Here is a 72,089-nt window from a genome sequence, read left to right on the forward strand (position 1 = left end):
TTTTCAATTTTTTATTGATTTTTCAGAATTTTCAAATTTTTATCTGTATTTTCTGGATTTTCGAAATTTTTTTGAATTTTCATGAAATTTTTGAATTTTTCTGAATTTTCTGGAATTTTTTCTAATTTTTATGAATTTTCTGCAAAATTTTCTAATTTTTTTATGAATTGTTTATTTTTTAGAATTTTTCTAATTATTTATTTTTTTATTGATTTTCTTTTATTATTATTATTTTTTGTATTTTCCCGCCGAGGGGACAAACCGGACCGGACCGGTTCGGCTGAGACCGAACCGGCCGTCGCCGTCGCGGGCGCCGGCGCCGGTTACCCTCTCTGGCGGGCACGGCATGCCAAAAACGGTGCGGTTTTGCCCATTTTCATTGGGGCATTTTTACAAACATTTGGTGTGCATGGATTTGTGTTTTTTGTTCTCAAGGCCGCGACTTTAGGCTCACCGTCAACGACCTTCCGGCGACTGTTCCGCCGTTCCACTTGCACCATCAACAAGCCCACATGTCCTATTATCATTCTAGTCTAATTTGGTCACTGTCGGACCTTCGCCGGCTGGCGAAAAACCGGTCTAAAAAACCTAACTTGCACTGTTTAAATTTTCATTATTTAGAACTAGAATCCTAAAACTAGCCGCCCTAGCCGTCTAAATCGGTTTAAACAACCATCAAAACATCAAATAAGGTCAAGGAGACTAACCTGAATGGCCTTACGGCCACGGCAATGCTCCGGCGAGGTAACCGGAGCTCCGGCGAGGGTGTTTACATGGGGGCCGACTCGGTTCATGCGTTTTTTAGGTCCAAAATGCAATCAAATCATATCAAAATGTTTAGAAACTAATAATGATCATCAAAATGTCAAGATTCGGCAATGAAATCACTCAAATATGCATATTGAGACCAAAACCAAATTCTGGAAATTTTTTATAAAGTTGACTATGAACGATTTTTACCTGATTTGTCCGTCAACCAAATGAATTTTTCGAAGTGATCCGCACCCCAGAGATCGTTCCTTGACACTTCCTCTTCCTCCCGGTGCTCTTGGATTCGCCGGAACAGGTTTGGATACGTCGGCCAAGGCTGATTTTCAGACCTTCGCGGTCAGCTTTTTCGGCTTGGCACGAGGAGGGGAGGTCATGGCCAACTCGTTATTCGCCGGCGCCCCGCCGTCTAGGGCGGCGCCGAACACTCACGGGGGGACCTCTGACCCTCTCTCTCTAGTTTTTTCTCTTTGATTTCGCTCCTTTCTCTCCCTTCTCTCTCTCGGGAATTTTGTCGAATAGTTTCCCTTCACGTTCTTCAGTTTTTCTTGTTTTTTTGTTCTTCGATTTTGTGCCCAAAAATCGTTGAAATGTTTGACAAAATGGCTGGAAATTTTTTAGCTGGACATTTTTCAGCTGAAAAATGGCTAAAATGGCTGGACAAAATGGCTGAAAAATGACCCCTACTAATTAATTCCCAATTAGTAGGGGTCGTTAACCGGTGCCAGCCAGACATTTTTCAGTTGGCCAAGCCGATCAACACGTGCTAAAATGGCTGGAAATGTTTGACAAAATCGCGGGTTTGAATTAGTTTTTATTTCTGGGTTTCTCGCGGGTTGTGGCCGTGTGAAGAAGACGATACTGTTCGGGTCGGGTCGGGTCGACCCGCCCAACCCGGCAGTTCCGATTTTGCTTAAATTCCCGAATTAAACTCAATTTCCACCAAATTTTCGAAATTCAACCTCAAAATTGAATTTCCCAGCATGTTCCGAACCCAAACATATAATTTTCCCCAATTTTTATTATAATTGTACCCAAGATTTTCTCATTTTTATATTCGAGTTAATAGGGTTTTGTTCAATTTGAGGTCTTAATGACCTGATTAGGAAAAATTGATGCCAAAATTGCATTACCCACCCCTGATTAACCCTAGAAATGATAGTCTCACATTTCGGCAATTTCATTTTGGGCACGATTCCCAATTTAGGTTCAAAATTCTTAATTTTCAATCAAATTTTGGGGATTTTTTTATTTTTATGTCAAATTGTGCAATTGGACTGACCATTATGCAATTAAAGGTCCCAGAATCAATTGTTGTGAAGACACTATGACCTAAAAATGTCTAGAAAAAATTTAATTTCATTTTTGGTTCAATTCGGGTTTAATTTTGCCCAATTTTGGGAAAAACATATACCTGATTGATATTTTCTAAAATTGACAATGTATTTATGAAATTGGATTAAAAATAAGATTAATGACTCTTTTTATGGAATTTTCTGATTCCATTTACTAATTTTCTTGATTTTCTTGCTTATTTTGACTAAAAGAAATAAAGAAAAAATGCGGAAAAATGATAAAAAAATTATTTCTTGGTTTAGAAATAGGTTTCTAGGCTTGGGCAAGATCCCTAGACCTAATTTTGAAATTTTTGAAAATATGACAAAAATGAGCTGAAAATTAGGTGTCAACACCTAGGATCACGATATGAGGTAATCGTTACTGGTACCCCATGCAAACGAACTATTTATTGTACATACAACTCAGCATACCTATCCAATACGAAGTCCTTTCGCACAGCCAAGAAGTGTGCTGACTTTGTCAGTCTATCGACAATCACCCAAATGGAATCATGTTCCCATTTCTACTCTAGGATTTCCAAAGGTCGCAACAATCCTCCGGACTTACAATGTTGCGCCTTCACTTACTGGTACGTCAGACACTTGGCCATGTGCTTAGCTATGTCTACCTTCATGCCATTCCACCAATAGTACTGTCTCAAATTCTAATACATTTTGGTACTACCTGGATGGATACTATAACTACTACGATGCGCTTCTGACAAAATTTCTTCCTTAAGTTCCGCATTCGTCAGTCACGTACAATCGTTCACGGAACTTCAATATCCCGTCTTCAGATATCTGGAAGTCCGGCTTTCTTTTGGTATCATCCATTTCCAGAATCCTTTGGATTTCTTGATCCGTAGACTGTAAAGTCCTAATTTTAGCCTGGATCTCTAGTTCAATCCTTAGAGTGGCTAGCAAACTCGAGACTTGACTTCAAATCTAAATTCCGAGTCTCGCACTTTTTCTAACAAAGCCCATTCCTTGACCATCAAGTGTGCGATGCTTGACTTCCGACTCAATGCATCGGCTACCCAGTTGGGCTTCCCAGGGTGATATAAAATATCACAATCGTAATCCTTCAGCAATTCCATCCGCCGACGCTATCTCATATTTAACTCCTTTTGAGAAAACAGATATTTAAGGCTTTGATGATCTGTAAATATCTGAAATTTCTCTCCGCATAGATAATGTCGCCAAATCTTAAGGGCGAATACTATAACGGCTAATTCCAATTCATGTGTCGGGTAGTTCAACTCATGCGGTCTTAACTGTCTTGACGCGTAGGCCACTACTTGTCCATTTTGCATGAGTACACACCCCAGTCATTTCAACGACGCATCACTATAAATTTTGTATCCTCCGGGTCCTGATGGAATAGTCAACACCGGTGCCGTTGTCAATCTATGTTTTAATTCCTGAAAACTCCTTTCACATTTGTTGGTCCATTCAAACCTTGTTTCCTTTTTCAACAAATGTGTCAACGGTGTTGCTATTGTCGAAAACCCCTCCACAAAGCGTCGGTAATATCCTGCCAAACCCAGAAAGCTTCGCACTTCTGTTACCATCGTCGGTCTCGGCCATTTCATTACTGCCTCAATCTTTGTTGGATCTATTGAGATTCCTTCCCCAGAGATCACGTGTCCAAGAAATGCTACTCGATTAAGCCAGAACTCACACTTACTAAACTTAGCATACAGTACGTTCTCTCTTAAAGTCTGCAAAACTTTGCTCAAATGAAACTCATGCTCCACTGGGCTCTTCGAGTATACCAATATGTCGTCTATGAAAACGATCACAAATTGATCTAAGAACTCCTTAAACACTCGATTCATTAAGTCCATAAAGGCAGCAGGGGCGTTCGTCAATCCGAACGGCATTACCGTAAATTCATAATGTCCATATCTCATCCTAAATGCCGTCTTCGGTATATCCTCTCTCCTAATCCTCAATTGATGATATCCCGTTCTCAAATCAATTTTAGAAAATATCGAAGTCCCTTGTAATTGATCAAACAAATCATTTATCCTTGGCAGGGGATATTTATTTTTTATCATCATTGATTTAGCTGCCTATAATCGATGCATAACCTCAACGATCCATCTTTCTTCCTCACAAATAAAACTGGCGCTCCCCATGGAGACGCACTCGGACGAATAAATCCTTTGTCCAATAACTCTTGCATTTGCACCTTTAACTCTTTTAATTCTGACAACGACATTCTATAAGGTGCCTTCGAGATTGGCTCAGTTCCAGGGGCCAACTCGATTACAAACTCTACTTCTCTTTCTAGTGGCAATCCCGGCAATTCATGAGGAAAGACATCGGGATAATCGCACACCACGGCTATATCCTCTAGCCTCGGCTCCTCAGCCGTCGAATCAACTACAGCCGCTAGAAATCCTTGACATCCTTCGCTCAACAACTTAGTCATTTCTAGCGACGAAATCCATGGGATCGAGGTTCCTCTCGATTTCCCACAAATTTGAATTCTGGATGTCCAACAGGATTAAATTGGAATACCCTACTACTACAATCCATTACGGTCCTCTGTTTAGTCAGCCAATCCATACCCACTATCACATCAAAATTATACATGGCTAGAACCGATAAATCAATCATTTCCTGTCACGCCCCGAACCCCATCGAGCACGCGACACACCTCTTTGGTCGAATATCGCGATGTCCCAGAAAATCGCCGACCCAATTCATCTTATCAGAGATTTAAATCAATCAGCGAAAGCCACAAACACCCAGACAATAATTGACTAGGGGTACAAGGGAGAATAGACATTCATTACTTATCCAACTTTATACAATATCCACCAGTAAACAACCCATATCATATACATGCACACCGTACTATCAAGACTAGACACCACCGATGTCAAAAAGATCGATAGCCCGGGTACCCTATCTGCCAAAAATGGGACACCTCAAAAAACCTGCACTCAACCCCTACACTAGCCCCTACGCGCCCTAGATGGCGTCCACTCAGAGTTCGACTCCTCAGGACCCGAGTCGAAATCCCCCTGAACTGCCTGATCATCTGAGGACTCTGAGTCAGCCTCGATCTCAATCGGGTTGTCTATATTGCCCGACTCCACCGGAACTTCGACTCGCTCCTCCTCATCAGGCTCCTCCTCCGGCTCGTCCTCTGGCTCATACTCTGGCTCTCCCTCGGGTGCGTCCTCTGGTCCCATCTCTAGGTCTTCTTTGGGTTCTTCTTCCGGTGCCTCTTCAAGTTCGTCCTTAGGGTCTTCGTCTTCTGGTTCCTCCTCTGGTATTACCTCAACATCCACATCCATAGGGTCGTACCCTGCCTGTGACTCCTCCGGCTCCGGATCAAGTTCGGCCACGGGAGGTTCAGCTGCTGCAAGTGCGGCCTGATGTCTAAACTGCGCTAGACTAGTTTCCAAACTAGTCATCTCACCATCAGGAGGGGGTATGGCTGATGGATCCCAATCCCCAACTCCGTTAAAGGGGACATCAAAGCCACAGACGGGGCCAAACTCATCTAACCCGTCCCTGAACATCCAAGCTGTGTAGGAATGGGCTTGCTAAAGAGGTAGTCCTACGTCTATCCATACTACAGTAGTATGCTTCACCCAGGTCATGTTTTCATCTATCGGGTATTTTACAACATCATGGTCGGTGTGCATCGGGATTCCAAAACGCTGCGGCGGCGGTGGTGGAAGGTTCATGGCTCAGGCGGGGGTTCTGAAATTGTTGGTTGAAATAACCATGAGATCACGTCTCAATATGCACACACCCTAAACCCCACTTAGGCTATCACTTACCTCCAGACAAGTTCAAACACAAACACACTCAATGACCACATAACAGGCACACAATTTATACTTACCTGGGCTTTTCCTGCGTGCAACCTACACGTTAGCCACAATAGCACAATTTCCAATCACATGCACGTTTCAAATACATTTCACGCACTCGGACCTGCCTCATCACACTATTTTCACTCAACTCGCCAGTGACCCGTGTAATGGTACCGCCTCAGGTTCACTGCGACCATCTCATATTTTTCACTCAACTCGCCAGTGACCCGCGTAATGATACCGCCTCAGGTTCACTGCGATCATCTCATATTTTTCACTCAACTCGCCAGTGACCCGCGTAATGATACCGCCTCAGGTTCACTGCGACCATCTCTTATTTTTCACTCAACTCGCCAGTGACCCGCGTAATGATACCGCCTCAGGTTCACTGCGACCATCTCATATTTTTCACTCAACTCGCCAGTGACCCGCGTAATGATACCGCCTCAGGTTCACTGCGACCATCTCATATTTTTCACTCAACTCGCCAGTGACCCGCGTAATGATACCGCCTCAGGTTCACTGCGACCATCTCATATTTTTCACTCAACTCACCAGTGACCTACGTAATGGTACCGCCTCAGGTTCACTGCGACCAACTCATATTCACAACACTTCTTGGCCCGCATAATGGTACCGCCTCAGGCTCAACATCCACCACCTACGGCACAACCCGCGTAATGGTACCGCCTAAGGTTGACCGTCCTCCAGTAATATCGGGCATCGTCCCGCGTAATGGTACCGCCTCAGGACAGATCAATTCCCCGCGTAATGATACCGCCTTAGGGATTTTCGTAGCCACCCATACAGCATCACACACAATTTCTCACTCGTTCACTCGCTCAATTTACACGCTAACATGCCAATATACTAGCCGATCAAGTTTAGCCCGTGCACGCACCAAACCACACGCATTTCATATGCTCAATCCACACCCAATCGTGGCCAATTACCAATCAAATCAATTCAGCCCATGCGTGCACATAAAGATCCACATTTCAATCAATCAACTCATGATTACACAAACATACGAGGCCACCATCGGACTCAAAATCACAGCCATAATCATGAGTACAATTTCAACATTTCCAAGCTCATTTCAAGTCATAACTAGCATCACAATCCAGCCACCATACAATACACCAAACCGACACCATTTGTCCCTAAATCGAGCCAAATGCTCGTCGATCCAATCCACAATGTCCAGCACTTAACTCAGCCTCAAATCAGCCAATATCAATCCCAAATCAGTCCGCCAAGTTAACCCCTAAACAGGTCCTAAATAACCCCTAAACCGCCACTAATCGACCCTATTCACCCCTAATACAGTCTATTGATACCCGACATCCTAAATAGGGTTTAAGGGGCAACTTACTTGGAATCTAAGCTAGCTCGACTGAGGGAAAAAGGGGAGGCAGTCGGCAGCCACACGGCGGCGAACGGCGACGGCAAGCGGCTCGGCAGACGGCAACAGTGATGGCTGGCGGTCTGCTGGCCTTCCACGGCTGAATAGGACCGAAGGAGCTGGTGGGGGAGGTGATTCGGTAGGGGAAACAGAACAGGGGAGAGAGAGACGGTGAGGTGAGCGGCGGGGTGAGCTGAGCGGCCACGGCGGCGGCGAGCTGCTCTGGCGCGGCTGGTCTGGCTGGATGGGTGGGCGGCGGCGGCTGCTGGCTAGGCCGGACGGCTAAGGTCACGGCGGAAAGGGGTTGGTTCGGTCTGGAGGGGGAGAGAGAGAGGGTGAGGCCGAGAGGTGAGAGAGTGAGGAGAGAGAGAGAAAATGAAGATTAAATATGGTGAACACCAATAATTGGTGTCTAATCCCATGCCCAAATGACCATCATACCCCTCTCTCACATTTCCAATCAACGGCCAAGATTCATTCTTATCTTGAGATCAACGGCTGAGATCAAATCTTTTTTCAAAATATCCAAGGGTAAAATGGGAATTTCACAAAAAGTCCAAGGGCAAAATTGTCCAACAATTATCATTTCTAAAGTGAGGGTGAAATGACCAAAATGCCCTTCCCCATTTACACTTGGCCTTAATAAACTTCCAGGGGTAAAACGGTCATTTTCCATTTCTCACCGAAATTCGATTTTTCTGAAGGATTCGGACAAATCCGAAACTAACCAAGCTAATGACAACATCGTCCAATTATCCTGTCATGACCTTCATAATTTCCGATGCCTAAACTTGGTTTCTAATTAATGATCAAATTTAATTTACGTAACTTGAGCGTATCTCGAACTAACGGGTGGCTGTTGGGGAAATTCGCACATTTGACCCGTGGCTGATACTGAATCAAGCCACATTCAAGTTTACTCGGGTCGTGACGACCTCAGTTGTCACTTAATTGCGAGGATCGATCGCTAGTTCCGACGGGCGCGATCGTTTGGTATAGGTTTGGGGTCATTCGTCAATTCATTTCGTGGTCAAGCGGAATCACCCGCGATCCACTCGTATGACAATGGCGAACTGATCCCTAGCTATCCTTGGATCGGCCTACATTGGCTCAAAATGTCACCTCGATAATTTTCATGGTTGAAAGTCGGTTCACGATCGAGTTCTTTGGTCGCACGAATTTAAATCCCTAATTAGCCTTTCCCTAACGATTAGTATTCCCGAAGTGATCAATTCCGGGCGAGATCTTAACTACAAGCACGTCCATAAACCATTCATTTCATAAATCCCAAGTGGGTCGGATTTCAGAATGTCATAACTCTTCCCCCCTTATAAAAATTTCGTCCTCGAAATTTACAATTCAAACTAACTACTCAAACAATTGGGGGTATTGACGTTGCATTTGCTCTTCACTTTCCCACGTCACGCCTTTTGTCCCGTGATGTTCACAAACAACCTTGACCATCGGGATCATCTTGTTCCTTAAAACTCGTTCTTTCCGATCTTCGATCCTTATTGATTTCTCGACATACGACACCCTGTCGTCAACTTCTATCTCTTCGTAATTCAACACGTGAGTTGGGTCCGGTTCATATTTTCTCAACATCGATACGTGGAACACATTATGCACTTGCGACAAATTTAGCGGGAGTGCAAGACGATAAGTAAGTCCCCAATCCTTTCTAAAACCTCAAAGGGTCCCACATACCTCGGACTCAACTTCCCTTTCTTATCGAATCGGGATAATCCTCTCATGGGTGATACCTTAAGGAATACGTGATCCCCTACTTGAAACTCCAAAGGTCTTCGCCTTCTGTCTGCATAACTCTTTTGACGGCTTTGAGCTATTTTCAGCCTCTCACGAATTACCTTAACAGCCTCAACTGACTGTTGAATCAATTCTGGCCCGGTTATACTCCTTTCTCCTACTTCGTCCCAATACACGGGCATCCTACATGCTCTGCCATATAGCTCTTCAAAGGGCGCCATTCCGATGCTCTGCTGAAAACTATTATTATACGCAAATTCTGCAAACGGCAATTGCTCTTCCCACTTACCCTGAAAATCCAATACACATGCCCTAAGCATATCCTCTAAAGTCTAAATCGTCATCTCAGACTGGCCATCCGTTTGTGGATGGTAAGCTGTACTAAACTGCAGCTTTGACCCTAATGCCATCTGCAGACTTTTCCAAAAATTGGCGGTAAACCTAGGATCATGATTTGAGGTAATCGTCACCGGTACCCCATGCAAACGACTATTTATTGTATGTATAACTCAGCATACAGATCTAATACAAAGTCCTTTCGCACGGCCAAAAAGTGTGCTGACTTTGTCAATCTATCGACAATCACCCAAATGGTATCATGGTCTCTTTGGCTCTTTGGTAATCCCGTCACAAAATTTATAGTTATATGTTCCCATTTCCACTCTGGGATTTCCAAAGGTCGCAATAACCCTCCGGGCTTACAATGTTGTGCCTTCACTTGCTGGCACGTCAGACACTTGGCCACATGTCTGGCTATGTCCACCTTCATACCATTCCACCAATAGTACTACCTCAAATTTTGATACATTTTCGTACTACCGGGATGGATGCTATAACTACTACGATACGCTTCCGACAAAATTTCTTCTTTAAGTTCCGCATCGTCAGGCATGCACAATCGTCCACAGAACTTCAATATCCCGTCTTCAGATATCTGGAAGTCCGGCTTTCTTTTGGTATCATCCATTTCCAGAATCATTTGGATTTCTTGATCCGTAGACTGTAAAATCCTAATCTTAGCCTGGATCTCTGGTTCAATCCTTACCGTGGCTAGTAAACTCGAGACGTGACTTACTTCAAATCTAAATTCCAAGTTTCGTACTTTTTCTAACAAAGCCCATTCCTTGACCATCAAGTGTGCGATGCTTGACTTCCGACTCAATGCATCGGCTACCCGGTTGGCCTTCCTGGGGTGATATAAAATATCACAATCATAATCCTTCAGCAATTCCATCCACCGACGCTGTCTCATATTCAGCTCCTTTTGAAAAAACAGATATTTAAGGCTTTGATGATCTGTATATATCTGAAATTTCTCTCCGTATAGATAATATCGCCAAATCTTAAGGGCGAATACTATAGCGGCTAATTCCAAATCATGCGTCGGGTAGTTCAGCTCATGCGGTCTTAACTGCCTTGATGCGTAGGCCACTACTCGTTTGTTTTGCATGAGTACACACCCCAGTCCTTTCAACGACGCATCACTATAAATTTCGTATCCTCCGGGTCTTGATGGAATAGTCAACACCGGTGCCGTTGTCAATCTATGTTTTAATTCCTGAAAACTCCTTTCACATTTGTCAGTCCATTCAAACCTCGTTTCCTTTTTCAACAAATGTGTCAACGGTATTGCTATTGCCGAAAACCCTTTCACGAAGCATCGGTAATATCCTGCCAAACCCAGAAAGGTTCGAACCTCTGTTACCATCGTCGATCTCGGCCACTTCATTACTGCCTCAATCTTTGTTGGATCTACTGAGATTCCTTCCCCAAAGATCACGTGTCCAAGAAATGCTACTCTATTGAGCCAGAACTCGCACTTACTAAACTTAGCATACAGTGCGTTCTCTCTTAAAGTCTGCAAAACTTTACTCAGATGAAACTCATGTTCCTCTGGGCTTTTCGAGTACACCAATATGTCGTCTATGAAAACGATCACAAATTGATCTAAGAACTCATTAAACACTCGATTCATTAAGTCCATAAAGGCAGCAGGGGCATTCGTCAATCCAAATGGCATTACCGTAAATTCATAATGTCCATATCTCGTCCGAAATGCCGTCTTCGGTATATCCTCCTTCCTAATCCTCAATTGATGATATCCCGTTCTCAAATCAATTTTAGAAAACACCGAAGCCCCTCGTAACTGATCAAACAAATCATCAATCCTCAGCAGGGGGTATTTATTTTTGATCGTCACTTGATTTAGCTGCCTGTAATCAATACATAATCTTAACGATCCATCTTTCGTCCTCACAAATAAAACTGGCGCTCCCCATAGAGACGCACTTGGATGAATCAAACCTTTATCTAGTAATTCTTGCATTTGCACCTTTAACTCCTTTAACTCCGACAACGACATTCTATAAGGTGCCTTCGAGATTGGCTCAGTGCTAGGTGCCAACTCGATTACAAACTCTACTTCTCTTTCTGGTGGCAATCCCGGCAATTCCAGAGGAAAAACATTGGGATAATCGCACACCACGGCTATGTCATCTAGCCTCGGCTCCTCAGCCGTCGAATCAACCACAGCCGCTAGAAATCCTTGACACCCTTCGTTCAACAACTTAGTTATTTCTAGCGACGAAATCCATGGGATCGAGAGTCCCCCTTATGACATTCTGAAATCTGACCCACTTGGGATTTATGAAATGAATAGTTTATGGATGTGCTTGTAGTTAGATCTCGCTCGGAATTGATCACTTCGGGAATACTAACCGTTAGGGAAAGGCTAATTAGGGATTTAAATTCGCGCAACCAAAGAACTCGATCGTGAACCGACTTTCGACCATGAAAATTGTCGATGTGACATTTTGAGCCAATGAAGGCCGATCCAAGGATAGTTAGGGATCAATTCGCCGCTATCATATTAGTGGATCGCGGGTGATTCCGTTTAACCATGAAATGAATTGACGAATGACCCGAACCTATGTCAAACGATCGTGCCCATTGGAACTGGCGATCGATCCTCGCGATTAAGTGACAACCGAGGTCGTCACGACCCGAGTGAACTTGAACGTGGCTTGATTTAGTATCGGCCACAGGTCAATAATGCGAATTTCCCCAAAAGCCACCCATTAGTATGAGATATGTGCAAGTTATGTTATTTAGAACTTAGTCATTAATTAGAGACCAAGTTGGGCATTGGAAACTTAGAAAGTCACGACAGATCATTTGGACGATGTTGTGATTTGCTCGGGTAGCCTCGAATTTGTCTGAATCCTTCAGAAAAATTGAATTTCGGCGAGAAATGGAAAATGACCGTTTTACCCCTGGAAGTTTGTTAAGGCCAAGTGTAATTGGGGAAGGGCATTTTGGTCATTTCGCCCTAGCATTAGAAATAGAAATTTTTGAATAATTTTGCCCTTGAACTTTTTGTGAAATCCCCAAATTACCCTTGGATATTTTGGAAAAGATTCGATCTCGGCCGTTGATCTCAGGATAAGATCGAATCTTGGCCGTTGATTTGGAATGTGAGAGAGGAGCATGATGGTCATTTTGCCTTGGTCTAGACACTAATTATTGGGTTCACCATATTTAATCTCATTTTCCTCTCTCTCTCTCTCTCTTCACTTTCTCTCATCTCTCGGCCACCCTCCCTGTCTCTCGCCCTCCTAACCGAGACCACCCCTCCTCACTGTGACTGTGGCCGTCTGGCCTAGCCAGCAGCCGTCGCTGCCCTCCCGTCCATCCGGAACAGCAGCGCCGGAGCAAGTCGCCGCTCGTCGTGGCTGCTCGCCTCGCCCAGCCGCTCACCCCACCATCTTTCTCTCTCCCTTGTTCTACCTCACCGAATCACCATCACCATCAATATATTCAGCTCAGCCAAGTCCAGCGAGCAAACCGCTGCTCGCCGTCCGCCGAGCCACTCACCGTCGCCGCATGTCGCCGTGAGGCCGCCGATCAGCCGCCCTTTTCACTCTAGCCGAGCTAGCTTAAAGTCCAAGTAAATCGTCCCCTAAACCCTATTTAGGATATCGGGTATCGATAGACACAATTAGGGGCAAAATCGGGTTAATTAGTGACGGTTTAGGGGTTAATTAGTGGCCGTTTAGGGGTTATATTGGTAGACGGATTTGGGGATTTGAATCGGCTGAATTGTGGGTGAATTTGTGATGTTTCGGGACTGATTTGACGTGGAGTTGAGTGCTGAAAATTGTGGCTCGTATTGATGAGCATATGACTTGATTTGGGGACTAAATGGTGTCGGGTTGGCGAGCCGTGTTGTGGCTGAATTGGGGTGGTAATTAGGGCTGGAAATGGACTTGAAAATGTTGAATTTTATGCCATGATTGTGGCTGTGTTTGTGGGCCCGATAGTGGCCTTGTATGTTTGTTGGATCGTAACTTGATTGATTGAAATGTGGGCCATTATGTGCATGCATGGGCTAAATTGAATTGATTGTAAATTAGCCGTGTTTGGGTGTTCATTAAGCATGAGAAATGTGTGTGGTTTGGTGCGTGCACGGGCCAAGTGTGATTGGCTAATATATTGGCATGTTGGTGTCGAGCAAGTGAACAAGTAAAAAATTATGTGGTGGTGTTGTATGTGTGGTGACAAAAATCCCTGAGACGGTATCATTACGCAGGGAATTGATCAGTCTTGAGGTGGTACCATTACGCGAGATGATACCCGGTATTACCGGAGGACGGCCAACCTGAGGCGGTACCATTACGCGGATTGTGTCGTAGGTGGTGGGTGTTGAGCCTGAGGCGGTACCATTACGCGGGCAAGATACACGGCCTGAGGCGGTACCATTACGCGGGCCACGAAGTGTTGTTAATATGAGTTAGTCGCAGTGAACCTGAGGCGGTACTATTACGCGGGTCACTGGCGAGTCGAGTGAAAAATATGAGATGGTCGCAGTGAACCTGAAGCGGTACCATTACGCGGGTCACTGGCGAGTCGGATGAAAATAGTGTGATGAGGCAGGATCGAGTGCGTGAAATGTAATTTGCATGTGCGTGTGGTTGGAAATTGTGTTATTGTGACTAATGTGCAGGTTGCATGCAGGAAAGGCCGAAGTAAGTATAAATTGTGTGCCTATTATGTGATGGCTGAGTGTTGTTGTGTTTGTAATTATCTGGAGGTACGTGATAGCCTAGGTGGGGTTAAGGGTGTGTGCTTATTGAGATGTGATCTCATGGTTGTTTCAACCAACAATTTCAGAACCCCGACCTGAGTCATGAATCTTCCGCCACTGCCGCCGCAGAGTTTTGGGATTCCAATGCACACCGACCACGATGTTGTAGAATACCCGATAGACGAAAATATGACCTGGGTTAAGCATACCACGGTAGTTTGGATAGATAGAGGACTACCCCTCTGGTAGGCCCACACATACACTGCCTGGATGTTCAGAGACGGGGTAGATGAATTTAGCCCCGTCCGTGGCTTCGATGTCCCCTTTGATGGAGTTGGGGATTGGGATACATCAGCCATACCCCCTCCTGATGGCGAGATGACTAGTTTGGAGACTAGTCTAGCGCAGTCCGGACTTTAGCCTGCGCCTGCAACACCTGAGCCCTCAGGGGCCGAGCATGATCCGGAGCCAGAAGAATCCCAGGCGGGGTATAATCCGATAGATGTGGATCTCGAGGTGATACCAGAGGAAGAACCAGAAGAAGAAGACCTAAAGCAGAACCTGAAGAGGCCCCAGAAGTAGAGCCTGAAGAAGAACCAGAGGACTTACCCGAGTACGAGCCAAAGTATGAGCCAGTGTATGATCCTGAGTTTATGCCAGAGGACGAGTCAGATGAGGAGCCAGATGAAAAGGAGCGAGTCGATGTTCCAGCGAAGTCGGGTGATATAGACAATCCGATTGAGATCGAGGCCGAGTCGGAGTCCTCAGAGGAGCAGACAGTTCATGGGGATTCAGATTCAGGACCGGAGGAGTCAGACTCTGAGTGGACGCCATCCAGAGGGCGCAGAGGCTAGGGTAAGGGCTAAGTGTAGACTTTTTGAAGTGTACCATTTTTAGAGATAGGGTATACCCAGGCTGCTTATCTTTTGATGTCGGTGGTGCATAGTTTAGATATTTGGTGTGCTTGTATATTATGCGTTGTATATGTGGATAGTGTATAAGTTTGGATGAGTAATGGATGTCGATACTCCCTCTTTGCCCCTAGTTAATTCTTGTCCGGGTGTTGGTGGCTTTCACTGATGTTTAAATCTCTGATAAGTTGAATTGGGTCGGCGATATCCTGGGACGTCGCATTATTCGACCAGAGAAGTGTGTTGCGTGCTCAATGGGATTCGTGGCATGACATCACTTGTTGATTTGGTATTAGAGCGAGGACAACTCGATCTAAAGTTGATCGAAGTCTGGAGTGATAAGGAGCAGAGACCCTGGGGTAGTAATCTAGGGAGACCTTAGCGAGTCATAGGGTGGGACCTTAGCGAGTCATAGGGTGGAATGAGCTACGCGTGCCTCCAGATTGTTTATTGTGATTGTTGGATGAATTGATTGTATGACGATTGAAATGCATGTGCGTCTAGACCTGGGGTAAGTGCACAGACCCTATTGATTTTGGCCTTATGCTGTGGCGATTGATTACCTGCTGAGTGAATTATTGTGTTAATTCACTGCCTAGGACTAGACTGGCATAGTTGGCCTAGGTTTCTAATTCCTGAGTGGAATTATAGTAGGTAGTCGAGTGGTAGAAATCGTGAGGATGAGTTCGCGAGGTAGAGGAACTGGGGGTTCATCCAGCTCACGAGCTCGACCTGCAGAAGATCCGAGAATGGATGCGGTCATGAGGACCCTAGAAGAGATTGGTAATTTGATAGGACGGCAAACTCAGGAAAGAGCTGCCACTATTTCCCAAGCTGCCGAGGCCGTTGTGGCCGCTATTGCTAATAATAATGGAAATAAAGAACAGGGGCAGGTGAATGTAAATAGACAAATGCACCAATTAGTTGAGCAGTTTCTGAAATTAAAGCCTCCAAAGTTTGATGGTAGAGGCGATCTTGAGGCTGCATCGCTTTGGGTAGAGGAGTTGGAAAAAGCTTTTGAGGTTTTAGGATGCACTGAGGAAGAGAAAGTGACTTTGGCGGTATACTAACTCCAGGGAAATGTAAGTGATTGGTGGAAAGCCACCAGAGGAAGGATATTCCCGGCTGGTACCGCCCAGACTTGGGCGATGTTTGTGGAAACTTTTAATGGTAAATATTTTTCTGAGAGTGCCCGGGAACAGAAATTATCTGAGTTTATGAGGCTACGTCAGGGGCAGAGGACAGTAGATCAGTACGAGGCTGAATTTGCCCGGTTGTCTAAGTTCGCCCCGAAGATGGTCGAGGACTCGTTAGATAGAGCTTGGAGGTTCCGAGACGGCTTGAAATCGGACCTTCGCAGCCAAATGATTTCATTGAATTTGAGAGAGTATAACGAGATTTATGATAGGGCTCAAGCGATTGAGCGGGACTTGGCCGATAGGGCCGCCGCTTCTGGGTCGAGATTTGCCCAGGGTAGGAACAACCGTCAATTAGAAAAAAGGGCAATGACGGGTAATCGACGTTTCGTCCCTCCTGCTAGAAGGAATATAGGGAAACCGGCCCGTTTTCAGAATGGTCCATGTCGAGTGTGTGGGGAAAGACATGGAAATGGACCTTGTCTAACCAGGGGCGGAGCATGTTTCAGATATGGTGGATTTGGTCATCACATAAGGTTTTGCCCCAACCTCAGGCAGAATAGATCGCCTGCATTGCCGCCATCCCGGAACGGGAACCAAACCGGAGCTGCCCAGACAGCTAATCGGACTAGGCCACAGGCGCAAGGACGGATGTACGCCATGGCCAGAAGAGAGATTGAGAACGCGCCAGGGGTTGTCACTAGTACGGTTTCTCTGTGCGATCATGTTGCGTACGCTTTATTTGACCCTGGGCCGTCACATTCATTTATATCTGAGCAATTTGTTGAGTTGACTGGTATAAAACCGCAGTTACTTGATGTTGTATTGTGTGTTACAACTCCCTTGAATGATAAAATGTTAGTCTCGTTGGGGTGCCCGAATTGTAAGATTGTGATTGGTGATAGGGAGAAAAGGATTGATTTGGCTGTTCTAGCCATGTATGATTTTGATGCGATAGTGGGTATGGATTGGTTGTCTAAGCAGAGAGCCATAATGGACTGTAGTAGCAGGGTGATCCAATTTAATCCTGTTGGACATCCGGAATTCAAGTTTGTGGGAAATCGAGGGGGACCCTCGATCCCATGGATTTCGTCGCTAGAAATGACTAAGTTATTGAACGAAGGGTGTCAAGGATTTCTAGCGGCTGTGGTTGATTCGACGGTTGAGGAGCCGAAGCTAGAGGATATAGCCGTGGTGTGCGATTATCCCGATGTCTTTCCTCAGGAATTGCCGGGATTGCCACCAGAAAGAGAAGTAGAGTTTGTAATCGAGTTGGCCCCTGGAACTGAGCCAATCTCGAAGGCACCTTATAGAATGTCATTGTCAGAATTAAAAGAGTTAAAGGTGCAAATGCAAGAATTATTGGACAAAGGATTTATTCGTCCGAGTGCGTCCCCGTGGGGAGCGCCAGTTTTATTTGTGAGGGAGAAAGATGGATCGTTGAGGTTATGTATTGACTACAGGCAGCTAAATCAGGTGACGATAAAAAATAAATATCTCCTGCCGAGGATTGATGATTTGTTTGATCAATTACAAGGGGTTTCGGTGTTTTCTAAAATTGATTTGAGAATGGGATATCATCAATTGAGGATTAGGGAGGAGGATATACCGAAGACGGCATTTAGGACGAGATATGGACATTATGAATTTACGGTAATGTCGTTCGGATTGACGAACGCCCCTGTTGCCTTTTATGGACTTAATGAATCGGGTGTTTAAGGAATTCTTAGATCAATTTGTGATCGTTTTCATAGACGACATAATGGTATACTTGAAGAGCCTAGAGGAGCATGAGTTTCACTTGAGTAAAGTTTTGCAGACTTTAAGAGAGAACGCACTGTATGCTAAGTTTAGCAAGTGCAAGTTCTAGCTCAATCGAGTAGCATTTCTCGGACAGGTGATCTCTGGGGAAGGAATCTTAGTAGATCTAGCGAAGATTGAGGCAGTAATGAAGTGGCCGAGACCGACGACGGTAACAGAGGTTCAGAGCTTTCTGGGTTTGGCAGGATATTACCAACGTTTCGTGGAAGGGTTTTCGGCAATAGCGACACCGTTGACACATTTGTTGAAAAAGGAAACGAGATTTGAATGGACCGACAAATGTGAAAGGAGTTTTCAGGAATTAAAACATAGATTGACAACGGCACCGGTGTTGACTATTCCATCAGGACCCGGAGGATACGAAATTTATAGTGATGCGTCGTTGAAAGGATTGAGGTGTGTACTCATGCAAAATGGACAGGTAGTGGCCTGCGCATCAAGGCAGTTAAGACCGCATGAGCTGAACTACCCAACGCATGATTTAGAATTAGCCGCTACAATATTCGCCCTTAAGATTTGCCGACATTATCTATGCGGAGAGAAATTTCAGATATATACAAATCATCAAAGCCTTAAATATCTGTTTTCTCAAAAGGAGTTGAATATGAGACAGCGTCGGTGGATGGAATTGCTGAAGGATTATGATTGTGATATTTAATATCACCCCGGGAAGGCCAACCGGGTAGCCGATGCATTGAGTCGAAAGTCAAGCATCGCACACTTGATGGTCAAGGAATGGGCATTGTTAGAAAAAGTGCGAGACTCGGAGTTTAGATTCGAAGTAAGTCAAGTCTCGAGTTTACTAGCCATGTTAAGGATTGAACCAGAGATCCAGGCTAAGATTAGTACTTTACAGTTTTCGGATCAAGAAGTCTAAAGGATCTAGAGATGGATGATACCAAGAGAAAGCCGGACTTCCAGATATCCAAAGACGGGATATTGAAGTTCCGAGGACAATTATGCGTACCTGACGATGCGGAACTTAAGGAAGAAATTTTGTCAGAAGCGCATCGTAGTAGTTATAGTATCCACCCATGTAGTACCAAAATGTATCAGAATTTGAGGCAGTATTATTGGTGGAATGGCATGAAGGTGGACACACCCAGGCATGTGGCTAAGTGTCTGACGTGCCAGCAAGTAAAGGCGCAACATTGTAAGTCCGGAGGATTATTGCGACCTTTGGAAATCCCAGAGTGGAAATGGGAACATATAACTATGGATTTTGTGACGAGATTACCAAGGAACCAAAGAGGCCATGATACTATTTGGGTGATTGTCGATAGATTAACAAAGTCGGTACACTTTTTGGCTGTGCGAAAGGACTTCGCATTAGATCGATATGCTGAGTTGTATGTGCAACAAATAGTTCGATTGCATGGGGTACCAGTGTCGATCACCTCAGATCGTGATCCTAGGTTTACCGTCAATTTTTGGAAAAGTCTGCTGACGGCATTAGGATCAAAGCTGCAGTTTAGTACAGCTTACCATCCGCAAACGGATGGTCAGTCTGAAAGGACGATTCAGACTTTAGAGGATATGCTTAGGGCATGTGTATTGGATTTTCAGGGTAAGTGGGAAGAGCAATTGCCCTTAGCAGAATTTGCATATAATAATAGTTTCAGCAGAGCATCGGAATGGCACCCTTTGAAGCGCTATATGGCAGGGCTTGTAGAACGCCCGTGTGTTGGGACGAAGTAGGAGAAAGGAGTATAACCGGACCAGAGTTAGTTCAACAGTCAGTTGAGGCTATTAAGGTAATTCGTGAGAAGCTAAAAACAGCTGAAAGCCGTCAAAAGAGTTATGCAGACAGAAGGCGAAGACCTTTGGAGTTTCAAGTAGGGGATCACGTATTCCTTAAGGTATCGCCCATGAGAGGACTATCTAGATTCGGTAAGAAAGGGAAGTTGAGTCCGAGGTACGTTGGACCTTTTGAGGTTTTAGAAAGGACCGGAGATTTAGCTTATCGCCTTGCACTTCTGCCAAATTTGTCGCAAGTGCATAATGTGTTCCACGTATCGATGTTGAGAAAATATGAACTGGACCCAACTCACGTGTTGAATTACGAAGAGATAGAAGTTGACGATAGGGTGTCATATGTTAAGAGACCAATAAGGATCGAAGATCGAAAAGAACGAGTTTTCAGGAACAAGACGATCCCGATGGTCAAGGTTGTTTGGGAACATCACGGGACAGAGGGCGCGACGTAGGAAAGTGAAGAGCAAATGCAACGTCAATACCCCCACTTGTTTGAGTAGTTAGTTTGATTTGTAAATTTCGAGGACGAAATTTTAATAGGGGGGAAGAGTTGTGACATTCTAAAATCTGACCCACTTGGGATTTATGAAATGAATAGTTTATGGACGTGCTTGTAGTTAGATCTCGCCCGGAATTGATCACTTCGGGAATATTAACCGTTAGGGAAAGGCTAATTAGGGATTTAAATTCGCGCAACCAAAGAACTCGATCGTGAACCGACTTTCGACCATGAAAATTATCGAGGTGACATTTTGAGCCAATGAAGGCTGATCCAAGGATAGTTAGGGATCAATTCGCCGCTATCATATTAGTGGATCGTGGGTGATTCCGTTTAACCACGAAATGAATTGACGAATGACCCGAACCTATGTCAAACGATCGTGCCCATCGGAACTAGCGATCGATCCTCGCGATTAAGTGACAACCGAGGTGGTCACAACCCGAGTGAACTTGAACGTGGCTTGATTTAGTTTCAACCACAGGTCAATAATGCGAATTTCCCCAAAAGCCACCCATTAGTATGAGATATGTGCAAGTTACGTTATTTAGAACTTAGTCATTAATTAGAGACCAAGTTGGGCATTGGAAATTTAGAAAGTCACGACAGATCATTTGGACGATGTTGTGATTTGCTCGGGTAGCCTCGGATTTGTCCGAATCCTTCAGAAAAATCGAATTTCTGCGAGAAATGGAAAATGACCGTTTTACCCTTGGAAGTTTGTTAAGGCCAAATGTAATTGGGGAAGGGCATTTTGGTCATTTCACCCTAGCATTAGAAATAGAAATTTTTGGACAATTTTGCCCTTGGACTTTTTGTGAAATCCCCAAATTATCCTTGGATATTTTGGAAAAGATTCGATCTCGACCGTTGATCTCAGGATAAGATTGAATCTTGGCCGTTGATTTGGAATGTGAGAAAGGGGCATGATGGTCATTTTGCCTTGGTCTAGACACCAATTATTGGGTTCACCATATTTAATCTCATTTTCCTCTCTCTCTCTCTCCCCCTCCCGACCGAGACCACCCTCCTCACCGCGATCGTGGCCGTCCGCCTAGCCAGCTGCCACTGCCGCGCCTCCCCGTCCATTCGGAACAATAGCCAGCGGAACCAGGTCGCGCCGCCGTGGCCGCCGCTCGCCTCGCTCAGCCGCTCACCCCACCGTCTCTCTCACTCCCCTGTTCTGCCTCACCGAATCACCATCACCCTTAATCTGTCCTGTTCAGCTCAGCCAAGTCCAGCCAGCAAACTGCCGCTCGCCGTCCGCCGAGCCACTCGCCATCGCCGCATGTCGCCGTGAGGCGGCCGATCAGCCACCCTTTTCACTCTAGCTGAGCTAGCTTAGAGTCCAAGTAAGTCGCCCTTAAACCCTATTTAGGATGTCGGGTATCGATAGACACGATTAGGGGCTAAATCGGGTTAATTAGTGATGGTTTAGAGGTTATATTGGTAGATGGATTTGGGGACTTGAATCGGCTGAATTGTGGGTGAATTTGTGATGTTTCGGGACTGATTTGACGTGGAGTTGAGTGCTGAAAATTGTAGCTCGTATTGATGAGCATATGACTTGATTTGGGGACTAAATGGTGTCGGGTTGGACGAGCCGTGTTGTGGCTGAATTGGGGTGGTAATTAGGGCTGGAAATGGACTTGAATATGTTGAATTTTATGACATGATTGTGACTGTGTTTGTGGGCCCGATAGTGGCCTTGTATGTTCGTTGGATCGTGACTTGATTGATTGAAATGTGGGCCGTTATGTGCACACATGGGCTGAATTGAATTGGTTGTCAATTGGCTGTGTTTGGGTGTTCATTAAGCATGAGAAATGTGTGTGGTTTGGTGCGTGCACGGGCCAAGTGTGATTGGCTAATATATTGGCATGTTGGTGTCGAGCAAGTGAACGAGTGAAAAATTATGTGGTGGTGCTGTATGTGTGGTGACAAAAATCTCTGAGGCAGTACCGTTACGCGGGGAATTGATCCGTCCTGAGGTAGTACCATTACGTGGGACAATGCCCGGTATTACCGGAGGATGGCCAACCTGAGGCGGTACCATTACGTGGGTTGTGTCGTAGGTGGTGGGCGTTGAGCCTGAGGCGGTACCATTACGTGAGCAAGATACACGGCCTGAGGCGGTACCATTACGCGGGCCACGAAGTGTTGTTAATATGAGTTAGTTGCAATGAACCTGAGGCGGTACTATTACACGGGTCACTAGCGAGTCGAGTGGAAAATATGAGATGGCTGTAGTGAACCTGAGGCGGTACCATTATGCAGGTCACTGGCGAGTCGGATGTAAATAGTGTGATGAGGCAGGATCGAGTGTGTGAAATGTAATTGGCTTGTGCGTGTGGTTGAAAATTGTGCTATTGTGGCTAATGTGCAGGTTGCACGTAGGAAAGGCCCAGGTAAGTATAAATTGTGTGCATGTTATGTGATGGCTGGGTGTGGTTGTGTTTGTAATTGTCTAGAGGTACGTGATAGCCCAGGTAGGGTTTAGGGTGTGTGCTTATTGAGATGTGATCTCATGGTTGTTTCAACCAACAATTTTAGAACCCCGGCTTGAGCCATGAATCTTCCGCCACCGTCGCCGCAGTGTTTTGGGATTCCAATGCACACCGACCACGATGTTGTAGAATACCCGATAGACGAAAATATGACCTGGGTTAAGCATACCACGGTAGTTTGGGTAGATATAGGACTACCCCTCTGGCAGGCCCACACATACACTGCCTGGATGTTCAGATATAGGGTAGATGAATTTGGCCCTGTCCGTGGCTTCGATGTCCCCTTTGATGGAGTTGGGGATTGGGATCCATCAGCCATACCCCCTCCTGATGGCGAGATGACTAGTTTGGAGACTAGTCTAGCGCAGTCCGGACTTTAGCCTGCGCCTGCAGCACCTGAGCCCTCAGGAGCCGAGCATGATCCGGAGCCGAAAGAATCCCAAGCGGGGTATGATCCGATGGATGTGGATCTCGAGGTGATACCAGAGGAAGAACCAGAAGAAGAAGACCTTGAAGCAGAACCTGAAGAGGCCCCAAAAGTAGAGCCTCAAGATGAGCCTGAAGAAGAACCAGAGGACGAACCCGAGTACGAGCCAGAGTATGAGCCAGTGTACGATCTCGAGTTTGTGCCAGAGGACGAGTCAGATGAGGAGCCAGATGAAGAGGAGCGAGTCGAGGTTCCAACGGAGTCGGGTGATATAGACAACCCGATTGAGATCGAGGCCGAGTCGGAGTCCTCAGAGGAGCAGACAGTTCAGGGGGATTCAGATTCAGGTCCGGAGGAGTCAGACTCTGAGTGGACGCCATCCAGAGGGCGCAGAGGCTAGGGTAGGGGCTAAGTGTAGACTTTTTGAAGTGTACCATTTTTGGAGATAGGGTATACCCAGGCTGCTGATCTTTTGATGTCGGTGGTGCATAGTTTAGATATTTGGTGTGTTTGTATATTATGCGTTGTATATGTGGATATTGTATAAGTTTGGATAAGTAATGGATGTCGATACTCCCTCTTTACCCCTAGTTAATTCTTGTCCGGGTGTTGGTGGCTTTCACTGATGTTTAAATCTCTGATAAGTTGAATTGGATCGGCGATATCCTGGGACGTCGCATTATTCGACCAGAGAAGTGTGTTGCGTGCTCGATAGGGTTTGGGGCGTGACACCCCTCGATTTACCACAAATTTGAATTCCGGATGTCCAATAGGATTAAATTGGATCACCCTGCTACTACAATCCATTACGGCCATCTGCTTAGCCAGCCAATCCATACCTACTATCACATCAAAATCATACATGGCTAGAACCGCTAAATCAATCCTTTCCTCCCTATCACCGATCACAATCTTACAATTCGGGCACCCCAACGAGACTAGCATCTTATCATTCAAGGGAGTTGTAACACACAACACAACATCAAGCAACTGCGGTTCTATACCAGTCAACTCAACAAATTGCTCAGATATAAATGAATGTGACGCCCCAGGGTCAAATAAAGCGTACGCAGCATGATTTCACAGAGAAACCGTACCTGTGACTACCCTGGCGCGTTCTCAATCTCTCTTCTGGCCATGGCGTACACCCGTCCTTGGGCCTGTGGCCTATTCTGATTAACTATTTGGGCAGCTCCAATTTGGTTCCCGTTCCGGGGTGGCGGCAACGCAGGCGATCTATTCTGCTTGAGGTTGGGGTAAAATCTTATATGATGACCAAATCCGCCACATCCGAAACATGCTCCGCCTCTGGTTGGGCAAGGTCCATTTCCATGTCTTTCTCCGCACACCCGACGTGGACCATTCTGAAAACGGCTCGGTTTCCCGATATTCCTTCTAACAGGAGGGACGAAACGTCGATTACCCATCATTGGCCTCTTCCCTAATTGACGGTTGTCCCTACCCTGGGCAAATCTTGACCCAGAAACGGCAGCCCTATCCGCCAAGTCCCGCTTAATCGCTTGAGCCCTATTATAAATCTCGTTATACTCTCTCAAATTCAATGAAATCATTTGGCTGCGAAGGTCCGGCTTCAAGCCGTCTCGGAACCTCCGAGCCCTATCCAACAGGTCCTCAACCATCTTTAGGGCAAACTTAGATAACCGAGCAAATTCAGCCTTATACTAATCTACTGTCCTCTGTCCCTGACGAAGCCTCATAAACTCAGATAATTTCTGTTCCTGAGCACTATCAGAAAAATATTTACCATTAAAGGTTTCCACAAACATTGCCCAAGTCTGGGCGGTACCAGCCAGGAACACCCTTCCTCTAGTGGCTTTCCACCAATTATTTGCATTTCCTTGTAATTGATATACTGCTAATGTCACTTTCTCTTCATCAGTGCATCCTAATACCTCAAAGGCTTTTTCCAACTTCTATACCCAAAGCGATGCAAGCTCAAGATCGCCTCTACCATCAAACTTAGCGGGCTTTAATGTCAAAAACTGTTCCACTAATTGGTGCATCTGCCTATTCACATTCACCTGCCCCTACCCTTGATTCCCATTATTATTATTGGCAGCAGCGGCCACAGCGACCTCGGTAGCTTGGGTAATAGTGGCAGCTCTTTCCCGAGTCTGCCGTCCTATCAAATTACCAATCTCTTCTAGGGTCCTCATGACCGCATCCATTCTCGGATCTCCTGCCGGTCGGGCTCGTGAGCTGGATGGACGCCCAGTTCCTCTACCTCGCGAACTCATCCTCACGATTTCTACCACTCACCTTCCTGCTATAATTCCACTCATGAATTAGAAACCTAGGCCAACTATATCAGTCTAGTCCTAGGTAGTGAATTAACGTAATAATTCACTCAGCAGGTAATCAATCATAATAGCACAATACCACCATCATTAAGGTAAGTGCACTTACCTCGAGTCCAGACGCACCTGCATTTCAATTGTTATAACAATCAACCCACTCAGCAATCACAACAAACAATCTGGAGGCACGCGTAGCTCATTCCACCCTATGACTTGCTAAGGTCTCCCTAAATTACTATCCCAGGGTCTCTGCTCCTTATCACTCCAGACTTCGACCAACTTAGATCGAGTTGTCCTCGCTCTGATACCAAATCAAACTGTGATGTCACGCCCCAAACCCCATCGAGCACGCGACACACCTCTTTGGTCGAATATCACGATGTCCGAGAAAATCGCCGACCCAATTCATCTTATCAGAGATTTAAATCAATCAGCGAAAGCCACAAACACCCAGACAATAATTGACTAGGGGTACAAGGGAGAATAGACATTCATTACTTATCCAACTTTATACAATATCCACCAGTAAACAACCCATATCATATACATGCACACCGTACTATCAAGACTACACACCACCGATGTCAAAAAGATCGATAGCCTGGGTACCCTATCTGCCAAAAATGGGACACCTCAAAAGACCTGCACTCAACCCCTACACTAGTCCTTACGTGCCCTAGATGGCGTCTACTCAGAGTCTGACTCTTCAGGACCCGAGTCGGAATCCCCCTGAACTGCCTGATCATCTGAGGACTCTGAGTCAGCCTTGATCTCAATCGGGTTGTCTATATCGCCCGACTCCATCGGAACTTCGACTCACTCCTCCTCATCATGCTCCTCCTCCGGCTCGTCCTCTGGCTCGCCTTCGGGTGCGTCCTCTGGTCCCATCTCTAGGTCTTCTTCGGGCTCCTCTTCGGGTTCTTCTTCCGACGCCTCTTCAGGTTCGTCCTCAGGGTCTTCGTCTTCTGGTTCCTCCTCTGGTATTACCTCAACATCCACATCCATAGGGTCGTACCCTGCCTATGACTCCTCCGGCTCCGGATCAGGTTCGGCCACGGGAGGTTCAGGTGCTGCAGGTGCGGCCTGATGTCCAGACTGCGCTAGACTAGTTTCCAAATTAGTCATCTCACCGTCAGGAGTGGGTATGGCTGATGGATCCCAATCCCCAACTCCGTCAAAGGGGACATCAAAGCCACGGACGGGGCCAAACTCATCTAATCCGTCCCTAAACATCCAAGCTGTGTAGGTATGGGCCTGCCAAAGAGGTAGTCCTACGTCTACCCATACAACAGCAGTATGCATCACCCAGGTCATGTTATCATCTATCGGGTATTCTACAACATCATGGTCGGTGTGCATCGGGATCCCAAAATGCTGCGGCGGCGGTGGTGGAAGGTTCATGGCTCAGGCCGGGGTTTTGAAATTGTTGGTTGAAACAACCATGAGATCACGTCTCAATAAGCACACACCCTAAACCCCACCCAGGCTATCACGTACCTCCAGACAAGTTCAAACACAAACACACTCAATCACCACATAACAGGCACGCAATTTATACTTACCTGGGTTTTTCCTACGTGCAACCTGCACGTTAGCCATAGTAGCACAATTTCCGACCACATGCACATTTCAAATACATTTCATGCACTCGGACCTGCCTTATCACACTATTTTCACTCAATTCGCCAGTGACCCACGTAATGGTACCGCCTCAGGTTCACTACGACCAACTTATATTCACAACACTTCTTGGCCCCCGTAATGGTACCGCCTCAGGCGATGTATCTTGCCCGCGTAATGGTACCGCCTCAGGCTCAACATCTACCACCTACGATACAACCCGCGTAATGGTACCGCCTCAGGTTGGCCATCCTCCGGTAATACCGGGCATCGTCCCGCGTAATGGTACCGCCTCAGGACAAATCAATTCCCCGCGTAATGGTACCGCCTCAGGGATTTTTGTAGCCACCCATACAGCATCACACGCAATTTTTCACTCGTTCACTCGCTCGATTTACATGCCAACATGCCAATATACTAGCCGATCAAGTTCAGCCCGTGCACGCACCAAACCACACGCATTTCACATGCTCATTCCACACCCAATCGTGGCCAATTACCAATCAAATCAATTCAGCCCATGCGTGCACATAAAGATCCACATTTCAATCAATCAACTCACAATTAAACAAACATACGAGGCCACCATCAGACCCAAAATCACAGCCACAATCATGAGTACAATTTCAACATTTCCAAGCTCATTTCAAGTCATAACTAGCATCACAATCCAGCCACCATACAATACACCGAACCGACACCATTTGTCCTAAATCGAGCCAAATGCTCGTCGATCCAATCCACAATGTCCAGCACTCAACTCAGCCTCAAATCAGTCCCGAAACATCACAATTTCATCCTCAAATCAGCCAATATCAATCCCCAAATCAGCCCGCCAAGTTAACCCCTAAACAGCCCCTAAATAACCCATAAACCGCCACTAATCGACCCTATTCAGCCCCTAATCCAGTCTATCGATATCCAACATTCTAAAGAGGGTTTAGGGGGCGACTTACTTGGAATCTAAGCTAGCTCAGCTGAGGGAAAAAGGGGCGGCAGTCGGCGGCAAACGGCGACGGCAAGCAGCTCGGCGGACGGCGACGGCGATGGCTGGCGGTCTGCTGGCCTTCCACGGCTGAACAGGACCGAAGGAATTGGTGGGGGAGGTGATTCGGTGGGGGAAACAGAACAGGGGAGAGAGAGACGGTGAGGTGAGCGACGGGGTGAGGCGAGCGGCCACGACGGCGGTGAGCTGCTCTGGCGCGGCTGATCCGGCTGGACGGAAGAGCGTCGGTGGCTGCTGGTTAGGCCGGATGGCCAAGGTCACGGCGGAAAGGAGCTGGTTCGGTCGGGAGGGGGAGAGAGAGAGGGTGAGGCCGAGAGGTGAGAGAGTGAGGAGAGAGAAAGAGAAAATGAAGATTAAATATGGTGAACACCAATAATTGGTGTCTAATCCCATGCCCAATTGACCATCATGCCCCTCTCTCACATTTCCAATCAACAGCCAAGATTCATTCTTATCTTGAGATCAACGGCCGACATCAAATCTTTTTCCAAAATATCCAAGGGTAAAATGGGAATTTCATAAAAAGTCCAAGGGCAAAATTGTCCAAAAATTGTCATTTCTAAAGTGATGGTGAAATGACCAAAATGCCCTTACCCATTTACACTTGACCTTAACAAACTTCCAAGGGTAAAACGGTCATTTTCCATTTCTCGCCGAAATTTGATTTTTCTAGAGGATTCGGACAAATTCGAAGCTAACCGAGCTAATGACAATATCGTCCAATTATCCTGTCATGACCTTCATAATTTTCGATGCCCAAACTTGGTTTCTAATTAATGATCAAATTTAATTTACGTAACTTAAGCGTATCTTGAACTAACAGGTGGCTTTTGGGGAAATTCGCACATTTGACCCGTGGCCAATACTAAATCAAGCCACGTTCAAGTTTACTCGGGTCGTGACGATCTCGGTTGTCACTTAATTGCGAGAATCGATCACTAGTTCCGACGGGCGCGATCGTTTGGTATATAGGTTTGGGGTCATTCGTCAATTCATTTCGTGGTCAAACAGAATCACCCGCGATCCACTCGTATGACAATGGCGAACTGATCCCTAGCTATCCTTGGATCGGTCTACATTGGCTCAAAATGTCACCTCGACAATTTTCGTGATCGAAAGTTGGTTCACGATCGAGTTCTTTGGTTGTGCGAATTTAAATCCCTAATTAGCCTTTTCCCTAACGGTTAGTATTCCCAGAGTGATCAATTTCGGGCGAGATCTAACTACAAACACGTCCATAAACCATTCATTTCGTAAATCCAAAGTGGGTCGGATTTGAGAATGTCACATTTCCTCCCTATCACCAATCACAATCTTACAATTCGGGCACCCCAACGAAACTAACACCTTATCATTCAAGGGAGTTATAACACACAACACAACATCAAGCAACTGCGGTTCTATACCAGTCAATTCAACAAACTGCTCTGATATAAATGAATGTGACGCTCCAGGGTCAAATAAAGCATACGCAGCATGATCGCACAGAGAAACCGTACCTGTGACTACCCCTGGCGCATTCTCAATCTCTCTTCTGGCCATGGCGTACACCCGTCCTTGGGCCTGTGGCCTATTCTGATTAGCTATCTGGGCAGCTCCAATTTGGTTCCCGTTTCGGGGTGGCGGCAACGCAGGCGATCTATTCTGCCCGAGGTTGGGGTAAAATCTTATATGATGACCAAATCCGCCACATCCGAAACATGCTCCGCCTCTGGTTGGGCAAGGTCCATTTCCATATCTTTATCCACACACCCGACATGGACCATTCTGAAAACGCATCGGTTTCCTGATATTCCTTCTAACAGGAGGGACGAAACGTCGATTACCCATCATTGGCCTCTTCCCTAATTGACGGTTGTCCCTACCCTGGGCAAATCTTGACCCAGAAGCGGCAGTCCTATCCGCCAAGTCCCGCTCAATCGCTTGAGCCCTATTATAAATCTCGTTATACTCTCTCAAATTCAATGAAATCATTTGGCTGCGAAAGTCCGGCTTCAAGCCGTCTCGAAACCTCCGAGCCCTATCCAACGGGTTCTCAACCATCTTTGGGGCAAACTTAGATAACCGAGCAAATTCAGCCTTATATTGACCTACTGTCCTCTGTCCCTGACGAAGCCTCATAAACTCAGATAATTTCTGTTCCCGGGCACTCTCAGAAAAATATTTACCATTAAAGGTTTCCACAAACATTGCCCAAGTCTGGGCGGTACCAGCCAGGAACACCCTTCCTCTAGTGGCTTTCCACCAATCATTTGCATTTCCTTGTAATTGATATACTGCTAATGTCACTTTCTCTTCATCAGTGCATCCTAATACCTCAAATGCTTTTTCCAACTTCTCTACTTAAAGCGATGCAAGCTCAAGATCGCCTCTACCATCAAACTTAGGGGGCTTTAATTTCAAAAACTGCTCCACTAATTGGTGCATCTGCCTATTCACATTCACCTGCCCCTGCCCTTGATTCCCATTATTATTATTGGCAGCAGCGGCCACAGCGGCCTCGGCAGCTTGGGCAATAGTGGTAGCTCTTTCCTGAGTCTACCGTCCTATCAAATTACCAATCTCTTCTAGGGTCCTCATGACCGCATCCATTCTCGGATCTTCTGTAGGTCGGGCTCGTGAGCTGGATGGACCCCCAATTCCTCTACCTCGTGAACTCATCCTCACGATTTCTACCACTCGCCTACCTGCTATAATTCTACTCAGAAATTAGAAACCTAGGCCAACTATACCAGTCTAGTCCTAGGTAGTGAATTAACGCAATAATTCACTCAGCAGGTAATCAATCACCACGGCACAAGGCCACAATCAATAAAGTTTGTGCACTTACCTCGGGTCCAGACGCACCTGCATTCCAATCATTATAACAATCAATTCACTCAGCAATCATCACAAACAATCTGGAGGCACGCGTAGCTCATTCCACCCTATAACTTACTAAAGTCTCCCTAGATTACTACCCCAGGGTTTCTGCTCCTTATCACTCCAGACTTCGACCAACTTAAATCGAGCTATCCTCGCTCTGATACCAAATCAAACCGTGATGTCACGCCCCGAACCCCATCGAGCACGCGACACACCTCTTTGGTCGAATATCGCGATGTCCCAGAAAATCGCCGACCCAATTCATCTTATCAAAGATCTAATTCAATCAGCGAAAGCCAAAAATACCCAGACAATAATTGGCTACGGTACAAGGGAGAATAGACATCCATGACTTATCCAACTTTATATAATATCCACCGTATACCACTCATATCATATACATGCACACCGAACTATCAAAACTACACACCACCGATATCAAAAAGATGAGTAGCCTGGGTACCCTATCTGCCAAAAATGGAACACCTCAAAAGACCTGCACTCAACCCCTACACTAGCCCCTACGCCCCCTAGATGGCGTCCACTCCGAGTCCGACTCCTCAAGACCCGAGTCTGAATCACCCTGAGCCACCTGCTCCTCTAAGGACTCTGAATCAGCCTCGATCTCAATCGGGTTGTCTATATCACCCGACTCTACCAGAACCTCAACCCTCTCCTCCTCCTCAAACTTCTCTTCCGGCTCGTCCTCTGGCTCATATTCTGGCTCGCCCTCGGGTGTGTCCTCTGGTTCCATCTCTTGGTCTTCTTCGGGTTCTTCTTCCGGCGCCTCTTCAAGTTCTTTCTTTGGGTCTTTTTCTTCTGGTTTCTCCTCTGGTATCACGTCGAGATCTACATCCATAGGATCATACCCTGCCTATGACTCTTCCGGCTTCGGATCAGGCTCAGCCACGGGAGGTTCGGGTGCTGCAGGTGCGGCCTGAAGTCCTGACTGCTCTAGACTAGTCTCCAAACTAGTCATCTCACCGTCAGGAGGGGATATGGCTGACGGATGGAGCCACGGATGGAGCCAAACTCCGTCAAATGGGACGTCAAAGCCACGGATGGAGCCAAACTCATCCAACCCGTCCCTGAACATCCAGGTAGTGTAGGTATGGGCCTGCCAAAGAGGTAGTCCTATGTCTACCCAGACTACAGTAGTATGTTTAACCCAGGTTATATTTTCGTCTATCGGGTATTCTACAACATCATGGTCGGTGTGCATCGGAATCCCAAAACGCTGCGGCGGCGGTGGTGGAAGGTTCATGGCTCAGGCCGGGGTTCTGAAATTGTTGGTTGAAATAATCATAAGAACATGTCTCAATAAGTACACACCCTAAACCCCACCTAGGCAAACACGTACTTCCAGACAAGACCAAACATGACATCACCCAATGAACACATCATGCATACAATTTACACTTACCTGGGCTTTTCATGCGTGCAACCTGCACGTTAGCCATAATAATACAATTTCCAACCACATGCACATTCCAAATACATTTCACATACTCGCTCTTGCCTCATCACACTATTATCACTCAACTCGCCAGTGACCCGCGTAATGGTACCGCCTTAGGTTCACTATGACCATCTCATATTTTTCACTCGACTCGCCAGTGACCCGCGTAATAGTACCGCCTCAGGTTCACTGCGACCAACTCATATTCACAACACTCCTTAGCCCGCATAATGGTACCGCCTCAAGCTATGTATCTTGCCCACGTAATGGTACCGTCTCAGGCTCAACATCCACTACCTACGGCACAACCCGCGTTATGGTACCGCCTCAAGTTGGCCGTTCTCCGGTAATACCGGGCATCGTCCGGCATAATAGTACCGCCTCAGGACGGATCAATTCCCCACGTAATGGTACCGCCTCAAGGATTTTCGTAGCCACATATACAGCATAATACACAATTTCTCACTCGTTCACTCGCTCGATTTACATGCCAACATGCCAATATACTAGCCGATCAAGTTCGGCCCGTGCACGCACCAAACCGCACGCATTTCACATGCTCAATCAACACCCAATCGTGGCCAATTACCAATCAAATCAATTCAGCCCATGCGTGCATATAACGGCCCACATTTCAATCAATCAAGTCACGATTCAACGAACATACAAGGCCACTATCGGGCCCACAATCACAGTCACAATCATGGCATAAATTCAGTATTTCCAAGCTCATTTCAAACCATAAGAAGCACCACAATCCAACCACATTACAACAGGCCAAACCGACACCATTTACCCCTAAATCGAACCCTATGCTCGTCAATTCAATCTACGATGTCCAGCACTCAACTCAGCCTCAAATCAACCCCGAAACATCAACAATTCATCTTCAATTCAGCCAGTACCAGTCCACCAAATTAACCCCTAAACATCCCCTAAATAACCTCTAAATAGCCCATAATTAACCCGATTCAGCCCCTAATCAAGTCTATCGATACCCGATATCCTAAATAGGGTTTAGGGGGTGACTTACTTAGAATCTAGACTAGCTCGGCTGAAGGGGAAAGGGGCGGTTGACCGGCAGCCACACGGCGGCGAACGGCGACAGCGAGCAACTCGACGGATGGCGGTGGCTGGCTGGACGGTGGCTGGGCTTCCATGACTGGACAGGACCGAAGGGGCTGGTATTTCGGTGAGGACAGAACAGGGGAGAGAGAGACGGTGAGGTGAGCGGCGGCGGTGAGGCGAGCGGCCACGGCGGCGGTGATCTGCTCAGAGCATGGTTGATCCGGCTAGGCGGAAGGACGGCGGTGGCTGCTGGCTAGGCCGAACGACCACGGTCACGGTGGGGAGGGGTTGGCTCAGTCGTGAGGGGGAGAGAGAGAGTGAAACTGAGAGAGGTGAGAGAGTGAGGAGAGAAAGAGAAAAATGAGGATTATAAATGAAGAACACCAATAATTGGTGTCTAACCCAAGCCTAAATGACCATCATGCCCCTCTCTCACATTTCCAATCAACGACCAAGATTTGTTCTTATCTTGAGATCAACGGCCGAGATCAAATCTTTTCCAAAATATCCAAGGGTAAAATGGAAATTTCACAAAAAGTCCAAGGGCAAAATTGTCCAAAAATTGTCATTTCTAAAGTGAGGGTGAAATGACCAAAATGCCCTTCCCCATTTACACTTGGCCTTAACAAACTTCCAGGGGTAAAACGGTCATTTTCCATCTCTCGCCGAAATTCGATTTTTCTGAAGGATTCGGACAATTCTAAGGTTGATCATGCTAATAACAACGTCGTCCAAATGTTCTGTCATGATTTTCTAAATTTCCAATGCCCAACTTGATCTCTAATTAATGACTAAACTTTAAATAACGCAACTTAAGCATATCTTAGACTAACGTGTGGCTTTTGGGGAAATTCGCACTTTTTACCCGTGGCCGATACTGAATCAAGCCACGTTCAAGTTCACTCGGATCATGACGACCTCGGTCGTCACTTAATCGCGAGGATCGATCGCTAGTTCCGACGGGCGCGATCGTTTGGTATAGGTTTAGGGTCATTCGTCAGTTCATCTCGTGGTCAAGCGGAATCACCCGCGATCCACTAATATGACAGCGGCGAATTGATCCCTAACTATCCTTAGATAGGCCTACATTGGCTCAAAATGTCACCTCGACAATTCTATGGTCGAAAGTTGATTCACGATCGAGTTTCTTTAGTCGCGCGAATTTAAATCCCCAATTAGCCTTTCCCTAACGGTTAGTATTCCCAGAGTGATCAATTCCGGGCGCGATCTAACTATAAGCACGTCCATAAACCATTTATTTCATAAATCCCAAGTGGGTCGGATTTCAGAATGTCACATAGCCCGTATTGTGATTGTTAGTCTGGAGTGTGGATGTAGGCTTGGGGATAAAGCCGAATCACTATATATATGCTTGCAATTCTTTTATCTCTTTACTATTAGCATTACCTAATCTTTATTATCACGATTTATCAAACAACAGCATGCACCTAATTTCTACAAATTGTTTCTGCCAATGTTTGAAGTTGAACTTGTTATATTCCGCAAATGTTTTTTGTAGTTCTCAAACAACCTATTAACCTCCCTTTTAGGTTGTATTGTTAGTCCTAACAGAAACTCCTAAGGTAACGAGTACTAGCGAAGTAATTGACATAGATAATGCTTGTAGTTAGGTGGAGCCTATAGAGCCAATAGTTGTTGTAACTGCTAATATTGACAAAGTGCGTATTTTATCTCCTGACAGATATATATGTTATTATGGTTTTTCTTTATCTATAATTGAGGAGGTTATGTCAAAAAATCCTTGTAGAGTAGTTAAAGGTGTAGGTGAAGTTGGTCTTCTAATGAGGTCCACGGTTATGGTGAAGTTCAAGTGAGGCTTGTCGCGCCGCGCTTTTGGCACACTAAGGAGGTATTTCTATTTGTCATGAATGGGGAAATTGTCCCCAAAGGAGCTACTAGGGTCCGATATGGATATTTCGCCCAAACATCTCAAAGACATTCCATTACTAGTGCTAACACCTAATTTTAAGCTCATTTTTGTCATATTTTCAAAATTCTCAAAATTAGGTCTAGGGATCTTGGCCAAGCCTAGAAACCTATTTCTAAACCAAAAAATAATTTTTTAGCATTTTTTTGCATTTTTTTCTGAATTTCTTTTAGTCAAAATAAGCAAGAAAATCAAGAAAAATAGTAAATGGAATCAGAAAATTACATAAAAATAGTCAATAATATTATTTTAAATCCAATTTCATAAATAAACTGTCAATTTTAGAAAATCTCAATCGGGTACATTTTTTTTCCCAAAATTGGGCAAAATTAAACCCGAATTGAACCAAAAATTAAATTAAATTTTTTCTAGACATTTTTAGGTCATAGTGTCTTCACAATAATTGATTCTAGGACCTTTAATTGCATAATGGTCAGTCCAATTGCACAATTTTATGTAAAAATAAAAAAATCCCCAAAATTGATTGAAAATTAAGAATTTTAAACCTAAATTGGGAATCGTGCCCAAAATGAAATTTCCAAAATGTGAGATTATCATTTTTAGGGTTAATCAGGGGTGGGTAATTTAATTTTGGCATCAATTTTTCCTAATCAGGTCCTTAAGACCTCGAATTGAACAAAACCCTATTAACCCGAATATAAGAATGAGAAAATCTTGAGCACAATTATAATAAAAGTTAGGGAAAATTATATGTTTGGGTTCGGAACATGATGGGGAATGAAATTTTGAGGTTTAATTTGAAAAATTCGGTCAAAATAAGGTCCAATTTGCATTTTTGATCAAAATCGGAACTGCCGGATCGGACGGGCCGACCCGACTCGAACAGTTCTCCTTCTTTACCCAGTCGGATTGAAACGTGAAAAAACCCAGAAAGGAACATGTTGAACCCAGAAGTTTGCCGACTTATACTGATCAATTGAACATGTTTTTTTCGAGTCGGTCAGCTGGATAATCTCGAGCTGGCAACATATAACCATCACAACCGATCGGAAGTTGGTGATAACAACTTTTGAGCGGGAAAAATCGCAAAAAAAAAAACAAGAAAAACTGAAGAAGGAGAACGGAAGGTGTTCGACGAAATCCCCGAGAGAGAGAAAGAGAGAAAGGAGCGAAACTAAAGAGAGAGAATCGGAGGAGAAGGGTTAGAGGTCCCCCCACGAGTGGTCGGCGTCTCCCTAGACGGCAGGGCGCCGGCGAATTGTGAGCTGGTTGCGATCTCACCCTCACTGTTCCAGCCGAGAAAGGCTAATCGGGAAGGCCTGAAACCAGGTGTGTTCCGGCACGACTAGACCTGTTCCGGCGAATCTGAGGCCACCAGATTTAATACTAAGTGTCAAGGAAGAAGACTGAAATTTTTTATTACTTCAAAAATTTCATTTAGACGTCGAACGAAGCAGGTAAACATCGCTCAGGATCATTTTTTTTCAAATTTCCAGAAAATCGTTTTTACCTTAGAATGCATATTTGTGCGACTTTCTTGGAGATTTTAATTTTCTGGAAGTTTATAATACATCTTTGAGCGTGTCTTTGTTGTTTGGTTGCATTTTATGACATTGAATCGCCAAAACCGAACCGGCCATGGTTGTCGAACTTCGCCGGAAAACCCGAAGCCTCACCGGAGCACCACCGTGGCCATAGGTCATCCAAGTAGGTTTCCCTTTCACTTTGTTTGATGTTTTGATGGTTGTTTGAACCAATTTAGACAGCTAAGGCAGCTAGTGTTAGGATTCAAGTTCTGGAAATGAAAATTAGTCAGTGGAAGTTGGGTTTTTTTCACCGGTTTTTCGCCGGCCGACGAATATCCGGTGGCGATCCAAGTAGGCTAGATTTAAACTACAACATATGAACTTGATGATGGTGCAGTTGGAACGGCGAAATAGTCGCCGGAAGGTAGCCGACGGCGAGCCTAAAGTCGCGGCCTTGAAAACTCAAAACATGATATCATGCACACCAACCGTTCGTCAAAATGTCACAATGAAAAATGGTCAAAACGGCGCCGTTTTGGATGTGCTGTGCCCGCCGGAGGAGGTGACTGGCACTGGCGCCGGTGACGGCCGGTTCGGTCTCGGCCGAATTGGTATGAACCGGTCCGGTCCGGTTCATTCCCCTCGGCGGGAAAATTTAAGAAAATAAAAAAATAAAAAAATTCGAAAATTCGAAAAAAAAAATATAAAAAATCACAAAAATTTAAAAAAGATTAGATTTTCTTAGAAAATTAGAAAATTTGCAGAAAATTCATAAAAATCATAAAAATTACAGAAAATTCAGAAAAATACAAAAATTTTCGGAAAATTCATAAAAAAATTCGGAAATTCAGAAAATACAAATAAAAAATTCGAAAATTTTGGAAAATCAATAAAATTGGAAAAAATTGGAAAATTCACCAAAATTTCTAGAAAATCATAAAAACTCATTTCTCGGTTTAAAAATTTTTTCGAAAAAAAAATCAAAAATAAAAAATTTTGAAAATCCACAGAATGATTAGAAATCATTGTGGCCAGTCATAAAAAGTGAAATTTGGATTTTCCAAAATGCCTAAGTGGCATAATTTGGAAAATTCCAAATTTAGGGCCAAAATCCCTAAAAAACCCTAAACCCTAAAAAATGAAATGAACAAGCTATTAGAACTTTGTTAGGATTTTGGTAGGTCTTCATTTCTAGTGACCAAATTAGGGTTGCTGTGATTGATTTGTCATTGGATGTGCATTTGATTTTTGGATGCTTAATTGTCTGTCCATGATTAGATTAGTGAAGTGACCTTAGGGATCCGTGTGATACGCTAGACATGCCATATCGTTCTTAGGTACCGAAAGGGCGTTAATGGTCTCAATTTGGGATCGTTAACGTAACCAAGTCCCTTATCCAGAATCTTTGGTTCGTAGGATTGCGGTACTGCTCCCGTACCACAATTAGGTTTCTAGTCGACCTACCGTAAATGACTAGTGGCGACTCCAAATTTAAATTTAGATCAAACAAACCCCGCTGTCACGTGAGGTATGGTCTGGGAGAGGCCCGTTGTCACGACCTACCCCTCGAGGGCCGAACTCGATAAGGCAGGTTTAGAGATAAGTGTTCATGAAACGGTTCATATGGCACATCATAAAAAATGACTTTATTGAAGCATAAATCTTTTAGTTATCCATATGGCCCATTGATCATGAACGTGGATTTTCCCTAAATCCATATCTCACGTGACAGCGGATCAATTTTATCTTTTTTAGGAGTCGCCACTAGCCTAGGTCGGGGGTCGGCTAGAATACCCAACCGAAACGCGGGAGTTTCGTTTCGGTTTCTACGAAAACCAGAGATCATGAGTTCGGGGACTAGCTTACGTTAATATTTCTATTAACGCCCTTTCGGTACCGCTAAACTTATCATAATTGTTATCTAAGTTGTCATGCATTTGTTCTTTACCATTTTCATGTTAAAGTCTTAGTCCACTAGGTGATCATGCATCTTGTTTTTGTATTTTCATTTAAGGTTCTAAACTAAACCTATCTTAGTCTAGAAAAAGAAAGAAACAATCAATTGTATTGAAAGACATTTCGTAAAGTAAACACTCAAAGTATTGAAAAGACGAGCTAATTCTAAGTGCGAGAAAGTAAAACCCGCAACTCGTCGAGTATTTATTACAACACAAATTGAAAACCCGAGACATGATCGGGGATGAATGAATTGAATATAAATTGAAACCGGATCGGACATCGGTCTATCACCATCATCAAATGAATACAAATTGAGATCGGATTGGACATCGGTCAATCGTCTTGGTCTTTTACAACTTTGGATTATCCTCCCATGGACCGCCTCTCGAGTGTCGGCGTTTACATTCACAACATACATTTACAACAAACGATATCCAAAAGAATAACCAAAGAAAAACAATGGTGCAAATAATTCACCAATCAAGCACGGGCCTCGGGATCGGCCTTTGTTTTTCATGCATTTCAATTCATCGCCCACCTAATCATCTAACATTATTTGATTAATGGTTAACGATAATGGGCTACCATTTGCATTCACAAAACGGCAACTCATATCAATTAACCCCTAAAGTCGGGTTCTAAATTACCATAATGAGCTACCCGCCGAACATGCACCGGGCCTAACATTCATCTAACAAACACATGCTTAGTAATGAAATAAGCATGCATTCAGGCCCATGGGCCTTATTTCGAAGCCAATCAAGCAATGAGAAGTGGGCTTCATAAGGAGACCACTTATTCAGTTATTATCAAATTCAGATTGCTTCTGTTCAGATGCGATTAACTATCCTAATGATGTCCAAATGAGGTGATTCAGGTGTCATTAGAAATCTTATGACATGAGGATCAAAAGTTAAGAAGACCATTTTTTCTAAATCCTCGCCGATTTTCCCAAAAATGACAAATTTACCCTCGGTGACAGACTGGACCGGGGTCTGTTATGGATTTCAAAATAATGGCAGGAAAAATAACAAAACTTATTAAAACCACGTGAAAATTTTCAGATAGTTAGGATTATCCATGTGAAACAACTTTCATGTATTGAGGTTTTGCTAAAAAGTCCTCCAAAAGTTTATAAAATTCGATTTTCACAAAGGACTCAACTGCAAATCAAATTTTAACCCGTGAAGACTTTATATGAATTTTTAACCAAATTGACCCTCCAAAAATTGTTATTAGGCCCTCAAAATTTTCAGTCAACATAATGAGACCCCAATGAACAACTTTGTAATTTTAATTTTTTGCAAAGGAGGACTCTAACTTTATCAAATTCGGAAAAACGTCTTTTGGATTCAAAAGGAATGAAAATCAGATCTGAACACAGATACTGATTAGATAATGAAAATTCCTTTTGAAAATTAAAATGAATTCTGATTTTGTTGAAATTAGCATCAATGGAAGGATCTCGATCTCAGTGTGAACTTTCGTGCTGAAAACTTTTTCATATTTTGAACGTACGAATTTATGAAAATCGAAGAACACACGAAGGTCAGTCAGAAACCAGTCTGTCACCAGATTTATATATAGATGACGTTGCAGATCGTACAATGCTAACATGCTTGGAATTTTATGAAATTTTATGATGAACAGATTAAGATGTGCTTTACGATTTTTGTGAAGAAATTTTTTTCAAAAAACGATCGTAAAAAATCAGAAAAATCATTGAACAGCACAACATCAATCAGAAAATCATCAGAACAGACTTGAATATCACATTCCAGATTCTGATCCTAACTTTCGAAAGAGTTTTGACATAGCAAACTAAGTCTGATTGAGGCATGCAATATATCAAATCGAAGCTTGAGACGTGTTTTACGATTCTCTAGTTCATCACTTCGTAAGATTTCAACATTAACGAGATGAAATCAGCATCTCAAACATGCAGGTTTCTCTGTACACGAATTTGCAGAACAACATCCAAGTGCACTTACCTTGTTTAACGATGCTCCGACGCGCAATCGAGCGATCCGGCCTCCGTATTCAGATCAAGAACAGTACGGAGAAGTCTCGGAAAGCTCGACAACCTATGAGAAGAGATTGCACAAACTATAGTGAGAATCGAATCGATTTCACACTAATGAACTAATAACGGAGAATCAAGTCAAAATAAGCGAACCGGTGGCTGTTCAACGAGAAGCCAGCCACCACAGCCACATGAAGACGCCGAGGAACGCTGCTGGAGGTTCGGGATCGCCGGAGGGAATGCCGATCGGCCGGTTCAGCCGCTTGAACCGGCTGATTGAATCACCGGTGGCAACGCCGGTGATGCTGCCGTGAGAGGAATCTCGCCGGAATGAGGAGCTCCGGTCACCAGCGAGGTCGCCTGGTCTTGTGATTGGCTTTGTAGCACCATGGGGGACAACGGTGAGGCGGTGATCCGCCGGAAAATGGCTGGCGAGGAGGCGGGATGGCAGGCGGCCAAGAGAGAACGAGAGAGAGAGAGAACGTGAGTTTAGAGAGAGAGAGAGAGAGAGAGAGAGAGAGAGAGAGAGAGGAGAGAGAATTCAGATATGAAAATGAGAGTCCCCCCCAATTTTGGAGGGACAAAACAACTATATCCTCCCCTAAATTTTGAATTCTAGCCCTTAGATTAATCCAATGGCCTAAAATGCATCCTTAATGATTAAGAATATTCTTTAAAGGCTAAGGATTGGTGACATGGCATCATGGATGGACATGATCAATTCTAAATGAATGGCCATGATTGATTTGCTTATCCCCTAATTAATTTGCTTAATCCTTAAAGAATGGCATTTTAGTAATTTCTCTTAGGGGCATTTTCGTAATTTTCAATTAAGGGCATTATTGTCATTTTTAGGTTCAAAAGGATGTGGCCGGCCTTGGCTGCTCGGAATGGACCACCGATTGCCGGATTTTCGACCGGAAAATGGCCAATCCGATCGGATCGGCTCAATTTGAATTAAACCGGGTTGAGCCGGTTAGCACCGAATTTGGCCTGATTGAACTGATTCAATCCTTGATTCCATTTGTTCCAATTTTGTACAATTTGATCTCTATCATGATTAATTGACCCCATTAATATCGAATTCGATCAAATTGGATTGAACCGATTTGAAATTCATGCACAAATTGATCCAATTTAACTTGTTTGGCTCAATTGCTCTTGAATTTGAGTAATTGCATGGCTAAGACAGACTAACAAATTTAATTGAAGTCCAATTAGCCAAATTGAATCTCAATTCATCAAATTGAATATTAGTCTAGAGTGGGTCATGTAACATCCTGAATTTTGACTCATTTCCGGGATCAATAATATTGATATTATTCCTCATTTAATTTTAGTAAGTCTTGCCCGAAATTGAGCTCTCTCGGGATACTAACCGATAGGGAATGGCTAATTAGGAAACGGTAAGTGGACCGGGGATCCGATTGCGGGTCGGCATCGATTCCAAGAAACGACGAGAAAATATTTCGGGCCAACGTGGGCTGATCCTAGGGAGGTGACGGATTTAGTTTGGCCAATGATGACGATCGGATCGCGGGTGATTCCGCAAGACCGAGAGTACGTGTGGCGAACAAATCCCGAACTTAAACCGAACGATCGTGACCTCCGGAACTAGGGATAATTCTTCACGTTCTCCCGGTAATCAAGACCGTCACGACTCGAGTAACCTTAGGTCGATACGCGTAACCCCTAAACAGCCACCCGTTAGTGAGAGACCCTAAAATTTTAAATTGAGCAATTTTGGTCACGGAGTTGGATCCGGAATTGGACATCGATTTTCGGGGTCGTGTGCGACTATTTTGCTACGACGACGTCATTTTAGTGTGGCCACATATATTTGGGGTTAGTACGGTCGAAAAATGGAAATTCGGCCCGAAATCGGAAAATGACCATTTTGCCCCTAGGCTAATTTTGGGCATTCCGAATTTTGGAATAATTTTTGGGATTAATTTAAGGATTAGTTTAAGGATATGTATCAGCCCAATAATGCATATTTCCTTGGACCAATTTGCCCCCAATTATTTGGATAAGAATGAATGAGAGCCAAGCATTCAAGGGCAACTTTGGAATTTTGGAAAATTGGTCAAGCCTATTAATTGCCCTTGTCTCTCTCTCTTGATCATTTCTTCTTCCCCAAGCCAAGCCACTTTCTCTCTCCTCCCTCTCTCCCTCTCCACCGCCGGTCATCTCCCTCTCTCTTTCTCGCCGTGAGCGCCGACCGGCCTTGGACCGCCGGAGCTCACGCCGCCGCACGCCGTCCGGCCTCGATGTCACCACCACCGTTCCACTCCCTTTCTCGTCCCACTCTCTCTCTCTCTCTCTCTCTCTCTCTCTCTCTCTCTCTCTCGTTTGGTGAGGACCGCCAGACCAGCCTAGGCCGAGAACCGCCGGCATGAAGGAGCCGCCAGACCGCCGGGACGCCAAGCCGCCGGCCACCTCGCCGTTCCACCACCACCACCCGACCTGATCTCTCTCTCTTCTCCCTCCGACCACCGCCAACCAGCAACCCCCCTTGCCGCCCTGAACCGCCGTAGTCGCCGCCCTCCGATCAAGCACTGCTGTGAGCACGCCGGGACGCCGCCGCTGATTTGGCCGCTCGCCGGCAATTGGCCGCTCGTTCCCCGTCGACTAGCCTTGTTTGGAGCTTAGAATTAAGTGAGTATTAACCTCTAAACCTTAATTAGGACTAATTTTGCCTCTCTAGATAGGTTTAGATGATTTTAGGGGTAAATTAGGTTGGTTTTAGGGGCGATTAGTGGCTGAGCATGTCGGGGCTGAATTGGGACTAATTGAGGAGTTTAAAGAAGCATTTTAATGTTGAATTATCGCCCTTGTTGGACCGGATTAGTGGCTGTCCATGTGGAGTGTTAATTGGACAATTTGGGGTTTAATTGCAATTTCCCGATTATGCCATGTTTAGATGATTAATTGGCTGAATCGTACTCATTGGTGGTCAATTGGATGATGCCATATCGTGAGCCTAGAGTGGCCGAATATGACTAGGTATGGCGGGCCTTGATTGTGCAAGTTTGTGTGCACTAATTGTGTGAATTACGTGTTGTGCCGAAATGTATTAAATTGCATAATTGGGCATGCTGTGGCGGAATTGAATTGTTGAATTGATTGGGCATGTTCAAACGCACGTCTATTTGGCCATTTGATGATTATGTGCTTTCGAGAAATTGACACTCATTGTGCATGGCATTGTCGCCTGAGTGTGGGAATTGCATGGCCAAGCATTTGTGTGCTAAGAATGGACATGAGGTGAAATATTTGTTGGCCTATGGGTCGGGTCCTAAGCGTTTTCACGCGGGTCGGAATATTTGTTGGCCTATGGGTCGGGCCCTAAGCGTTTTCACGCGGGTCGAAATATTTGTTGGCCTACGGGTCGGGCCATAAGCGTTTTCACGTGAGTCGGAATATTTGTTGGCCTTCGGGTCGGTTTATAATTGTGGGCCTTCGGGTCGGTTTATAATTGCAAAATGAGCCGTGTGCCTGAGCGCATCATTTGAGCCAAATCATGAGCATGGCAAACGTGTGCCTGAGTATGTTGGCTATTGTGCGTATTCGGTGACTCGTATGTGAGGTGCGCACTAATGAGCATGAGCATGCGTATGGCGTACGTGTGACGAGTGTGTTCGCGTATGTGCCTTGAATATTATTATAAAATGCCTAACCTGCAGGGTCGATTGTGTACTCGATCTGGGTCCGCGGGCCTAGGTCATTTGGTTGCAATTATTATGCATTATGTGTTTTGATTGCCTGTCAGGAGGTGCATGTTAGCCTAGTTTAAGTTTAGGGGTTTTTACTCGCTGAGATTCGTCTTATTGTTGTATAAACCCAAACTTTTCAGACCCCCGGACCTGAGGATGCCGGATGCTCCAGTGCGTTTTGGGATTCCGCGCCAGCTAGGGCGGACATCGACCGAGTATCCCTTATGGAATGGGAATGTATATATTAGGTATCATACTATGATATTGGTTGATGTGGGAGAGGTGTACCCCCAACACCACGAATACGTAGCCTGGTGTTTTAGGGATCAATTCGGAGAGCATGGACCTCTTCGTACCTTTGATGTCCCGGTTAACAGGCAGGGTGAGGTAGACCCGCAGTGTCTTGATGGAGACGTTGTTACCCCCGAACCCTCGTCTGATGGGAGTTCGAGTGCTGGAGTTGAACCTGTTGTCTAGGAGGTAGATGATCTGGAGCCAATGGAAGCAGAAGAAGAACCAGAACCCATGGAGCAGGACATGGAGCTAAAGGACGTAGTAGAGCCAATGGACGCGAATGAGGAGGTCACGGAGGCTGAGTCCGAGTTGGACTCATTAGATTCCGAGGAGGAACTGCCTGATAGTTCTTCATCCTCTGAGTCTTCTGGTTCTGACCCGGACTAGGTCCTCTAGGTTAGTCTTAGCTTTAGATAGATCGGGCTATACCTTTTTGACCAGAGCCCCATCTAAGTCTAGTATCCCTGACTCCTGGCCACTGATCCTTTTTTACGTGAGTGGCAGTTAACCAGTTTTTGAGTCTGTTGTATGTTCTCCTTGTATATGGATATTGTATATATTTTAATAGTAATGAAATGTATATGTTTTAATCTGATGGATTCTCGAATTGTGCTATCCTTGGTTATGTTGTTCGTTGTACGGGTGTATATATATTTATATATGTTGCTTCCGCATGTGCAATGATCTGTGCGTTGGGAGTTGGGTCGGCTACGCGTCCTGGGACGTCGCAACAAATTCGACCTTAACGTGGGATGTTGCGCGTCATGGGGTACGCGGCGTGACATCCCCGTTTGATTTGATATCAGAGCAAGGTCAGCTCGGTCCAACTAGGTCGAAGTCTGGACTGATAAAGAGCGATGACCTTGGGTAGCCAGTAGGGTGACCTTGTGTGCTAAGTGTACCTCCTGACTAGCTGTGTTTAATTGAGTGCATAAGTGAATTGACCTGTGAAGTGCAGGTGCGGCAGGACCTGATGTGAGTATGTGTACCTCCTTGTTTGAGGTCTTGTGTTGTTTGTGCTTAGCCGCATGCTGAGTGATTGATTGTTGTTGTGCTAGCTACCTGCCTAGGACCTTAGACTGGCTTAGTTTGGTTTAGGTCTCTAATTCCTGAATGGAATTATAGCAGGTAGACGGGTAGTGAGATCAATAAGGATGAGAAGAAGAGGAAAGGAACCCCAGGGGCAACCCAGTGCATGAGGCCAAGAGGCCAGAGATCCTAGACTGGAGGATATGATTGAGACCTTGCAGGAAATAGGGAATGTTATGGGTAGGCAGGCTCAGGAAAGGGCTGCCACCTTTGCCCAGGCTACTGAGGCTACAGTCGCCGCTGCTGTGAATGAGAATAATGCCAATCAGGGGCAAGCCCAAATGGCGGTAAATAGGAAGATGCACCAGTTAGCTGAATAGTTTCTGAAGCTAAAGCCTCCTAAGTTTACTGGAAAAGATGACCCCGAGGCTGCACCGAGATGGGTAGAGGAACTAGAGAAAGCCTTTGAGGTATTGAGGTGCACCGAGAACGAGAAAGGAACCCTGGCTGTATACCAGTTATAAGATAATGCCAATGATTGGTGGAAGGCCACCAGGGCTAGGGTATTTCCTGAAGGTGTTGCCCAGACTTGGGCAGTGTTCACAGAGAGTTTCTATGGGAAGTACTTCTCGAAAAGTGCTAGGGAAAGAAAAATAGCAGAGTTTATGAGACTTCGCCAAGGTCAGATGACTGTAGATTAGTATGAGGCGAAATTCGCTCAACTGTCTAAGTTTGCGCCGAGGATGGTAGAGCATCCCGAGGACAAGGCGCGAAGATTCCGGGAAAGGTTGAAAGCTGATATTCGCGCCCAGTTGATACCGGCGAATCTGAGAACCTATGAGGACATTTATGATAGAGCTCAGGCTCTTGAGCAGGACCAAGTAGATAGGGCAGCCGCATCTGGATCGCGGTTTACTCAGAACAGGGACAACCGCCGCTTTGGAAAGAAACCGATGGCGGAAAATAGGCGGTTCGTCCCACCCGCTAAGGGGAATATTGGGAAGCCGAACCCTCCACCGAACCGATTTGGGGCATGTTTTAGATGTGGGAGTTTGGAGCATCAAATTAAGAACTGTCCCCAATAGCGTCTCTCAGTACCCCCAGGGCAACTGCAGTAAAACCGAATAGGGAATCAAGCCGGGAATCTCCTACCGGCTAATCAGGGCAGGCCGCCAGCGCAAGGACGAGTTTATGCAATGGCGCGTAGAGAGGCGGAGGATACGTCGGGCGTGGTCACAGGTACAATTTCTTTATGTGATCATGCTGCGTATGCATTGTTTAACCCGGGGGCGACCCATTCATTTATTTCAAAGCAGTTTATTAAGCTGGTTGGGATTGAACCTGTATTGCTTGAGAATATGTTATGTGTGACAACCCCATTGAATGATAAAGTGTTAGTGTCATTGGGGTGTCCTAGTTATAAAATAGTGATTGGGGGTAGAGAAGAAAGCATCGACTTGGCAGTGTTGGCCATGTTTGATTTTGATGTGATAATTGGAATGGATTGGGTGGTTAAGCAGAAAGCTATAGTGGATTGTAGCAATAGGGTGATCCAGTTTAACCCGATTGGACATCCTAGAATTGAGTTTCAGGGAAATCGAGGAGGAACCTCGATCCCTTGGATTTCCTCGCTTGAGATAACTAAGTTGTTGGATGAAGGATGTGAGGGATATTTGGTGAATGTGGTAGATCCCACCTGGCAGAACCTAAGTTGGAAGAGATACCGGTAGTGTGCAATTTCCCCGAGGTCTTTCCTTAGGAATTGCCAGGTTTGCCACCAGAGCGGGAATTTGTGATAGAATTGGCACCGGGCACAGAACCGATTTCAAAGGCACCCTATCGGATGTCGTTGTCAGAATTGAAAGAACTAAAAGTCCAAATGTAGGAATTGTTGGACAAAGGTTTCATTCGTCCTAGTGTGTCTCCATGGGGAGCACCGGTCCTATTTGTAAGGAAGAAGGACAGGACATTGAGGTTGTGTATTGATTACCGGCAGTTGAATCAGGTAACGATTAAAAATAAGTATCCACTGCCAAGGATCGATGACTTATTTGACCAGTTGCAAGGAGCGTCCATGTTTTCTAAGATTGATTTGCGGACTGGATATCATCAGTTAAGAATCCGGAAGGAGGACATTCCTAAGACCGCTTTTAGGATGCGGTACGGGCACTACGAGTTTACAGTGATGCCCTTCGGATTGACCAATGCCCCTGCAGCTTTCATGGACCTAATGAACAGGGTGTTCAAAGAATTCTTAGACCGGTTCGTAATAGTGTGCATCGACGACATATTGGTATATTCGAAGAACCCTGAGGAACATGAGGTACATTTGATTGAGGTGCTACGGACTTTAAGAGAACACGCACTCTTCGCCAAGTTCAGTAAGTGTGAGTTTTGGCTAAGTAGAGTGGCGTTTTTTGGACACATAGTTTCGGGAGATGAAATTTCTGTGGACCCGACGAAAATTGAGGCAGTAATGAAGTGGCCAAGACCGACCTTAGTGACAGAAATCCGAAGTTTCTTAGGACTGGCTAGTTATTATCGACGTTTTATAGAAGGGTTCTCATCGATAGCCATGCCGTTGACACGATTGTTGAAGAAGGAATCTAAGTTTGAATGAAACGATAAATGTGAGAAAAGTTTTCAGGAATTGAAGTATAGGCTGACAACTGCTTCAGTGTTGACCATTCCGTCTGGACCAAGAGGATTTGAGGTCTACAGCGATGCGTCGCTAAGAGGACTTGGTTGTGTGCTAATGCAGCACGGAAAAGTAGTGGCATATGCGTCCCGCCAGTTGAGGCCACATGAAATAAATTATCAGACGCATGATTTAGAGTTGGCAGCGATTGTCTTTGCCCTTAAGATCTGGAGGCATTATTTATGCGGAGAAAAGTTCCAGATTTATACTGATCATCAAAGCCTCAAGTACTTGTTCTCACAGAAGGAATTAAATATGAGGCAGCGCCGATGGATGGAACTTCTGAAGGACTACGACTGCGACATCTTGTATCATCCAGGGAAGGCGAATAGAGTAGCGGATACGCTGAGTCGCAAGTCGAGTATGGCGCATATGATGATGAAAGAGTGGACCTTGCTGGAAAGACTCAGAGACTCGGAGTTTAAATTTGAGATGAATCAGATGTCTAGCCTGATGGCCACATTGAGAATTGAACCGGAGATCCAGGCAAAGATTAAGGCACTTCAGTTTACGGACCAAGAAATACAAAAGATTGTCGGATTGGATGCCGCTGCAAGGAAACCGGAATTCCAAGTGAATGAGGACGAAATTTTGAAGTTCCGAGGACGATTATGTGTGCCTGATGATTTGGAGCTCAAGGAGGAAATTTTAAGTGAGGCACATCGCAGTAATTACAGTATCCACCCAGGTAGTACAAAGATGTATCAGAATTTGCGGCAATATTATTGGTGGAATGGACTGAAGAAAGATGTGGCCAAATATGTGGTCAAGTACTTGACGTGCCAGCAGGTGAAGGCACAGCACTGTAAGCCGGGAGGATTGTTGCAACCATTAGAGATCCCTGAATGGAAATGGGAACACATCACGATGGATTTTGTGACGGGATTGCCAAAAAGCCAGCGAGGACATGATTCCATTTGGGTGACAGTGGATCGACTGACAAAGTCAGCGCACTTCCTGACAGTGTGAAAGGATTTCAAATTGAAAAGGTACGCGGAATTGTATGTTCGACAGATCGTCAGATTGCATGGGGTACTAGTATCAATCACGTCGGACCATGATCAGAGGTTTACGGCCAATTTTTGGAAAAGTTTGCAATCGGCCTTAGGAACGAAGTTGCGGTTCAGTACGGCCTATCATCCGCAGACGGATGGCCAGTCTGAGAGGACGATTCAGACTTTGGAAGATATGTTACGTGCCTGTGTTTTGGACTTCCAGGGCAAATGGGAAGAACAGCTGCACCCGGTAGAATTCGCCTATAATAATAGCTATCAGCAAAGCATTCAGATGGCACCATTTGAGGCCTTGTATGGCAGGGCGTGCAGGACACCAGTATGCTGGGATGAAGTCGGTGAAAGGAGTATCACAGACCCAGAATTGGTTCAGCAGTCAGTTGAGGCAGTTGAAATGATCAGGGAAAGGCTAAGGACCGCGCAAAGTCACCAGAAAAGTTATGCCGATCGAAAGCGACGACCCTTGGAGTTCCAAGTGGGAGATCATGTATTTCTCAAGGTGTCGCCTATGAAAGCATTGTCCAGATTCGACAAGAAAGGAAAACTGAGTCCGAGATTTGTAGGACCGTTTGAGATTTTGGAAAAGATTGGCAATATGGCTTATAGACTTGCTTTGCCGCCCAATTTGTCCCAAGTACACAATGTTTTCCACATGTCAATATTGAGAAAGTATGAGCCAGATCAGACCCACGTTCTAAGGTACGAGGAGATAGACGTGGATGACAGGGTGTCGTACGTGGAGAGACCAGTAAGGATCGAGGACAGAAAAGATCGTGTGCTGCGGAATAAGACGATCCCGATGGTCAAGGTTGTATGGGAGCACCACGGGACCGAAGGTGCCACTTGGGAAAGCGAAGAGGCCATACGACGTCAGTACCCCCATCTATTTGAGTAGATAGGTTTGGATTGCAAATTTCAAGGACGAAATTTTTGTAAAGGGGGAAGAGTTGTAGCATCTTGAATTTCAACTCATTTCCGGGATCAATAATATTGATATTATTCCTCATTTAATTTTAGTAAGTCTCGCCCAAAATTGAGCTATCTCGGGATACTAATCGATAGGGAATGGTTAATTAGGAAACGGTACGTGGACTGGGGACCCGATCGCGAGTCGGCATCGATTCCGAGAAACGATGAGGAAATATTTTGGGCCAACGTGGGCCGATCCTAGGGAGGTGACGGATTTAGTTTGGCCAATGACGTACGATCGGATCGCGGGTGATTCCGCACGACCGAAAGTACGCGTGGCGAACAAATCCTAAACTTAAACCGAACAATCGCGACCTCCGGAACTAGAGATAATTCCTCACGTTCTCTCGGTAATCGAGGCCGTCACGACTCGAGTAACCCTAGGTCCATACGCATAACCCCTAAACAGCCGCCCGTTAGTGAGAGACCCTAAAATTTTAAATTAAGCAATTTTGGTCACGGAGTTGAATCCGGAATTGGACATCGATTTTCGGGGTTGTGTGCGACTATTTTGCGAGGACGACGTCATTTTAGTGTGGCCACATATATTTGGGGTTAGTACAGTCGAAAAATGGAAATTCGGCCCGAAATCGGAAAATGATCATTTTGCCCCTAGGCTAATTTTGGGCATTCCGAATTTTGGAATAATTTTTGGGATTAATTTAAGGATTAGTTTAAGGATATGTATCAGCCCAATAATGCATATTTCCTTGGACCAATTTGCCCCCATTGAATTACGTGTTGTGCCGAAATGTATTAAATTGCATAATTGGGCATGCCGTGGCGGAATTGAATTGTTGAATTGATTGGGCATGTTGAAACGCACGTCTATTTGGCCATTTGATGATTATGTGCTTTCGAGAAATTGACACTCATTGTGCATGGCATTGTCGCCTGAGTGTGGGAATTGCATGGCCAAGCATTCGTGTGCTAAGAATGGACATGAGGTGAAATATTTGTTGGCCTACGGGTCGGGCCCTAAGGGTTTTCACGCGGGTCGAAATATTTGTTGTCCTTCAGGTCGGTTTATAATTGCAAAATGAGCCGTGCGCCTGAGCGCATCATTTGAGCCAAATCATGAGCATGGCAAACGTGTGCCAGAGTATGTTGGCTATTGTGCGTATTCGGTGACTCATATGTGAGGTGGGCACTAATGAGCATGAGCATGCGTATGGCGTACGTGTGACCAGTGTGTTCGCGTATGTGCCGTGAATATTATTATAAAATGCCTAACCTGCAGGGTCGATTGTGTACTCGATCTGGGCCCGCGGGACTAAGTCATTTGGTTGCAATTATTATGCATTGTGTTTTGATTGCCTGTCAGGAGGTGCATGTTAGCCTAGTTTAGGTTTAGGGGTTTTTACTAGCTGAGATTCGTCTCATTGTTGTATAAACCCAAACTTTTCAGACCCCCGGACCTGAGGATGCCGGATGCTCCAGTACGTTTTGGGATTCAGCGCCAGCTAGGGCGGACATCGACCGAGTATCCCTTATGGAATGGGAATGTGTATATTAGGTATCATACTATGATATTGGTTGATGTGGGAGAGGCGTACCCCCAACACCACGAATACGTAGCCTGGTGTTTTAGGGATTAATTCGGAGAGCATGGACCTCTTCGTACCTTTGATGTCCCGGTTAACGGGCAAGGTGAGGTAGACCCGCAGTGTCTTGATGGAGACGTTGTTACCCCCGAACCCTCGTCCGATGGGAGTTCGAGTGCTAGAGTTGAACCTGTTGTCTGGGAGGTAGATGATCTAGAGCCGATGGAAGCAGAAGAAGAACCATAACCCATGGAGCAGGACATGGAGCTAGAGGACGTAGTAGAGCCAATGGACGCGAATGAGGAGGTCGCGGAGGCTGAGTCCGAGTTGGACTCATTAGATTCCGAGGAGGAACTGCCTGATAGTTCTTCATCCTCTGAGTCTTCTGGTTATGACCCGGACTGGGTCCTCTAGGTTAGTCCCAGCTTTAGATAGATCGGGTTGTACCTTTTTGACCAGAGTCCCATCTAAGTCTAATATCCCTGACTCCTGGCCACTGATCCTTTTTGACGTGAGTGGCAGTTAACCAGTTTTTGAGTATGTTGTATGTTCTCCCTATATATGGATATTGTATATATTTTAATAGTAATGAAATGTATATGTTTTAATCTGATGGATTCTCGAATTGTGCTATCCTTGGTTATGTTGTTCGTTGTACGGGTGTATATATATTTATATACGTTGCTTCCGCATGTGCAATGATCTGTGCGTTGGGCGTTGGGTCGGCGACACGTCCTGGGACGTCGCAACAAATTCGACCTTAGCGTGGGATGTTGCGCATCGTGGGGTACGGGGCGTGATAGGTCAAGTTGAATTGCACTAATTGGACCAATTACTCTTAGACTTCTTAATCATTGGATCACTAAATTGATCAAATTGACTCAAATTCATGTGAATCTTCCAAAATTGATTTTGAATTTGGACTTGATATAAGAAATTAGGCTCATTCGTGCGTAAATCATGAAGAATCGATCCAAATCACTTATTTGGGCCAAAATTGGGGGTTTTTGTGTTTGGCTTGGAATTACAAAATTTGTTTCAAAATTGAATATAAGATGACCTCTAGATCAAATGTCGTGAAGAAAACTAACCTAAAAAATGACTAGAAATGAAGTAATTTCATTTTTGGCCAATTTGAACCAAATTCCGCAAATTGGGAAAAAGTTGATTCTAAATCGATTTTTGTAAAATTTCAAATTCCAAAGGTAAATTGAATGTAAAATAAGATGATTTTTGGATTTTTGTATTTTTTTAATTTTTTTGGTTAAATGTTTGACCAAAAGTCAAACCCTTGTTGACTTTTCACTAGGAGTTTAATTTTATGATCAAATCTTTAAATTTTTCTGAAATTTCCACTTCTAAAGTGAAATTAAACTTGAAATGAATCTTTTTATACGAAAAGCCCCAATTTGACCCGTGGTTGACTTTTGGTCAAAGGGTTGACCAAAAAGTCAACGCGAAAGTCAACCATTTGACTTTTCGGATTTTTGCATGAAATGAATAGAAAATTGTTTACAGAAGCTAGGCCAACAGACAGAATTAAAAAATGACACTTTTTGTTCAAGAAACGGGTTCCATCGCGATCGGAAACCATAATCTCGAATTTTCTACTTTTAATGACACGTCGGCTAAAAATTAGGTGTCAACAGCTGCCTCTCTTTGAGTGGGAGTTCGAAGAAGTCTCGTTCAAAGACCAATTGGCACCTGCAAATTTTTAGTCGACTCCACTTGGGAAATAAAAGAAAATAAAGACAAAGACATTTGATTAGAGTCTTACCTAAAGCACTTACCATTGACCATGTGGATTGTTAGCTCAATCATGTGTTTTTCTCTTCTCTCTCTCATATGGTGGAATGAAGGAAGAAAAGAAAGAGAAATGGTTTTGTAGGAAATCTATGGTTTAAGGATAACCAAAAACCTAAGGACAAGGTTTAAGGATGACCTAGAACCTAAGGACAAGGTTTAAGGATAACCTAGAACCTAAGGTAAGGTTTAAGGATGACCAGGAATCTAAGGTAAGGTTTAAGGATGACCAGGAACCTAAAATGTGAGGTATGATTTAGGCTGACCAAAAATCGAAAATGAGGGGTATGGTTTAGGCTGACCAAAAACCGATCCACTGGGGAAAGATATTTTGAAAAAGAGGGAGTTTCGAGATTGTTTAACAACAAACCAAACGGAATTATTCTCATTTTGGTAAAAGACACTGGCTATCAAAATCCTTAAGAGGAAATTTTAACAAAATGATCTTTGAATAACCATATAAAGAGGTTAGATAAAAAATGCCAAATTGGAAATAACCTAATCAAAACGGTTTTTCGCACTGGCTCTCATAAAGGCTTTGATTCCCATCCATTGATGTGGGAAAGCTATTCAATTCTCACTGGTGATGCCTCACGAACCTATGTCAAAGGTTTTCGGAAACATTCACATTGAATACAAATTGATTGATCAGAAACGTCTTTCAAAAGGACCGTAATATAGGCTTGGTCATTGGCTTACACAAAGGGTATTTGCTTTGAGGCCAAGAAAAGAAATATACCATCAACATCTTCAGCGGGTGTACAAGTCAAGAACCTTGATGATAAGACAAGATAGGATTACTTTCACTCCTTCTAGCGGTAGTTTCTTTGTGAAATCTTTACGTCAACTCAAACGGGTTGTAATGTCGGTTTGGGTTAGGCTCAAAAGGCTTGAAATTTTGTAGAAGGGGTTTGAAAGAGAAATGATGATTATCTTGGCATCATTACCAAATCATCTAAATTTGACATCATTTGACTCTTGAAAGTCAAATTGACTCGAGAGTCCATTTTTCTTGCAACATAAGAGCTTTGCTCTTTCTAAGCATCTTTTGCAATGGGAATTTTATTTTCATCATAAACATGTTGCTTTTTGCTTTTGCTTTTGCTTTTGATACATTTTCTTTTTCATGGGCATCGCCCTTGCTTTTACCAGGCACACTGCTTTTTCATAACCCCTAATATTTATCTTTTGAGCTCTTTGGACTCTCGAGACACTCTATACATATTCACCAATTTTTCTAAATTTTCTTGATAAATCATATGCATTGCCCCAATATAGGGAGATAATCAACATTTTGGGCTTTGAAATGAACATGCTTAAGGCTCAACTTGGCTAAGCAAGGGATAACTGTGTTTGGGTAGAGGAAAAGAATGCTCTTCTTCACTTTGGGATGTTTCAAGCTTTCCTAAAGATCCTCCTGAAATTACCACAAGAAGGTTGATGCAAGTGAAAGCAATAAAATCTTTCTTAATCTTTTTGCTCAAAAAATGATCAACCAAAACCTCCTAACTTGCCCCAATGTGGGGTGGTTCTTGACAGGGTGTTTTGACAATTCTCCTTATTTGGCTCAAAGTGGCTAGCAAAGGATAAAATGAGTGTTTAGGATATAGAAATGAAATGCATTTTATCATTTCAATCCATGTATTCAATGTGAACGAACCCTACGTCCTAGGACATGGTTTTTTCGCTCAATTCTCTCCAAATGTGTATAGGGACGTGTTTGATCAAATGTTTGCCTTTTATCATCCTAGGCATTTCCATTCGGCATTTTTGATAAATCCCTTTTTTTCGTTTTTTCAAAGGATCATTTGGTTAAATCTCCCGTCTGTGGGGAATTTTGATAAATCAAAACATTTGAAATTTTTTTTAACTCCTCTGGGGATTGATTTTTTTATTATTTCAAACTTGAAACACCTTTTGGATAGAAAAGGTCCTCACAAATAAGATCTACTTCCTAAGCACTAGGGAGAAGATTGTTTGTTTGGTAGCTACTTTCTTGAGGTTGATTCCTTGAGATTTGGAATAGCCTCCTTGGGGAATAGCTGAGTATCTGCAAAATGAACAGATATGCAAAAATATTATGTATGCATGAGATGCATGATGCAAATGTCCTAAAGTGACTTGGATTCAATCCAAAAGCAGCTCAAAAGCTTTTTATTCAGGGAAAATATTTCTTGACAGCATCAGCATTTACGGGTTTTGGCAACTCTCGACCATCCATTTCTTCAAGAATCAATGCTCCGCCGGGTAACACCTTTTTGATGACATATGGTCCTTCATAATTGGGGGTGAACTTCCCACGATCTGGAATGATGGATAGGACTTTCCTCAAAACCAGGTCATTGACTTCAAAATGCCTGGGTCGAACCTTACGGTTGAATGACTTAGGCACTCGTTTTTGGTAGCTTTGTCCATGGCACGGAGCTTTTACCCTTTTTTCATCAATCATGTTAAGCTGTTCAAATCTTTGTTGAATCCATTTTGCTTCAGAAAGCTTTACTTGAAAAAGTACCCTTAATGAAGGAATTTCCACTTCCACAGGTAAAACTGCTTCCATTCCATACACTAATGAGAATGGTGTTGCCCCAATCGAAGTGCGAATAGCAGTTTGGTAAGCCATTAACGCGTACGGCAACCGCTCATGCCAATCCCGGTAATTCTCTGCCGTCTTGGACAGAATCTTCTTTATGTTCTTGTTTGCCGCCTCCACAACTCCATTCATTTGTGGGCGGTAAGGAGAAGAATTCAAGTGGCGAATGTGAAACTTGTTAAGTAGCTCATCCACTACTTTGTTATTCAGGTTTGACCCGTTATCAGTAATAATTGCTTATGGAACCCCATATCGAGCGATAATGTCTCGACCAATGAATTTTACCACACTCTTCGCAGTGACGTGGGCATAAGAATTGGCTTCGATCCATTTGGTGAAGTAATCGATAGCCACTAGAATGAAACGGTGTCCATTTGATGCCTTAGGATTAATTGGTCTGATGATGTCAATGCCCCACATTGAAAAAGGCCATGCCTCGGACATTTGATGTAATTCATTTGGAGGAGCATGGATTTTGTCTTCATAAACTTGACATTGATGGCAACATCTAACATGCTGAATACAATCGGCTTTCATGGTTAACCAGTAATAACCTAGCCTCATGATCTTCCTTGCTAGAAGATGGCCATTCATATGAGGACCACATTCTCCTTCATGTATCTCTTTCATTAATAAATTGGCCTCTTTGGTGTCTACGCACTTCAGCGGGAGCGAATCAAAAGAACTCTTGTACAAAACACCTCCGCTAAGAAAGAATTTGGAAGCTAACTTAGTCAAGTATTTCCGATCAGTAGCTTGACTTCCTTGGGGAAATTTTCCTTCTCGAAGGTAATTCATGATGTCATAGTACCATGGTGAACCATCGATTTCTTCTTCTATAACCATACAATACGCAGGTTCTTTTAAAACATCGATTTGCAAAGGACCAATATTCAAACCATCGGTTACTTGTAACATTGAGGATAATATCGCTAAGGCATCAACAAATTGATTATGAGATCTTGGTAAATAATCAAATGAGATCACTTCGAATTCTTCCACCAGATCTTTAGGATACTCATGGTAAGGAATCAATTTTGAATCACGAGTTTGCCATTCACCTCCTATTTGGAGAATGATAAGCGCGGAATCACCATAAACTTGTAATCTCTTAACCTTCATATCGATGGCTAATTGGAGACCAAGAATGCAAGCTTCATATTCTGAAATGTTATTGGTACAAGGAAATACCAACTTTACAGCTACTGGATAATGTTGACCCGCTGGGGATATCAGGACTGCTCCAATGCCAGAACCAGAGAGGTTAACAGCTCCATCAAAATACATGGTCCACTTGTCTTGTGACACCAAATGGATTCTTTCATCAATTTCATCCCAGTCATCTAACTTTAAGGGACTTTCAGCTAACATGTCAGCTATGGCTCGCCCTTTGACGGACTTCTGAGACATGCTCTGGATATCAAATTCAGAGAGCAATATTTGCCATTTGGCAAGCCTTCCAACCAGTGCAGGCTTTTCCAAAAGATATTTGATAGGATCATTTTCATTCACAAGCAGGATACGATGGTGAAGAGTGTATTGTCGTAATCTGTGTAATACCCAAATTAAGGCTACACATGCTTTCTCAACCTCAGGGTATCGAGCTTCACCAAAAGTAAACTTCTTGCTGAGGTAGTAAATAGCGCATTCCATTCCATCCTCCGATCTCTTCTGCGCTAACATAGCTCCCAAAGACTCATCGTGAATGGTGAGATACAAGATCAAAGGTATACCCGTAATAGGCGGTAATAACACTGGTGGTTGTGAAAGATACTGCTTCAATTGTTCAAAGGATTTTTGACAATCTTCGTTCCATTCAACTTTGGCATTCTTTTTCAACAGCTTGAAGAACAGCTTGGCTGTTTCAGATAATTGGGAATAAATCTTGCAACATAATTCAGTCTTCCCAACAAGCTTCAGACTTCCTCAACAGTAGAAGGGGGTTTCAAATCGCAAATGGCCTTCACTTTCGAGGGATCAATCTCGATACCCTTGTTACTAACCATAAATCCGAGGAGCTTTCCAGACTTTGCCCCAAACACGCATTTAGCGGGGTTAAGTCTTAGCTTAAACTTTCTAAGTCGATCAAACAGTTTCTTCAAGACTTCAATGTGGTCTTCACCTTGTCGTGATTTAGCGATCATGTTGTCGACATAAACTTCAATCTATTTATGCATCATGTCATGGAATAGTGTCACCATGGCTCTTTGGTAAGTTGCCCCTGCGTTCTTCAAGCCGAAGGGCATAACTTTGTAACAGAATGTTTCCCATGGAGTGATGAAAGATGTTTTAGTCTTGTCTTCTTTTTTCATTCGAATTTGGTTATAGCCAGAGAAACCATCCATGAAGGAAAATAATTCGAATCCTGCTGTGCTATCGACCAAGACGTCAATATGTGGTAGTGGAAAATCATCTTTGGGACTTGCTTTGTTCAAGTCGCGATAATCGACACATACCCGAACTCGCCCATCCTTCTTCATAACTGGGACAATATTAGCAATCCAGTCGGCATAATAAGTAACTTCAATGAAATCAACTTTTAATAGTTTCATGACTTCTTCCTCAATCTTCTTAGATAATTCCGGCTTCGTCCTCCTAAGCTTCTGTTTCTTAGGCGGAATGGCAGGATCGAGCGGTAATGTGTGTTCTACAATGTTGGGGTCGAGACCCGGCATATCAGTATAAGACCAAGCAAAGACATCCCGGTATTCCTTCAAGAGTTTGATCAGTCGATCAGTATCTGTTTGAGAGAGACCTGCCCCAATTTTTGTTTCCTTGGGATTTTCTGAATCACCCAAATTTATAATGACAGTTTGTTCTTCCGTGGGAGGTTTGGATTCTTCATGTCGGATCCATTCTTTTTTAATAACCTGGGAATCCTCTTCATTTTCGGGATCAGAATAATCGGGTTCGTAAGAGTTTTTTGGACATGAATCCAAGCCATGCATATGACTATCATGATTATGCAAAGTGTCATGCCTGAGATGCAACAAAAAATGGTTAGTATATGAAGATAAGAAATGCAATGGATTTCTAGACCAGCAAATTCTTGACTCAACTTCTAACTCCCCTTCTTCCAATGGAACCTCCTCTGCCTCTCCCAATCCAGCGGATAGCCCCAAGGCTCTCGAAGAAACAAGGGGGACCGAATCTGTTTGTACTCTCCCCCCAAACACTCGATCACGTGCTTTGGCTTCCTATGCCAATGAAGAGGCTGCCAATGACTCGCTTGGCGTAACAACAAACCCATCTTGCCCCGCCAAAGCTCCTGGTCCCTCTTCCTCAAAAGCTAAGAGGAGGAGGCCAAGGGCTTCACATCGGTAATTTCTATACTTATGGCTATGTTTTTTGGCATATGGAATATTAGGGGACTAGTTAACCCCCTAAGACAAGCGGAGATCCGGGCTTTTATTAGGACTAATCGGCTCTCTTTTGTTGGTATCATTGAAACAAAAGTCAAGCCCTCCCTTTTTGCTGAGATCTCTAGAGGCATAAATGATCAATGGCGGTGGACTTCAAACTATGATTTCTCCCCTCTTGGCAGAATCTGGTGTGGTTGGGACCCGCGTGAGATTGATATGACTCAACTACACTCCTCTGGCCAAATGATACACATGCATCTCAACCTTTTGAGTACGCGGGAGTCCTGCCTACTTACCGTTGTATATGGGGAGCACACTTTTGTTCATCGTCGTCCTTTATGGTCAGACCTCATTCGGCTCTCTACATGTGACTTACCATGGATTGTTGCCGGAGACTTCAACGCCATTAAAGACCCGCAGGACAGAGTGGGCAGCACAACCCCATGGATCCCAGTTTTTGAAGAATTTGGAGACTGCCTCAACCAAGCTGGACTTGAGGACCTTCGATATGTGGGATGTAGGTATACTTGGTCTCACTCCTCGGGGAATAACCGGAAACTCCGTAAGATAGACCGGGTTCTCACTAATAACCTGTGGCACCAGCATTTCTCATTTTCAGAAGCCTCCTTTCTTGCGCCAGGCATTTCTGATCACTCTCCAATGGTGATTAAAATCCATCCGCCAGAACGTTCCAAGAAACCTTTTAAGTTCTTCAATTTCTGGACTTCTCACCCTAACTTCTTGGGGTTGGTAGCTCAAGCCTGGGATTCTCATTTTCCAGGAACCCACATGTTCATGGTATGCTGCAAACTGAGACTTCTTAAAGCCAAGTTGAAACAAATGAACAGGACTTCCTTCTCCTTTATTTCTACAAGAACTGAACAGGCAAGAGCAGATTTATATGATGTTCAAACAGCTTTGGAACTTCAGCCTTTCGACCAAAGCTTGTTTGATAGGGAAGCCGAGCTCTTACAAACCTTCTCTTCTTTAAGACAACAGGAGGAATCTTTCTTCAGACAAAAATCCAGAATACGTTGGCTTAAAGAAGGAGACCTCAACACCAAATACTTCCACCATTTTGTCAACAAAAGGCGGTTTGCATAACCGTATTCTCTCTGTCTCCACCGGTGATGGGACCTTATTATCGACCCTCCCTGCGGTCATTAATCACATTGTCGGCCACTATCAAGAACTGCTCAATGGTACTCCCGCTCCTTCTCAGGCATCCATATGTGAGATAGGTGACTTCTTAGGCCGAGTCCTGGATGATAACCAGAGGATCTACCTATCACAGCCGGTCTCTGATGGGGAAATTCAAGCTACTCTCTTTTCTTTGGCCAAAGGCAAAGCGCCTGGGCCGGACGGCTACAATGTTGAATTCTTCAAAACCTCCTGGGAAATCATTGGTCCTTCCATTCTCAGGGCGGTTAGTGAATTCTTTGAGTCTGGCCAGTTGCTTAAAGAGATAAATACCACCATTTTAACCCTAGTGCCAAAGACTCCTAATGCATCCGCCATGACGGACTTTCGCCCCATTGCATGTTGTAACACACTTTATAAATGCATTTCAAAAATCTTGGCTAGACGGATTGCGCACGTCCTACCATCAACGATTAGTCCGTTCCAAACGGCTTTCGTTAAAGGACGAGAATTAGTGATAATATCATGATTGCCCGGGAGCTCTTTGCGAGACTTCCATCATGAGGCTTACACCCCCAAATGCGCCATTAAAGTAGATTTCCAAAAGGCCTTTGATCTGATTGATTGGAGATTCATTGAAGCGACACTCAAGGCCTTTAACTTTTCTGACCAGTTCATCAAGATGATAATGGCGTGTATCACTCTTGCTAAATTCTCCATTTCAATCAATGGGAATTACATGGTTTCTTTGCCGGCCAGTCGAGGTATTCGACAAGGCGATCCACTTTCGCCATACCTCTTCATTCTGACTATGGAAGTCTTATCTGGAATTCTTGAGAGGAGAACGAATGTTCCGGACTTTCACTGGTTCTGGCGCTGCAAAAAGCCACTCATTTCTCACCTCTTCTTTGCAGATGACGTTCTCCTATTCTCTGAAGCTCATCTCAGGTCGGTCGAAATAATCAAGGAATCCCTTGTTTTGTTCGCCAGTTGGTCTGGCCTTAACCCGATTAGTAATAAAAGCAACTTATTCCTCTCGGGAGGATCTTCGGCACTGCAAGCCCAACTACTGCAATGCCTTGGCTTTCAGCAAGGCACACTCCCCTTTCGATATTTAGGGGTGCCCATCATCTCGTCTAGAATGCGGAAAGAAGACTGCAAGATATTAGTTGATTCCATAACAGCACGGGCACGTTCTTGGACACAACGTTTCCTATCCTTTGCGGGAAGGCTGCAGCTCATCAAATCTGTACTGCACTCCATCCAAGTGTATTGGGCTAGTATTTTCTCCCTCCCAAAAGCTGTCTTGCACAAAATTGAGACCATCTTGAGACAATTCCTATGGAAAGGCCCTGACCTGGGCACTGGGGGAGCCAAGGTAGCATGGTCTACTGTCTGCTTACCCAAAGACGAAGGAGGCCTTGGGATTCGGCGATTGGTTGACTACAATCGAGCAATGACGTATAAACACATATGGCTCCTTTTCTCAGACAAGGAATCAATGTGGAGTAAATGGATACACACTGTTTTCTTAAAAAAGTCTAACTTTTGGTTAGTATCCAAGCCGACATTTTGTTCCTGGACATGGAAGAAAATTCTTGATTTGAGACATTCTGCTCGAACTCTATTTCGATGGGAGATAGGAAATGGCCACTCTGTCTCCTTCTGGTTTGACTGGTGGCACAACAAAGGCCCCCTCTACCTTATCTTCAGCAATGCAGACATCTATCAATCGCGAATCCCCCGTGAAACAACGGTTCGGGAATTCTACGATTGTACATGGCGAGACTCAAACACACTTGGCACTATATTGAGTGGCACGATCCCCCGCCCATCCTTGATGATGATGCCCCGGATAGGCTGGTATGGACTCCACATCCCTCGGGCTCCTTCTCAGTAATGTCTGCTTGGAACCATATCAGGAGAAAAGGCAATCCAGTTACTTGGCACTCATTTATCCGAGACCACCATATTGCTCCCAGACATGCCTTTCTCTTATGGATTATTACACTCAACCATTTGCCTTCCCAGGTATTCCTCCTGCAAAATCGAAGGATTGACACTGCACTTTGTGTCTTCTGTGGTTCTAGGCCGGACTCGGTCAACCACCTCTTTTTTGAGTGCCCTTCTACACGTAGACTGGCATCCTTCTGGGCGACAAAATGCAACCTTCCATGGCGCAATCAACCTTGGCAAGACCTTATTTTATGGGCAATGAAGACTTGCGGTGGAGATTCCTTTGCGCACCGCCTCTCCCGATTTTCCCTTGGCGCGCTAGTCCATCTTATACGGACAGAGAGAAACAATGCATTATTCGAAACAAGAGCGTATACACTCCGGGTATGCGCAAGCATCTTCTCAAAGTAGTCAAAGACAAGGCCATATCCTTTGGGAAAGTTCAGGATACTCCTAGGAATCGTGCCCTACAGAGGAAATGGGAGCTTCCGCTCTCAATCTTTGAAGCGAACTGGATACCTGGGCTTTAGTTATTACGATCTTCTAGATTTGTTTACTCTAGCCTCTGTCTTCTTGTATAGTCCTCGCGGAACCACCTTTGACCTCGTCTGGACATCTCCATGTCCTAATTGGGTCACAGGCTGGTTTTGGCTTTAGGTTGTATTGGTTTAATGAAAAGTAATATATACATTTACCTTTACCAAAAAAAAAAAAAAAAAAAGAAATGCAATGCATGCAGATGTGATGAAAAAACTTTTCGAATTCCAGATTTTCGAAAATTTCATGGGGAACTCGTCCTCATATCATTGGACATCCTTGTTCCAAAGGATTGTTTTGAAAACTATAGATCGTGCAAAAGCCCAGGCCTCAAAGCATCATCATAGGACTGGTTTGGTATACTTTCGTACGTCTATTAACAAAACATGAGAATGCTTTTTTGATATGCAGTAAATGTCATATAGTGTTTTGGATCCAAAGTTCGTGATCCGAATTATTACAACATATGAAATGAACGAATGAAATGAACAAATGAAAGTCCCTCGCAGGGGAGAATTAGATGGATTACAACTGAAAACAAAGTAGAACACGGAAACATCCCTTACACAGCGGGATCGGCAGGTGGATCATCCTCAAAGCTTTCGAAAATGGCACCCACAGAACTCTCTTCAAATAAGTCGGCGATGCCATAGATATCTATTTCTTCATCTTGGAGAAACTTCGGCGGTCCAGGAAAGAAATCTTTCAACGGAGGAGGGAGCACACGTCGATAACTCTTTTCTTTGATGCTCGGGCTTTTCTGATTACCTCGATCCTGTCGATCGCCTTAGTAACCTAAGCCTTCTCGTTTCTTTCTCTTAGTCACCTCAATAGGTGTGAGGATGCCTTGGGACAGCTTTCCCAATCCTTTGCCAATAGTGAATCCATGTTCGATCAACACTTTGCTAGACATAAAGGCTGCCTTTGAATAGTGAGGCTTTCTTATGACGGTGCCTGTGGGCACATGAGCTACTGACACTAACTCGAATGAATGGTAGCTTGATTCTCCTTTTACTTCTGGCTCCACGTAGGGAATTGCAGTATTGTTGAAGGTTTCGGTATCCTTCTCACAATGGACAGTTATAATCTTGCCACACACGACAAAGCGGATCATCTGGTGTAGACTTGAGGGTATAACACCCGCAGCGTGAATCCAAGGTCGTCCCAGCAACAAGCTGAAGTTACTTGGGATGTCGAGCACTTGAAATTTTTGAGTGAACATGACTAGACCAATCATCAGCTGTAAGTCAATTTCTCCTAGAGCTTCCTTTTTCATGCCATCAAAGGCTCTGACTGGAGTATTAGAAGGACGAAAATTATCCATACCCACACCTAGACGACGCAAGGTTGCTAACGGACAGATATTGAGAGCTGAACCGTTATCAATGAGTACTCTCGATATCCTTGTATCGAAGTGTTGAACAGAGATGTATAATGCTTTAGAGTGCGTTCGCCCTTCTGGTGGCAAGTCCTTTTCGGAAAAAGAAATTTGATCCTTAAGAAGGATAGCACCTACAAATTCTTCCAACTGTACCTCTCCGATTGTCTCGGGTACATGTACTTCATTAAAAAATTTTAAGAGAGCATTCCTATGTCTCTCGGAAGACTTGAATAGTTCAAGTAACGAGATCTGAGCCGGCATTTTTCTTAACTGCTCGATCACTTCTGCTTCACTCGTTTTGAGGGTTTTGAGGAGTTGTTTCGCCTCCTCTTCGGTTACACCCTTTTTCTCGACACCTTCACGAGATGGAAAACATCGGCCTGACCGAGTAATAGCGTCTATCTCATTAGACTCATAATTCCAAGGAACTGCCTTGGAGTCATAAACAGGGGGTATTCTTGCCTTCAAATTCTCATCTTTCTTCGGTGGTAGTTCGATCACAATAGGCTCAAAGTCCTCATTGGAGATCTTTATATCCTCGAAGCCATCAGCCATTAAATCTATAACCACAGGTTCCATAACATGCGCTTGAACTTCACAAGTAGCATTCAATTCAATCACAATAGGATCAATTGCGGCTATCATGCCGTCATCTTCAAATTCGGACCCCCATCCACTTGGGACGATAGTCTTAGGGTCGATAAAAGCGCTTGGAGGAGGAGAGTATTTTACCATGAAGTCATATTTACCACTTGGCTGCCCGAGAGTATCAATAATTTCACTTTTTTCGATTGCCTTTCTAATGAACTCTCGATCCCAATGGGAGGTATGGCGTTCAAATTCCGAATCAACGTCGGAAAGAACCTCTCTATTATCTTCGTCGTTCCATTCAGTTGGAACAATGTCTTTTAAGTCGTTCTCGTGGGCTTTCTTCATAAATTCACGACCTCGACAAGCATTCTTGCTCTCACATTCCAAATCACCATTGGAATATGTGTCACTCCAAGGCTCGTCAACGTCTAGCTCGTATCCATCTTCGTTCAACTTAGAGCATGAGACCTTGCTTGCGAACTTGTAAGAGAAATTTGTGAATGACAAATCAATTACAGCAGTCTCGATGGACTCTTTGAGTTTCTTTCCTTGACATGGCTGGATTATGCCTAAAGCAGCCATCTTGGCTAGGCAGTACATTTTCTCCTCTCGGGATACATTTCCTTCTTTCGGTTGATCTCTAGCTACAGTTAATAGCTCTTCCAACTTCACCATGTCGAACAAGAAGGGTTTCTCATTCTCGTCTCCAAATATCACATTAATGGCTTCGGTATGATTGGGGAGCGGATTTTGTTGAACATTTGGTGTAGCATCTTTAAATGACAAGATCTTCCTATCCAGCAGGTTCTGAATCTTGACCTTTAAAGTGTAACTGTTGTCCACATCATGCCCTTCTCACCCATGTGGTACACGCAAGATTTTGATAAATCAAACCCAACAAACTTTGGTGGGTTGTCTCTCGGGATTTCTTTTGCTACGAGTTTTTGTTCAATTAACATCGGCAACAACTGAGACATAGGTCTTGGCAATGGAGACAATTGTCTTTGTGGAGCTTTTCCTTTTCGGTCAAAATTTCGGGAAGAGCCCCCTGCTTCCATAGCGGACCTTTGAATCGGTGAGTTTAATGGCTTTTGAGTATGAGGATTTTGAATATAGGCAACCTCCACCATTGGCTCCTTATCCTTCTTTGAGGTAAATCTGCGAGTCGTCATCTCGGATAATCTACCCTCTCGCATGATTCCTTCGATGCGTTCCCCCAGTTCAACCATTGCGGGGAAATTGATGCAAGTGTTATTAAACATCTTATCGAAGTATTCTTGAGGTAGAGCTCGAAGAAACAGTTGCATGATCTCTTTTTCGGACAGCGGAGGTTTGACTTGGGACGCCGTAGTTCTCCACCTTTGGGCATACGCTCTAAAAGTTTCATTTCTCCTTTTATCAACCCGAACCAGCTCTTCACGTGTTGGAGCAATTTCAATATTAAACTTGTATTGTTGGAGGAATTCATCTGCGAGGTCTTCCCAGGTGCAAATTTTCTCCAAATCCAACTCGATGAACCATGTTAAGGCAGAATCAGCCAAGCTATCTTGAAAATCATTCATCAACAGCGGAGTGTTATCGGAGTAACGAGCCATCTTATTCAAATAATATTTCAAGTGGGTCTTAAGGCACCCAGTTCCATCGTACTTCCTTGAGAATTCGAGCTCTTTGTAAAAATCAGGGTCTTTCACCTTTGTAAAAGGCGACAGCTTATCAAAGCCTTGGAGTTGGTAACCTTGCAACATGCACAAGCGTTCTTCCAATTTTGCGAGACGTCTCGCACTCTCTTCATCCATATGAACAACATGCGACTCCTTAGGTGGAGCTTCCAAATCAATGACGGCGGGATTAATGGGGACCTCTTCAGCAGGTCCTTTGTCGATAGGATCTATCACCGGTGTGTTAGCAGGCGCATTAAGAGTAGAAGCTGCAGTAGCAGGAGCCACAGGCGTGAAGTTCTTTACTTGATTTGCAAGATCAGTTAAGAGCGCCATCATTTGCGCCATCTGATTCTCAATGGTAACAACACGAGCACGAGTGTCCTCGTTTTCCATCCTTGCTTGGCGACGGGTGCGTATAATAGAACGAGTCTTAGCCGTATTTTAGTACCTTGTGTAAAAAAAACAGAAATCAGGTTAGTATGCGGAAAATGAATTAAGACGAAAATATAAAACCCTTCAACTTTATATTTTCTTTGGATGAAATAGAGATAAGAAATATTCTCATGATCCCAATATCATGTGAATAATCTCTTATCACAATTTCTTCACAAGAAATTATACAATTAAAGGAGTAACACGCGATGATTAATCAAGATGCCCCATCTATATTCCATTGGAATCTCGAAAAAGAAAGTACACACAAAGGGAAATTTCACTATTAACAACAAAATTCGTGAAATACAATCCCTATAGATCAATCTGAAAACAAGAAGAGAATCCTATTACATCATTACTAAAATGAGTAAAAAGGAAACCCTATACATCAAATCTATAAAATGAAAATTACATGAAAGGAGATTTCCTCATGGAATATAGCCAAAATCCTAATGGATCTTCTTTAGGTGCGAGGCGAATTCGTTTGTTTTCTTGGGTCAAACGTTCAACCTCGGCTAAAGCTTCATCCTTTTCCCTAAGAGCTCTTACGGCTATAGCTTGTTGTTGAGTTGGCTTCTCGGGGACATTAGGGAGATCCACTTTAAGCTCGGGCTCAAGACGACGGTGTATGTACTCCGACAATGCGTGATGTATCTTCATTTCCCCTTCCAATTCTGACTCATCGGTAATGAGAATCGGCTCCGGGTGGCATTTGTACCACATATCAATGATAGACTTGATCATTTCTTTCAAATCCGCCATTTGGTCCTTTTGGATGACATCTTTGCGATAGTCAAAATGATATAACCCCAGCTTAAGGAATGGCGGAATCTTTTGAAGCGCGCGATATTGACGGATCACCCTAAAAGGGTAATATGACGTAGACCCCGTGAGACCCAAAAGTGGGATTGGGTTGTTGGATCCGTTATTAAGGCGCACTTCGGGATTTCCAAGCCAACGAACATGCCATTGGATTTGATTTGGAACAAGGTTCTTAAAAAAATTAAACCAAGTTGAGAATGACCAATAAGGAAAGATTTCTTCCTTTTCTCGGAAAAGTGAGATAGGATGACAATCTTTGGACACATCTATGATTTTCAAGCTCAAACCGAAGTCTTTGAGATGAGAGATCAACCAAATTTGGAGTAAACCTATTGGGGCTCCAAAGATACCATTTCTGTTTTGTTTGAACTTATTGAGCGATACGAAAGTCTCACCTAGGATCATATTGGAGAATCTTTTGAACATACACACTTGATTGACAATGTGAACTACCAAAGGATCCATTGTCTTTTTGGTGAATGGAAAAACCACAAAACCAAAGAATGCTAAGAGAAAAACTCGAGGAATTTGATTACCCGTTTCTTTTGGCAAGCTAGAAAAATGTCGTTCTAAGAATGTAAAAGGGGGTGCATTAGAATTTCCTCTAAGAACGCTTTTGATTTGGATAATGTCAACTCCTAAGAATTGGCTCAAAAGAGTTATAGGATCTATATCTATCGGAGGATTAACTAGACCAAAAGACCCGACTCTTCCAATGGCAATATCGTACTCCTCAATTGTAGGGGTCAACTCATTTCGACCAAACACAAAAGTGGATGTCTTTGAGTTCCAAAAATGAGACAATGCCTTAGTCATGGCGATACGAGGCTCGACGTATCAAAGTGCGGGAAGATATCCAATCCTCTTTTCCACGTAGTCCTTGTGCTTTGACTCAAGACTTTCCCACATGGTCACGAGAGCTCTAGGTACGGGGATGATTCGAATCTCCGACATATCCATTTTGACTAACCCTAATTTGGGGCATCGAGATTAATCACCACGCATTATAGAAAGAAATATAACGTGGAATTGAAATGGCGTAATTGAAATTGCAGAACGATACAATCAACCTTACCGCGAAGAAAAAATGGCAAACACATCGACATATCGCATGAGGACATGTGAGTTTTGACATCTAAGGGTAGGATTCTAAAGGTTTAAGGTCCCCACCTTAATTAGATAAGAAGAGTTTACACACCGCTACTAACGTCGGTCGGTGCACTTCTTACTAATTAAGATGAGCGGTATTGAAGAATGGATTACCACATGCATTCACATGCGGATTCCACTCTTAATACCTCCTAAAGGTGCCCTAAAGCGATATGGGGTTTTAGACCGCGGGACGTGGGTGCATTGTGTCGTGCTAAAGCAAGTAAACATGCATTTAAATCTAAAGCAAACAACATTCAACATAATCTCATACATTCGACATTCATCCGAACGCCACCTACAAAACAAAGGGTTTGCATTCACTCCACCCCTTATGTCTCCCACCTACAAAACCATTTAACACATGGTTAGTGGACTAACCTCATTTTCCACGCGACTTCGACATGCAGTCGATGCTACAAAATGTAGACAAGTGAGATAACAACCAACAAGTTTATTACGGCTTTAATCCACTTAGGTTTGTAACCTAGTCCCCAGCGGAGTCGCCAAGCCTGTCGCGACCTACCCCTCGAGGGCCGAACTCGATAAGGCGGGTTTAGAGATAAGTGTTCATAAAACGGTTCATATGGCACATCATAAAAAATGACTTTATTGAAGCATAAATCTTTTAGTTATCCATATGGCCCATTGATCATGAACGTGAATTTTCCCTAAATCCATATCTCGCGTGACAGCGGATCGATTTTATCTTTTTTAGGAGTTGCCACTAGCCTAGGTCGGGGGTCGGCTAGAATACCCAACCGAAATGCGGGAGTTTCATTTCGGTTTCTACGAAAACCAGAGATCATGAGTTCGGGGACTAGCTTACGTTAATATTTCTATTAACGCCCTTTCAGTACCACTAAACTTATCATGATTGTTGTCTAAGTTATCATGCATTTGTTCTTTACCATTTTCATGTTAAAGTCTTAGTCCACTAGGTGATCATGCATCTTATTTTTGTATTTTCATTTAAGATTCTAAACTAAACCTATCTTAGTCTAGAAAAAGAAAGAAACAATCAATTGTATTGAAAGATATTTCGTAAAGTAAACACTCAAAGTATTGAAAAGACGAGCTAATTCTAAGTGCGAGAAAGTAAAACCCGCAACTCGTCGAGTATTTATTACAACACAAATTGAAAACCCGAGACATGATCGGGGATGAATGAATTGAATATAAATTAAAACCGGATCGGACATCGGTCTATCACCATCATCAAATGAATACAAATTGAGACCGGATTGGACATCGGTCAATCGTCTTGGTCTTTTACAACTTTGGATTATCCTCCTATGGACCGCCTCTCGAGTGTCGGCATTTATATTAACAATATACATTCACGGCAAACGATATCCAAAAGAATAACCAAAGAAAAACAATGGTGCAAATAATTCACCAATCAAGCACGGACCTCGGGATCGGCCTTTGTTTTTCATGCATTTCGATTCATCGCCCACCTAATCATCTAACATTATTTGATTAATGGTTAACGATAATGGGCTACCATTTGCATTCACAAAACGGCAACTCATATCAATTAACCCCTAAAGTCGGGTTCTAAATGACCATAATGAGCTACCCGCCGAACATGCACCGGGCCTAACATTCATCTAATAAACACATGCTTAGAAATGAAATAAGCATGCATTCAGGCCCATGGGCCTTATTTCGAAGCCAATCAAGCAATGAGAAGTGGGCTTCATAAGGAGACCACTTATTCAGTTATTATCAAATTTGGATTGCTTCTGTTCAGATGCGATTAACTATCCTAATGATGTCCAAATGAGGTGATTCAGGTTTCATTAGAAAGCTTATGACATGAGGATCAAAAGTTAAGAAGTCCATTTTTTCTAAATCGTCGCCGATTTTCCCAAAAATGACAAATTTACCCTCGGTGACAGACTGGACCGGGGTCTGTTATGGATTTCAAAATAATGGCGGGAAAAATAACAAACCTTATTAAAACCACGTGAAAATTTTCAGATAGTTAGGATTATCCGTGTGAAACAACTTTCATGTTTTGAGGTTTTGCTAAAAAGTCCTCCAAAAGTTTATAAAATTCGATTTTCACAAAGGACTCAACTGCAAATCAAATTTTAACCCGTGAAGACTTTATATGAATTTTTAACCAAATTGACCCTCCAAAAATTGTTATTAGGCCCTCAAAATTTTCAGTCAACATAATGAGACCCCAATGAACAACTTTGTAATTTTAATTTTTTGCAAATGAGGACTGTAACTTTATCAAATTCGGAAAAACGTCTTTTGGATTCAAAAGGAATGAAAATCAGATCTGAACACAGATACTGATTAGATAATGAAAATTCCTTTTGAAAATTAAAATGAATTCTGATTTTGTTGAAATTAGCATAAATAGAAAGATCTCGA

At 44.1% G+C, this 72,089-nt stretch overlaps 1 protein-coding gene and 1 pseudogene across 1 annotated transcript; both read right to left on the reverse strand.

Annotated features, from left to right (window-relative positions):
• Positions 1-5,071: 5,071 nt before the first annotated feature.
• LOC130137219 (uncharacterized) lies at positions 5,072-26,578 on the reverse strand. The gene is made up of 3 exons (XM_056308025.1): positions 26,394-26,578; positions 25,683-25,699; positions 5,072-5,511 (listed from the first exon to the last, which is right to left on the reverse strand). Exons 1-3 carry the CDS (start codon positions 26,576-26,578, stop codon positions 5,072-5,074), a joined length of 642 nt encoding a protein of 213 aa, XP_056164000.1.
• A 29,654-nt stretch (positions 26,579-56,232) lies between these two features.
• Positions 56,233-60,632, reverse strand: LOC115692833 (uncharacterized; annotated as a pseudogene).
• Positions 60,633-72,089: the final 11,457 nt, after the last annotated feature.

This window comes from Syzygium oleosum, unplaced genomic scaffold (assembly GCF_021117445.2).
Source record: "Syzygium oleosum isolate NSW1041296 unplaced genomic scaffold, Sole_v2.1 Sole_v2.65, whole genome shotgun sequence".
In the NCBI taxonomy this organism is placed as follows: domain Eukaryota; kingdom Viridiplantae; phylum Streptophyta; class Magnoliopsida; order Myrtales; family Myrtaceae; genus Syzygium; species Syzygium oleosum.

Excerpts from the sequence above, each read along its gene's own strand:
- LOC130137219 (XM_056308025.1), bottom strand. The coding sequence starts at position 26,578 with ATGGATGTGGATGTTGAGGTAATACCAGAGGAGGAACCAGAAGACGAA.